General features: G+C 37.0%; 1 protein-coding gene across 1 annotated transcript; it reads right to left on the reverse strand.

Moving 5' to 3' along the window:
* Positions 1 to 31,161: 31,161 nt before the first annotated feature.
* Positions 31,162 to 45,117, reverse strand: LUM (lumican). The gene is made up of 3 exons (XM_072655555.1): positions 44,662 to 45,117; positions 39,385 to 40,276; positions 31,162 to 32,011 (listed from the first exon to the last, which is right to left on the reverse strand). Exons 2-3 carry the CDS (start codon positions 40,253 to 40,255, stop codon positions 31,857 to 31,859), a joined length of 1,026 nt encoding a protein of 341 aa, XP_072511656.1. The 5' UTR covers positions 40,256 to 40,276; positions 44,662 to 45,117; the 3' UTR covers positions 31,162 to 31,856.
* Positions 45,118 to 64,925: the final 19,808 nt, after the last annotated feature.

Consider the following 64,925-nt stretch of genomic DNA (forward strand, 5'->3'; position numbering starts at 1 on the left):
CTTATCTATAATTTATTGTGTTAGAAGATTTACCAGGGTACTGATACTTCCAATTACTAATCTATAATTACAAAGTTAGTATTTTCTAAAGTAGGAACTGACACCAGGTCTTCCTAATTTGCTTACAGATCCAGTGGGAAATGAGGCTATAGACATCACATTAAAAAATGTGATCTGAGAATGATAGAAATTGGTCAATGGTCTTTCCAAAGGGTTGCATAATACAGTGGACAAGGTATTGAATTTGGAACCAACAGCAATCAAAGAATGCAAGGTTTTATCTCAATACCTATGGGATTAAGTGTATCACTTAAATTCTTTGGACCTCAGATCCTCATCTGTGAAATGAAGGGTACAACTAGATGGATATTAAAATTCCTTTCAGCTTTAAATTTATTATAAAAATTAAATGTGTGAAAAGAAATGATCCTAATATTATTTAATATTCTCTATATTTAGTAGACTTTAAGACCAGTATGAAGAATTATATTTCATTATTTCAAAATCTTTCCAGATCCAAACTGGATACAGGAGCCTAGTTAAATTGTGAGATTATCTTCACATCCTGACTTCTTCTGCCTCCAAATCCAACATTCTTTGCACTCTGCTGCAATGTAAGGAAAGTATAACTTGGTGGAGAGAAGACGTCTGGTCAGATCATGACTGTTCCTTTAACTACCTCTGTGAGCATACAAAACTCCCTTTCCTTAGCAAGATCCCCATTTTCTTCTCTGTGATTTGGTGGAATTGGGCCCCATGACTTCTAAGGTGCTTTTAAATACTAAATTCATACTCCTTTAATGATAATAAAGGTATTTTTACCCATATAGTAGACAGTAGAATGAGATATTTCATGTGATGAATGAAAACCCCTGAGAGACAAAGTTTCCTGGCAATTAATAATCAATTATCTCCTCTCCTCTCCCCTTCTCTACTCTCCTCTCCCCTCCCCTTCTTTCCTCTCCCTCTTTTTGTGCTCTACCCAGGGGAAGGTACACTCTATGGCCAAAAGCTGCCTTTCTTCCTCTGGGTTTATTGGCTACATTTCTTACTCAAAGATCAAGCCTTAAACACAATTCATTCTGGATCTCATAGACTGGACACCAAGTTCCCACTCACCTAGCACAGAGTGAATATAATAACTAAAGCCTAATTGTTTCTGTTTTACCCAGGAACTCTGAGTGCTTTTTTTTTTTTTTTTTTTTTAATGAAAAGGGCCATATCTACTTAAAGAAGCCTTTACACTGAATGGGTGTATCTCACTCAAAGTGAGAATGTGATAAGACCTTACCCCGAAAGAGCCAGAGTCTCACATGGCATCCTGGGTCATCTCCTTTAGTCCTGATGAGCATCAGGCCACTGGATCCAGATGGCTCAGGAGAAGAAAGTGAGGCTGGTGACCTTGCACAGGCCTCCTTCACTCAAATCAAAGTCAACTGCAAGTCATGTCATCATCTTGATGCCACGGTCCTCTTTGAGAGTGAAGGACTGTCAGGCCTAGAGGCCTAAGGGCTACCCGAGTCTTACCTTACCTATCGCAGGTCTTCGGCTGGCCAAACCAGATAAACATATGAAAGAAGAGACTTTCCAGAGTCGAACAAGGGTTAGGCTTTATTCAGGGTCTTGGTTACATGTGCAGGGGGAATTCTTCCTGAGGAGAGAGGAATCTCCCAAGGAGGCAAAGATCTTACAGTAAGAGAATGGAAGTGGAAGAGGGGAGAGGGGAGAGGGAAGAGGGGGAAGAGGGGCCTTCTGTCCTCTAAGGGCCCCTCAGGGCTAAGAGCGCCTTCAGGCTTTCCTGACCCTACTTAAGCTCTCCCGCATAGTTTGCACGTGAATACCGGGCATGCTCTCAGCCTTTTGTTAGTCAACAACAGGTGTGCTCAGACACCGGGCCAATCTCGAGGGCGGGATGCTCTCCCCAGCACGTATCCCACGGAGAAGAGGCGGAGATGCACGAGATAGCCTGTGTCTCACTCCTCAATTCCCAGCTGTTCCCTGGGGGGCCTCATGAGAACTCTGAGGTTTAGAAGTCCTCACTTTTACCTGCCCGAGACTATCCACATGGAATTGAGCTTACACCCCCAACAAAGGACAAACACAAAAACAACACCACAGCAACAGATGCATTGAATTATTGAAATGACCAAGTTCTAGCAAAATTTGTTCCTCAACTTTGTGCTTAGAAAATTCACTTTTCTGCTTGTGTTTATGCAGTGCCTTCTCCAGGAAGGGCACCAGCTGGAACTGCTGGCAAGACACTTGCCAGGTATTCAAAATATTTTTAATGAATAAGTTATTAAATGTCATCTATAAATAAGGGATCAAGCAGAATATGAGAAGAGATGCTCAACATTTTTAGTACCTTCTGAGGCAGCTTGGTGTAATGGAACCAACATTAGATTGTAATGGGAGTTAAAGATTTCCCCTATTCCCCACCCCAGAATTAATAGACCTCAAGTGAAACCCATTAAGGGAAGCTTGATTATAGGAAGATCCACACCTTTTGTTAATTAATAATGCACTGGGTCACAAGGATCATGAGGTCCTACAGCTCTGAAAAGTGTATAGATACTCTGAGGTGAGGTTTTGCTTTAGAGGCTTCTTTGGAAGAAGATTCATGTGCCAGACGAGACTCTGGGTAACTATGCCCTTTCCCCAACATGCATCCCTTTTGAAAATCCAGATGTTGGTACTTCTTTCTCTGGTACCTATGAATGTATGTAATGGTCAGACAGTTGCATCTGTCTGTTTATCTGTGATATACATATATATGAGTATGTATATACATATATATGATATACATATATATGAGTATGTATATACATATGTATGTATGTATGTATGTATTGCTTATGGTCAGACAATTAGAAGCCCTGCCTCTTGGTCTTTATTTCTCTGCTTATAATTTCTCTGCTGGTGTATGGGATCAAAGAAGATTGTTGACCCCTCAGAAGTTGCTTTTCCTTTTAGAAAAGCATATCTAAGAACCTGTGCTAGCAGGTTATCCTGGATGTGTCAGGGTACTTGCTACAACATAGATTCTCTCTGTCAGAGGATTTAAGTTCGATGTCTCTTTAATTTGTTTATAATTATTTAGTACAGTAATCCAGTGTGTCTTTCCCTACAGATTATGGAACTCATTTTTCCTATCTATAAAAAGCAAAGTTAGACTAGATGATTTCCAAGAAGACATCTCATCTCCTTCTCTTTTCTTTGTCCTGAATACGCATGAGATGAATCAATTTCTTTTCTAGTTGATGCATTTGTTCAGTCATTAACAGTCATGTTTGACTCTTTGTGACCATATTTGGGGTTTTATTGATAAAGATACTAGAGTGGTTTGCCATTTCCTTCTCTAACTAATTTTACATATGAGGAAACTGAGGCAAACAGGGTTAAGTGACTTGCCAAGGGTATCATAGCTAATAAGTGTCTGAGGCCAGATCTGAACTCAGGAAGATGAGACTGGTTCCAAGCACAGTGCTCTATCCACTGCACCACCCAGCTGCCCCTCCTGACCTTGTAACTAGAGGCAAAAATAAACTACCTATTTTGAAGAATTGTTTTGAGCATCAAATGGTGTCAATCATAAATATGAGTATTTAGTATATGCTTTCTTTGTGACAGGTACTGAACTGACTCTGGTGGATACAAAGACTCAAATAATGAAATAGTCCCTGTCCTCAAGGAGTTCACATGTTATCAGAATAAATAACATGTATGGAAATAAGCAGATTTTATGTATATCTGTCTATCTATCTATCTACCTATGTGTGTGTACATACACATGTATATATACATATTGTGTGTATTTATTTATGGGTATATATATACGTATATACATATATGTACATATACACACATACAAACACATGGGTGTATACACACATGTGTCTACACATACACATACATATATAAATGTATAAATAAAAGTATGCATGTATATACATATATATGTTTTTAAAAATAAAGAAATTTCTGGGAAGGAATATTAGTAATTGAGTGCAGGGGGTTGGTCAGGAAAGACCACATGCAGGAGGTAGCATTTGAGATTAGATGTGAAGAAGTCTGGGCATTGTAAGAGATGGGGGTCAGAAGGAATTCTCTTTCATGCATGAAGGACAGGAAATATAAAAGCACAGATGCAGTCAGTGAAATATATCATGCATTATAAATAACAGCTAAGTTTCAACTGGACTGCAAAATGAGATTAATGTGCATTATGTAAGAAAGGTAGAATAAAATCAGATAATAAAGGGATTAAAATGTCTAGTAGAAGAATTTGCATTTGAATTTACAAATGTTAGGGAGCTATATGAGATTTTTGAGCAGGGGAGTAATGTGGTGAGATCAGTCCTTTCAGAATACATCTTTAGGAACTTTTTGGAGGATGGACTGAAGAAGGAAAAGATTGGACATAGGAGTATCAGTCAGAGGACTATTGAGATAGCCCAGATAAGAGGAGATCAGTGTCTGAATGTGAACTGGTGGTATAAATGACAGGGAAATGCTCAGCAATTTTAGAAGTCCTTAAGACATATAAACTGCTGTTATTATCAGTAACTGAAATCATTGCCATATGCAGTAGCAAGAGCATCTGTCATTTCTATCGTCCTGAGGAAAGCTTCCTGAAGGAGGTGGGGGCTGGTGGTTGGCTTTGAGAGAAGAAGAAAGAAAATGAGACAAGGTACTCTTGTTTTCCTTGCTTACTTTCAGAAGTGTTAGTTTTCTCAAGGGAGCAAAAACAGGAGGTGGAGATGCTGGTAAATTGCATAATGGAGGGTCAGTTCCACTGGAAGGGGTGGAGGAGAGGTTGGCTACACTATTGGCTGGGCTCCTCATCCCTGCAGATGCTATAAATGAAACCCAATGACACTTCTGGAATCTCCATCACTATAGGCTGGCACCAAGTACATATGAGCTGAGCCACATATTTTGTTTAGATTTATTCATTTTTTTCCCACAGAACCAAAGGCAGATTTATATGTCTTCACTTAAGCATCTTTAGCTTTCATGGTGGAATGACAGACCCAAACACTGAGCTGTTATGGAGATGCAAAAATACTCAATTTTACTTGAAAATCATTTTTCCCCTGGATAACACTTGTGATATAGCAGTAAAGCACATGATTATTTTCTCCACTTTAACAGATGAAGAAATGAAATGTCGTCCAAGATTAGAGGAATCAGAATTATGAATCATGATTATAATAGAAAGAACACTAGAGTTGGAATGGAGAGGTGTGGAGTTTAATCCTGATTCCAACACTTATTGGCGTGTGACCTTGGACTAGTCATTGAATCATGTCATCATAAATCTGAAAGAAACCTTAGATTGTCTCTGTTTTGATCCCCTCATTTCACAAATGAGGGCATTTGAGAAGTTTAAGTGTCTTGCTCAGGGTCACTTAGTGTCAGATGCACTATATGAAGCCAGATCCTTTAGAGTCAGCATTCCTTCCACTGTCAGCCTTTCCAAGTCCCATGTTCTTCATCCACAAACTGTATATAATTATCCTTGAATTTTTTAACTCACAGAGCTCTTGTGACTAATTTAAGGGAGGAATTTTCAAGCTGCAACTTATAAATTGGAAGTGCCATTGTTATTGGAAATAGTAATGATGATGATGGATTTGAGATGCAGGGATAGCCTGGGCACATCACTTAACCTCTATATTTTTCATGTAAAATTGGGGGCATGATTCACTCTCCATCAAGGAACCCTCACTCTCTAAATCTGTGACTATGACTTTTAGGTGTGGTCATCTGGGAAAGCCTCAAGATAGTTTCATGTAACTTAGGTCTTGAAATATGGAAGCATTTCAGCAGATGAAAAGTTGGCAAGGAAGAGTACCCTAGGCAAAGGAGATAGAAAAGAACAAAACATATTTTGGGAGGGGCATATGGTTCATTTTGCTTGAAATGTATATAAACAGGTAATAGGAGATAATGCAAGGAGGTCTGGTTATCCACAAATTATCAAGATCCTGAGTGCCAGGTTGAATTTGGACTATCCAGTAAATAATAGAAAATCATTCAATGTTGGTTTTTTTTTTTTTTTTGGATTGGAAAAGTCACACAAAAGTCTCATGTGAGTGTTCAGGGTATTTTTATTTGTTATTTGTTGTCAAAAAGGAGCAATGACATCAGGAGCGTGATGTCTTAACATGCAAGTGAATTGGATTTAAACTAGGCAGGGCTGTGCAGAGTCATCAGCCTCACTCTCTCCTCTAGACATTTGGAGACAATTGGGGATGGCCCAGGATGCAGTGAGGACCTTGACCTTTGCAAGCCAAGTCTCAGTTTGTCTGAAGCATCACTCCATTCAGTGACTGAAAGATAGGTAAGAATTGAGGCAAAAGATGACCTAATTTGCCTCCTCAAAATAATCATTCTGGGAGGAGAACACCCTCAGAGTTTCTGGTCAGAATAAAAACGATTGCTCTTTACGCTCCCTCTGAGCCATTATAAAGTTAATGGCATATAAGATCTTCCCTGCCCATTAATAGGCCTCACTAGGAGCCATGGGGCAGAGCCAATTAGGCTCTAGGTCACAGAGATATCCAGACCTTTCCAATTAAGTATTGATTTCCAAGGTACTTGATCTCTGAGGTCCAGTGTTAGATTCTGACTGTATGATCTTTTTCACTCATACATTTAATGCGAAGTATCATTAATTATTGTATTATTATTAGAATAATAATTAACAATAATAAATAATAATGAATAATCATAATGTTTATATAGCACTTTAAAGTTTGAAAACCACTTTATGTATGTAATTTCACTCAATCCTGAAAACAATTCTGTGAGGTAGAAGCTATTATTATCCTCATTTTACAGACGAGGAAACTGAAGCTGAAAAAAAGTTAAATAACTCAGGGTCATATAGCTTTGAAGACATCTTATTTTTGGAAAGCCTTTAAAGCAGTGTTTTTCTTTACCAAATAAAATACTTTGCTAGAGAAAAAAAAACAAACGAAACAAAAAAAGAATTTTTGGATATTGGGTTTTCCATATTATTTAGCTATTGGCCTGATTGTAAAGATGTAGTCTATCATGGAATATCACTTAATAAGAAATACCTATTCCTTAGTTTTTTTATTAAAATATGTGTAGATTGGGCAACTAGGAGGCACAGGGGATAGAGTACCAAGTCTAGAGTCAGGAAGACTCAGCTTCCTGAGTTCAAATCTGGCCTCAGACACTTACTAACTGTGGCAAGTCACGTAACCTTTTTTGGCCTCAGTTTCCTCATATGTAAAATGATCTAAGGAATGAAATTGCAAATCTCTCCAGTAATTTTGCTAAAAAAACCCCAAATGGGCTCATGAGGAGTTGGATACAACTGAAAAACAATTGAACACATGGAAAAGTAGGATAATGGGTCAGTAATTACTGATGTTCTTTGGGTCACATATTTTTAAAATTGTGTTGTTTTTATAAACCATCAAACACAAGTTTTCTTCTTTTTCCTCCCCCTTCCCAAAAGAAAACCTTTATAATAAATATGCATATTCTAGTAAAACAAAGTACTTTGTTGGCTTTGTCCAATGATTGTGTCTCATTCTATGTAATAATCATTGCTTTTCTATCAAGAAGTGGGTCGTAATTTTTCATTATCCGTTCTCACGAATCAAGGTTGATCACTGTATTGATCAGAGTTTAAAACTCTCAAAATCATTAATTTTACAATGCTGTTGTTAAAATATAAATTGTTCTCCTGGTCCTGTTAGTTTTACTCTCCATCACTTCATTAAAAATCTCCAATTTCTCTGCAACTAACACTTCATTTCCTATGACCAAATAGTATTATATTATATTTATATACCATAATTTATACAATCATAAAATGAGATAGTATATATAAATCCCTAAGTACAGTGCCTAGAACATAATAAAATACATTTCTCTTCTCTCCCTATTCTTCAGATGGGCACATCCTTAGTTTCCCATTATTTGCCACTATAAAAACAGCTGCTATAAATGTTTATACATATAGGTCCTTTTCTTCCATATTTGATCTCTTGGAGTATCACTACATTGAAGAATTTCACAGTTTAATAACTTTGGGTGGATAATTCCAAATTGCTATCCAGAATAGCCAGACCAATTAACAGTTCCACTGATCATGCATGAATGTGTCTGTCTCCTTCCCCCTTCCCTGCACCTATCCCCAGTCACTTATTTTTGGTAATAATAAGGTCCAAGATGTTTTTTGATGCTTTTGGTATCTTTGCCTTCAAAATTGTGTTACTTCTGTAAATATTTGGTCTAATCCAACTGCTCCTCTTTGTTTTATTTCATGCTGTTTCTATTTCCTTCACATCTGGAACTGATGTTAAAATCCACATGTTGTGGCTCCACTGTCCTGTTGGCAAAAATAGTTCATTAGAAAAATCTTTGTGGAGCTTTTAGTTTATAAAATAAGTACTTTGCAATTATTTATGAGTACACCATACAAGATAATTAGAGGTCCCCTGAAATGTTGTTTGGATGTATGATGAAACCAACTCTACCAGCTCCTTTATTTGTTTTTCCTGGGAAAACCTAGCATCTATTCTTCCATTATTCTGTGACTTGCTTCTATTGTATGGTTTTCTTCAAATCTGGCCCACTTCAAAACCCCCTACATGGCCTCTCTACATCTATCTCAAGGATATTCCCGTACCACTAGTGTCTCCATCTTGGCTCCTTCTTCCTCTGATTGATGATTTCCTCCCCAGAAGCTCCATCTGAGGAAGTGCCCCTACTTCCAACCCCAGTCATGCTTGCTTCAAACCCGGCTCATGCCCAGGACTCTCAGACTACTCTCTGACATTTCCCCCAGGTAGATCTTCTCTATAACACCCTCTCCCTTTCAACTTTTTATATATTGTCATCACCCATTGGAATGCTAGCTCCTTGAGAGCAAGGACCATCTTCCTTTTATTTTTATTTATATTTTAAATGCTTATCTCTGTGGTTGGCAAAAAAATAAATTTTTACTCACTAATTTATCTATCAACTAATTTATTCCATTCTTTCTTCCTTCCTTCCTTTCTTTCCCTTTCTTTCTTTCTTCCTTTCTTTCTATCTATCTATCAAGCTAACTGTCATCTATTCCATCTCATTTTTCTATCTATTCTTTATCCATCTGTTCTGCCTGCCTATCTATCTTTTGTTCTATTGTCCTATCCAAGAGATTTCTTTACAAAGAACAGAAAAGATTCCTTAGGGAACATTTGCAATAATCAGAATATTAGTTAGTAAGGGCTTCAGCTATGGAAGTGGAAGTTGAAGTGAAAAAATATATATAACATAAAAAATAAGAGCAGAAGTAACAACTTCTTATTCCTTGCAACAACTAGAGGAATTCAGTAGTAGAAGTATTGCTAATCCACTTCCCAGATGAAGTAACTATATTTGAGAGACACTGGAAAGAACACAATTAATAGGAATTTGTGGCTGATTGAATGGGCAAGGTAAAGGCAAGAGTCAAAAATGAATCAATTTAGAACTCAGGATTAATGGGAAAATGATGGTATCTTTAGCTCAAATAAAGAAGTCAAGAAGAGGAAGGTTGGGCTCATATTCAGTCTAGCTCAGATTTTATCTGGCCTGCAATACAAGTGTCACAAATGGTGAGGCTTCTTAAGAGTCAACCCAATTTGGAGGATCTTTAATAAATTTTGTTTTACTCTGGCTGAAAAAAAAAAGAAGAGGTAGGTTGGTGCTTGGAGGTGGAAGAAAATGACAACTGCCAAGACTTGTAAGATCATAGAATTAAAAACTGGAAAAAAATCTTAAAGAACATTTCATATAATACTTCCATTATATATATATATATATATATATATATATATATATATATATATATATATATATATGTGTGTGTGTGTGTGTGTGTGTGTGTGTGTGTGTATGCATGTATATATGTATGTATATATATATGTATGTGTGAGTATGTATATCTATAATATATACACATGGATGTATATATTATGCTATATGCATACACATATATACATACATATATGTGTGCATATGTATTTACGTGTATATCTATATCTCTATCAATCTATCTATCTATCACAAGGATTAGAGGCAATTTTGAGCCAAGGTATTCTGATGTCAAATTCGATTATTTATTACATGTGGAATTTATGATGATTGATGCTTTTTAGGCAGAAATGCCAGCAATAGGCAGCCATGAATGCAAGATCTGAACAAAACTAAGAGAGACTAACAACAGCAGTAAAAATGATGACAAAATGAAGAAGGGGGGTATGGAGGCAAGATGACTAGCAGAGACTTGCTAGTAGTTTCCCCCCAGCTCAGATAAATACCTGTAAAAATGACTCTAAACAAATTCTGGAGCTTCAGAACCCAGAAAATGACAGAGTGAAGCAAATCTGCAGCCCAAGACAGCCTGGAATGTCCATGGGAAGAGTCTATCTTACTATGCAAGAGCTGAGGACAGTCCAGCATGGGCCATGCCGGCACACAGGGGACCTGAGCAGGCTGAAGGGGTACTGAATCTCTTGCACCTGTGGCAGCTTCTAGACTGAGGACAAATTGCAAGGTCAGTGGAAACAACCTGTCTGACCTGTGTGAGAGAGTAGACCCCAGCTCCAGGGTAGGGAAGGGGGAGGAGGAGCTCAGAGGAGTAACCCGCTGCAGTAGCAGCAGCAGGGGCAGCAGCTGTTTCTGGAGCTCTACACCCACAGACTGTGGGGGGATTGAGCAGGTGACAATACATCCCACTGACCCTCACTAGAAGCAGAGAACTACCTTGACAATGAGCTCAAAAGTCAAATAACTGACTGGGAAAATGAGTAAAAACAGGAAAAAAAAAAGAATCAGTCTATAGAATCTTACTTTGGTGACAAGGAAGACCAAAATATACAAACAGAAGAAGACAACAAAGTGAGAACTTCTACATCCAAAACCTTCAAGAAAAATATGAATTGGTCTCAGGCCATGGAGGAGTTCAAAAAGGATTTTGAAAATCAAGTAAGAGAAGTGGAGGAAAAATTAGGAAGAGAAATGGGAGTGAAGCAAGAAATTATGAAAAATGAGTCAACTGCTTGCTAAACAAGACCCCAAAAATGCTGAAGCAAATAACACTTTTAAAAATAGAGTAATCCAAATAGCAAAAGACATTCAAAAAGCCAGTAAGGAGAAGAATGCCTTAAAAAGCAGAATTGGCCAGATGGAAAAGAATTTCCAAAAGCTCAATGAAGAAAATAATTCTTTAAAGAATAGAATGGAGCAGATGGAAGCTGACTTTATGAAAAACGAAGAAATTATAAAACAAAACCAAAGGAACAAAAACATCTCAGACAATGTGAAATATCTCATTGGAAAAACAACTGACCTGAAAAATTAGATCCAGGAGAGACAATTTAAACCTACTCAGCAAAACCGAGTATAATACTTCAGGGGAAAAATTGTTATTCACTGAAATACTTTCAAACATTCTTGATGAAAAGACCAGAGCTGAGTAAAAAATTTCACTTTCAAACACAAGAATCAAGAGAAACATGAAAAGGTAAACAAGAAAGGAAAATCAGAAGGAACTTACTAAAGTTGAACTATTTACATTCCTACATGGAAAGATAATATCTGTTACTCTTGAGGCTTTTCTCCGTATTGGGGTAGTTGGAGGGATTATAGACATCTAGACAGAAGGCACAGGGTGAGTTCAATATGAAGGGATGATATCTAAAAAAATATTAAGGGATGTGAAAGGAATATATTGGGAGAAGAAAGGGAGAAATAGGATGGGGTAAATTATCTCACATTAAAAAAGCAAGGAAAAGCTTTTTCAATGAAGGAGAAGAAGGTTGAGGTGAGAGGGAAAGAGTGAACCTTACTCTCACTGTATTTGTTTTAAGGAGGGAATAACATGCACACTCAATTTGGTATGAAAATCTGCCTTATGGTACAGGAAAGTAGGGGAAAAGAGGACAAGTGAGGGGTGGGAGGAAGACAGAAGGCAGGGCAAATGGGAGGAGGGGGTAATTAGAAGTAAAACCTTTTGAGGAGGGACTGGGTCCAAAGGGAGAATAGAATAAATGGGGGGACAGGATAAGAGGGAGGGAAATATAGGTAGTCTTTCACATCACAATTTTTATGGAAGTGTTTCACATGTCTACACATGTATAAACTATATTGATTGCTCGTATTCTCAGTGGAGATGGGAGGGGAGGGAGGAAGGGAGCGATGTTAGAACTCAAAAGTTTTAAAAATGAATGTTAAAAATTGTTTTTAGGTATATGAATGTAATGGAATACTATTGTGCTATAAGAAATGATGAACAGGAAGACTTCAGAGAGGCCTGGAAAGACTTACATGATCTGATGCTGAGCGAAAGGAGCAGAACCAGAAGAACCTTGTGCACAGCAATGATCACACTGTGCGAGAGTTTTTTCTGGTAGACTTGGAACTTCGTTGTAATGCAAGGACTTAAAAAATTCCCAATGGTCTTCTAAGGCAAAATGCCTTCCACATCCAGAGAAAGAACTATGGAATTCAATTGGGGAATGCAGTAGATCATTGTCTGTGTGTGTGTGTGTGTGTGTGTGTGTGTGTGTGTGTGTGTGTGTGTACTGTGTTTTGGTTTGTTAGATGATTTCGCCCACTCATTTTAATTCTTCAACACAGTACGGCTATAGTGAAAATGTATTTAATAGGAATGTATGTGTAGAACCTATACAAAATTGTATGCCATCTTGGGGAGTGAGGGGGGAGGGAGGGAAAAATAATAGTCTAAGTTATATAGTAGAAATTGTAGAACACTGAAAATAAATAAAATGAATTAATTTTAAATATTGTTTTTACATGTACCTGGGAAATAAGACATACAAGTAATGGGGTATAGAAATCTATCTTGACCTACAGGAAAATAGAGGGAAAGGTTGAGAGAAGGGAGAAGTGTGATAGAAGGGAGGATAGATTAGGGGAAAGGGCAATTGAAATGCATAGTGTCTTGGAGTGGAGGAGGGGAGAGATAGGGAGAAAATTTGGAACTCAAAATCTTGTGGATGTTAATGTTGAAAACTAAAAATAAATAAATGAATTGAAACACACACACTCACAAGAATACAAGGAAGATAATCAGGAAAAAAAAGAATGATGACATAGAATTTCACCTATGTACTTTATATCCTTATTGGCGTGCTTTTATATCACATTCTTTGTGTGTACATCATGCCCTTACTACCATAATCATCATCATCATCAACAACAACCACAAGGGGAAGTATTTCTTAAGTGCCCACTTCTAGGTACTATACTAAGCATTCCTCCAGGATAAACTCCATGGGAGTTTACCTAATCTTTGTTATGTCCTGCATAATATTAGGTGCTTCATACAAGATTTATTGAAATTTATTGAAAATGAGATTGTCAAAGAAGGGTCCTCTGCTAAGGGATCTGCCACATCACTTGGATGACCTATCATCTATTAGGTCTGGAGGATTTATTTTCCTAACTCTTTGAATGGTTTTCATTGCCCTTACTCTTGCCATGATGAAACCTGTGCTCAGAATATTCGATCAGTAGGAGCCAACCAATTCTAGATTACAATTTCAATCAGGTTTGCACTTTCCAAGTCTGCCTGGGGAAACACAAGCTGTTGTGATGTATGAGGTCATGAAATAATGAGTGAGTGTCTAAAGTTCTTTTAAACAAGTGCATAATTTTGTACATAGCAGATTGCAATCATATTTAACACTTTCTCAAAGGGATGTATAAACAACTGGCCTTACAAATGATATTTTTTCCATTCCTCATGGCTCCAAAAAGTTGTCTTCGCATGCGACTTGAATTCCCCAATGCCCTAAAGTTTGCATGCTTGAAAGAAAGAAGGACTGAATGGCAAGGTTCATATTTGCTTTGCCTCTGAGTTTTCCACGGGAGAAAGGAGTCATTTGAAAGTCTGTTCTGGGCAGCAGCAAAGTCATTTGGAAGAAAGAACGAGTTGGAAAATGGAAAGGGTGTGCACAACCGATAGAAAAAAAAATCTCTCTAAGTAAGAGTTATTGGAATCCAGAGGTGATGTAGCCAAGGAAACCTGCCATAAGGCATTCCTTTCTCAATAAGGAGAGTTGCAGATTACATTCCGAGTCCTGGAAAAATAGCAGTAACTAACTATACCATCCAGTGTACATTTTACAACAAAGCTTGAAGGTTCAATGCCAAATAAGATTACCATATGGTGGACAATAAATATCCTACTTCTCTTTAACGTGATTGATGTTGACTCTAAGTTGAGTTTTTAAAAATATTCTTAACCTCCAGACTTCATGAGATAGTGTTGCATTCACTGACATAAACTTAGTTTAGGACAAGTGGCTGTATTTGACAATTAGCATGATTCAGTATGTGTCAATGAGTAAGTCAGGAGGTTTTAAATTGGTCCTTGACCTTAAAAAATAGATAGATAATTATATGTTACATAACTAGTTTCTTGTGTACTCCCATATATCATATTTTGTATTTTTAAAAACCTGAAAGAAGAGTATCATAGGTTTCAACAATCTGTCCAGAATTTGTGATACAATATAAATTCAGTCCCTGATAAGTCATTGAAAAGCCAACAGAAAGCTCCATTTGCTTTATAAATACCAATAAGTGTGTCCCAATTAGAGGTAGAAAAACCTTTCAGATGTCTTAGAAACTGAAAAAATATAACTATGTGATTCTGATGATGAAAAATAAAAGTCTGCCCCCAAAATAAGAAAAAAAAGTGTCTCACTTGTTTTAATGAGAACTTGGATAAAGACCCTAACTTGGGCTCTCAGATTCCAAAAGTTTCTCACTTCCTCATCTTATTGTGTAAAGGGCTGCCTAGTGGTACTTCATCAGAAGCATTTTGAAATGATATCTCACATCGTATCACCCACCTTCTCAATTTGCCTCACTGTGACTCAGTCAGTTGCTTGTGAAGTGAGGTACAGGGACCAAAAGAGGGTGTGATATTTGGACCTCAAACAATTTTCTTTGAACTCTTTTTCCTTGGGGAAAAAATGTCTGGCACTACCAGAGGCTCTTGAATGATCCTTGAATGTGTCTCAGTGCCAGATATCACAAGTAGAGAATTCAAAATCTTAGAGTTATAAAGAAACTCAGAAGACAAATCCCCCTTGACACTTACCAGTTGTATGGTTAAATCACTTAACCTATATTTGACTCAATTTACTCAGTTTTAAAGGGAGGATAATAATGGCACCTAGCTCCAAGTGTTGTTGTGAAGATCAAAGGAGATAGTATTTGTTTCTTTTTTAATTAAATATATTTTCAACCACATGTAAACACAACTTTAGCATTCATTTTTAAATTTAGGTTTCAAATTCTCTTTCTCTCTCTCACCCTTTCCCACTCATTGAGAGGCAAGTGATTTGATATAGATTATACATGTGCAGTCATGCAAAACATTTCTATGTTAGTCATATTGTGAAAGAAAAAAGACAAAATTAAACAATAAAAATGAAGAAAGCAAAGAAAAAACATACTTCGATCTGCATTCAGACTCCATCAATTATTTCTCTGGAGATGGATAGCATTTTTTCATAACAAGTCCTTCATAACTCTATTGCTGAGAATAGCTAAGCCATTGACAGTTAATCATCATACAACATTGCCTTTACTGTATACAATGTATATATTACCATATACAATATTCTCCTGGTTCTGCTCATTCCATTTTGCATCAGTTCATGTAAGTCTTTCCAGTTTTTCTGAGGGCTTTCTGCTTGTCATTTCTCATAGTACCATAATATTCTATCACAATAATATAACACAACTTGTTCAGCCATTCCCCAATTCATGGACATACCCTCAATTTCCAAATCTTTTCCAATATTAAAAGAGCTGCTATAAATATTTTGTTCATATAGGTCTTTTTTCTTTTTAAATTAATTCTTTTGGGATACAGACCTAGTAGAGGTATTGCTTGGTCAAAGGGTATGCATGATTTTATAGCCTTTAGTGCACAGTTCCTAATTGTTCTACAGAATGTTTGAATCAGTATACAACGTCACCAACAGTGTATTTTCTCAGCTTCCCAACTTCCTTACCAACATTTGTCATTTTCCTTTTCTGTCATAGTAACTAATCTGATAGATGTGAAGTAATAGCCAGAAGTTGTTTTAATTTGCATTTCTCTGATAGTGATTTAGAGCATTTTTAATTTAACTATAGATAGCTTTGATTACGTTGCCTAAAAACTGTCTGTTCACATCATTTGACCATTTATTGACTGCATAATGGCCCTTATTTCCACAAATTTGACTCAGTTCTCTATACATTTGAGAAATGAAGTCTTTATCAGAAAAACTTACTGTTAAGTTTTTTTCGCAGCTATGTATTTCCCTCCATCTAGTTTCCTCCTGTTTATCCTATTCTTTCTCTCCTCTTTCACCCTGTCCATTCTCAAAAGTGATTTTGCTTTTGACTTTTACCTCCTACAATCTATCAGCTCCCTGCCCCCTGCCCTTCTCTTATCTCCTTCTCCTCCTACTTTCCTGTAAGATAAGACAGATTTCTATACCTAACTGAATGTATATATTATCCCCTCTTTGAGTCAATTCTAAAAAAGAGATATTTGCAAACTCTTAGTACAGTGTCTGGAACAAAGTAGATACTTAATAAACTTTAGCCACTGTAATGATCATCATTAGCAGTAGCAGTAGCAGCATCATATCTAATCAAGAAATCTCTTTACAATAGACTCAACAAGTATCAGTCAACCATGCTTTGCTTAAAGACATGAAGTGAGGGAAGTCTCAAATCTCCTGAGACAGACTATTCTCCATATGATCAGCTCTGATTGTTAAAAAGATATTATTTTTTATTCCTTTGTTTAAGTCTAAACCTGCCTTCTTGAATCTGTGACCCAATGCTTGTCATTTTACCCACTGGAGCCAAAAAGAACAAGTCTCCCACCCTTTCCATGTGACAGTCCTACAAATATTCAAAAATAGCTGTCATAGAATTCAGCTTCTTCGTCTGAAAAAATGAAGAGGTTGGACTTAATTCATTAATTTCTCTAAAAATGCTCAGTTGATAGTCTTATGTCTCCCCTAAGTCTTTTTTAAAGTAAATATCCATATTTTTATTCTAGATAAAGTTAGGGTAACTTAGAATTATAAAGGAAGAAGGATGAGAGAGCTGGGATTTTTCCCTACCTTGCTATAAGTTTCATTTATTTATTTAGATAAATAAATAGATAAGATGAATGGATAGCTAGACAGATTAGATAGATAGATAGATAGATAGATAGATAGATAGATAGATAGATAGATAGATAGATAGATGATAGAATATTTTGGGTGTGTTATGTCAGGGATACAAACACGTAAGGTAGTCATTGCCCTTATTCTACTGAGGGATGAAAACACATAAAACAGATGGAACAGAAGGAAAGGGAATTACAGGTATGTACAAGATAAATACAAAATTGTTTCAGTGCATGAGGGTATACTTTCCTCATCAGCATAGACATCTTGAAGGAGATGGCACTTTGGCTAACTCTTGAAAGGAAGAAGGGATAATAGATTTAGAGCTAAAGGGAACATCAGACAGCATTGAATCCAGAACCCTAAGTTCAGAGATGAGGAAATAGAAGTATATAGAGGAAAAATCATTTGTCCAGGATCTCACAAGTCTAGATATCTGAGGTGAGATTTCAGCCTGGGTCTTCCTGACTCTCAGCCTAGTATCCTCTGTGCAAAATGCAAAAGTGAAGAGGGAGATCTTTTCAAGCATGGAATCCTTATGTATCCTCATAGTACTGATTTCTTTCATGTTGCCGGTTATCAGTTAGAAGAACGTATTCTTAAATTTAAAATCATATTTGATAGATTTGCATGTTTTTTTATGGTGCTAGAAAACTTTCTGTGGAAGTTGTATGATTTTTAGTCCCTATTAAATAACTGTCTCTTCTGCAGAGAGTAAAAGGTCACATCTATTTTTACTGATTCTCCATCCAGTGCAGCATTGAAGTGACTGGATATCAAAGACCCCACACTTGTCAGCTCATTAGGGTTAGAATGTTAAGCCCTGGTTAGTTTTCAGGGACAAGGCCACTAAGCACCCAGGACTGGTAGAACTGGTAAATAGAGTCCAAAGAGAGGACCTACGACATTAGTTGAGAGAAGTCCTAAGAGAATTATCCCCATTCCGATTTGACCCAGGAGGGCCAACTGCTGCAATTCAGGGAGAAAAAAGAGCTTTTCATGAACAATTTATTTCTATTGTTTATCTACATGAATTAGTTTATGAGAGGATGGGAAAGGACACTGAGTTTAGGGTTGAGATTGATTTGTTTTTTCTAATGTTGTTGCTACCTAGTCATGGGGACATTAAACAAAGCAGTGTGGGTCAGAAGAAAAAGCATATGAGTTAGAGTTCAGGAGGTAGTGTTGTATGGGGAAAGGACATTGTCTCTGGAGTCCAAAAACCTGTTTTCAGCTCCCTCTTCTGATTCAACTTATGTGGGTGGCCACAGATAAATCTCTTAACCAAATAGATCTTAACTTGCTTCACTTGTAAATTGAGGTTGGACTAAGTTGCACTTTGAGCTCTAGAGTTAGGATACTATGAAGACTGAGTACTATTTTCATCTAGATACTCAACTCTCTGAGGGACTGTTTATCCACTAAGGAGAACGAAGGTCAAACTACATTAATAAAACCTTCACACTTTACTGCTGATGGATATGCTTAAGAACAAAAATAGGGACTCAGATGAGTGGAGAACAATGGACTTGCCTTCTTTGTTCATCTTTTGTCTTGGTTTAAATTCTTTTGCAGCAAAGCCAGAGAGTATCTTCTGGGGATTAAAGAGATCACCAGTCCAGATATGGAATTAAAAAGGAAAAAATAGAATCTTGGCCTGGAGACACTCTTTTTGGGCTGTATCACCTGGTGAGTAGGACTAAACATCTGGCCAATACTCATCAGTGCAGGTCTTATTCACTGAATTCTAGCAGACTGAAGAGGGTAGAGATGCCATACCTTGAAAGGAGCTGAGTCAAGTAGAGTAGCATAATCCGTGAGGATCCTAAAGTTACTCCAGCTGTGCTGAGCAGGTCCATGGAGATAGGGCAGAGGGGAGTAGGCCTTGTAAAATGCCAAATCAAACAAGGAAGAGGTCCAGCACAGGCATCACACCCAGGGAAGAACACACCTTTCTGTTAAGAGTAATGCAATTATCCTGCAGTAATAGGTTATGAGTTGCCTCTCCTCTTATCTTCCCCACTTCGGAGTCCTTCTTGTGCCACTTCGATGTATGGATCACTCTACCAATTAATGGAGTGTAAATCTGTGGGACAATGTGCTCCATGCTTAAGAAGGGAATGTTTTGTCTCATACTGTTTCATTAAATACTATTGCTTTGAGCTACTCTGTGATTCTTACTATAATTTTTCATTAAATGTCATTACTTTGTTTTCTCTGACTGATGAAAGGAAAAGTGGACTATAGATGGGGGGGGGGTGGCTCATAAGCTATTGTTTTGATTAGATGAGAAGCCATAAAGTACTTTGAACCTTGTAAAGCTAATCTGGGGATAAAACGTGTAAGGGTGCCATAGACATGACACATAATAGGAGATAGGAATGCTCATACTACCTATCTCAATCTCCCCATTATGTTAGGATTTTTGCACTACACAGTGTTATGCAAATACAAGGTATTATAGATCAGAGAAATTTAGACTTTCAAGGGTCCTTAGAGAATTCTAAATCAAATGAAGAAGAATGAAGAAGAAAAAGAAGAGGAGGAAGAGAACGAGGAGGATATTAGTACAGATATTAGTACAATGAAATATAGCCTATGTTGTTATTGTTTGTTCATCCTTCATTTTCAAAGGGGATCAATGACATCATGAGTGATGATTTGGTTGTGGATTGGATTTAAATGACATAGAGTTTCACAAAGTCATCAGCTTCACTTTCTCTTCCAGTCATTGAAGTCCACTGGCAAGAGAAAAGTCAGAATTATTGGGATTGACTGAAATGTAGCAGATGATCTTAGAATTTTCCATGTCTCACCAACCTCTAAACACCCCACAATGTCTACTTCAGTTATCTTCATGGCCATTAGAATAAATTGTTCTCATCTGCTCATTCTGCAGAGGAAAGTCTTCATATGCTTGGGGTAGACATCCCTCAACTCATTGACAGGTGTGACCAGGGAACATACTACAGCTTCTTGGAGCCACAGGTGAGAATTGGGTGCCAGATGGATACCAAAGGTGGATAAGCAGCCCTGAAAAGGGCTAGGCAGCCTTCATGCCAGAGGAGGTAGTACTCCCTGAGCATCTTGTACATTCCATGTGGCAGAGGGTAGGGTCATAACTAGCACCCAGGTTTGAGTTCTTTTCACCACCCCACACTGCCTTGCTTAAGGATAAGTTACTTAAACTCTATCTAGTTTTCTTCCTTCCCAAAACTGAGTCAAGAGCTGTTATTTCATCATGAGTTGTGATTATCACTAATAGTAATCACATTAATGATCAATGTGAAAGAGTTTTGAAAGGTATTCCTAAGGAATTATAGAAAGGCCAGATATCATTCCTATATTTTAAATGTTGATAACTAGATAGTAGCATTTTTAAAATTTACATAATTTTAAATTGATGTGCTTTGTAATAATTGCTATAACTTCCCAGTGTAGACCTCCCAACAGAATTCATGACTAAAACAATTCGTTGAAGTTAAACAAAACAAATCACCACATTGCTTATATCTGAGAACATATACCCGATTCTATATACCTGTAGTATACCTCTCTTCAAGAAAGAGAGAGGAATTGTCTTGTCCCTGGTCTCATTGAAATAGAATGTACCAGTAGTTTTCCAAAAGAATCTCTTTCTTTTTCACCTGAATCCAACCATTTAATTTTCATCAAAACAGTTTGTATTTGTGGACAATATTCATGTGGTCTTGAAAAGAAAAAGATAATGGGCCCAAAGAGGTGGGGAAGATCACAGGAGAAGACTCCCAAATATCCATTCCATAGCCCTTTTGCACTATGACCCTTTACTCTGCCCCAGAAGCAGGGAAAGGAGAAAGTTTGTGTTATTGGGGGTTGCGGTTGGGGGGAGAAAGATCATTCCTCCTGGGCCAAGAACTCTGTCCACCCCAGGAGGGAGAGCCCGGCTCACCCTTTTGGAATGTGCCTATTAAATACTTTACGTCCTAAGGTGATGGATTAGTTTACTTAACCAACAAAGGGAGCATTTTATCCTCACTGTAAAAGCATGGTTTGTAACATGGTAAACTGCTGCCTGATACATCATCCTTGGGGAAAGAATGAGATACAGTTTGGAAGAAAGAAGAAAAAAGAAAGATTTGTCCAGGTACTCAGGACCCTGTTATCGAACCCTTGGGATCAGCAGAAATTCACAAATAACAGCGAAAGCTATCTTGAGCCAAAGTCAGGTGGACGAGATGAAACACAACCCTTCTTGTTTCTCATGTATGGAGTAGAATTTAGAACCTAGGAGCAAAGACCAAATCTGTATGGGTCCTAATGGAAACTGTGAACAATTAAAAAAAAATATCTATTTCATGGATCTGAGTTTAAATTAATTTAGATTCCCTTTTCCCCCTGGCATTCATTAGCTTTTGGAACTCTCTTAAAAAACTATTTCTTTTCCCATTTGCCAAGCAAAGAAATAGATCAGTTTAAAGGAACATGCATAGTAATACAGATATCATATTTTAAAAGGAAAGTCTAAACTTTTCCAATTACTAGAAATTCTTGAATTTGGAGAAACAGACAATTTTGAGGATCCTGAGCTCCCAATTCTTGCACCCAGGCCTAGTTTTATCTAGAAAAACTGAATTTATATATGGATAGTACTACATTAACTACCTAGAGCATATGAGGCTGAGTTGTGTCAATATTATGCATGGTAACTAAACCTTCGATCGTTGTTCACTGTGAAGGGTTCATTCACTGAATGTTGCCACAGATTGTGATGCTAGCAATCCATGGCTATGAGGCTTTAGTGAAAATAAATAAACATATAAAATGAACTGACTTGAGTATAGTGCATTTACACATTTTTTCATCTGTGAAATGAGGGGATTAAGCTAAATGGTCTGTAAGGTTTTTCCAACTCTAAATCTTTGATCATATGATCCAGCCCTCACAAGAACTCTAAGAAGTAGATACTGCATGATTTAGGTTTCTAATTTAACAAGTGAAGAAACAGGCTCAGAATGGTAGAATGATTGAGAATTTATACCCCTGGTCATATAGCTAATAAATGCCACAGGCTGTAGGATTCCAACCCACAGGATTATAGGATCCTAGATTTAAAGCTGTTAGGAACTGTTCTAACTCACTGTCCAAAGTTCTCATTATACAGATGAGGAACTGAGACTGAAAGAATTCAAATGGCTTGCCTAATGGCATGCAAGTAGTTATCAGTAGACACAGTATTTAAACACGGATTTAAACAGTTAAACATACTATCTCCCCAGATGTCTCAATTACCAAGACATTCTTCTTTCCACTACACCATTCAATTTATTGTACATTTTCATTTGAAAACTTTTTCCTCCTCCTTTACACTATAAATCTGAACATTTCTTGACATTTATAGGGATATGGTCAATTACTTATATTATGATGATGAAGATGAAATGAGGGACATTTTCCATCTCAGGCTTGAATAGGTCTGTATTCTTTAAACCAATAAAAATCCAAATATTAAAACTGAGATTGAAGAAACTCAACCAAGTTCTGTGTTTCTAACACAGAGGCTCCATTCCCAGATATTTTAAGAGGATGTGCCAACATTTAGAACCTGGGAACCCAAGGAAAGTTCCTTTGCCAGCAAGGTGACAAAAAAGAAAAAAAAAACACTACATATCATGGATAAGTGTTTCTGTGACTGACTGTAATGTTAATTGGATTTAAGATCTTCTCTCCACCCCACTCTCCTTTTGAATAGGCTTCACTTGGATCCCATTAAGGGAAGGCTTTTTCACATTTTGTTAATTAGGCACTGAAGCAGGTGGGTTGTGATGCCTTCTGGCTCTATATATATATTATGAGGTTAGCATTTTGCTCTGAGGCTCACTCATTGGAAGGTTTGTGTGATTTGGTCAGATGAGACTCTGAGTAGCTATTAAGGAGCCCACAGCCTAAAAAATCCCAGATGTTGGTGCATCTATCTCTGGTAACTCTTTAATGGTCAAGACAGCTGGATCTTGCTGTTGATCTGTGATGTATGTATTGCTTACGGTCAGACAATTAGAAGCCCTGGTCTTTATGCTATTCTCTGTAATTTCTGCTTGTGATTTCTGTTTGTATTTTCTCTGAAGCTCAGGTTACTGACTTTTCCCCTTGAACTAAGTGAATAATATATGTACTTGATTGAAGTAAGATAGTTGACCCCTTAAAAGTTGCTTTCCTTTAGAAAAAGTAGATCCAAGAACCTGTACTACTAGCAGGTCATCCTGGGTATACTAGGGAGTTTGCTGTTACACTAACCAAAGAGGAGAGAGGCCAGTTGCTTTTCAAGACAAAGCACAGACACAATAATAATAAGTCAAACTCTTAACTTCTCCATCTTTTTAAGGAATATTGCTTTTTAAAAAACATAGGGACTGACTAGTTGTAATTAACACGTACTGTGCAGTGTAACTGATTTTTCTCACTTTTGATTATGTATGCCAAATTTTAAGACCAGAATGAAGTTGACTGATGATAACTCAGTGTTGCCTGAGGAAGATACCAGAATAAATCAAGAAGTCATCTCTATAGAGGCATGTCTGTTGAAATGCTCCATCTTTTGGATAATTTTGATTACATTAAACTGAAACGTTTTTGCACAACCAAAACAAATGCAACCAAAATTCAGAGAGATGTAGTAAATTGGGAAAGAATTTTTGCAGTTAATCTCAGGGATAAAGGCATCATTTCTAGAATATATAGAGAACTGATGTACAACTATACAAGTCATTCTCCAATTGGTAAATGGTCAAAGGATATGAACAGGCAATTTTCAGAGAAAGAAATTAAAGATATCTATAATCATATGAAAAAATGCTCTAAATCACTTTTGATTAGAGAGATGCAAATCAAAACAACTCTGAGGTATCATATCACACCTATAAGATTGGCAAACATGACAGAATAGGAAAATGATAAATGTTGGGGAGGGTGTGGGAGAGTTGGAACACTAATTCATTGTTGGTGGAGCTGTGAGCTCATTAAACCATTCTGGAGAGCAGTTTTGGAACTATGCCCAAAGGGCTACAAAAATGTGTATACCCTTTGACCCAGCAATATTGCTTCTAGAACTGTATCCCCAAGAGATCAAAAAAATGGGAAAGAGTCCCACATGTACAAAAATATTTATAGCAGCACTCTTTGTAGTTGCCAAAAACTGGAAATCAAGGGGATGCCCATCAATTGGGGAACGGCTGAATAAGTTGTGGTATATAAATGTAATGGAGTACTATTGTGCCATAAGAAATGATGAACAAGAAGACTTCAGGGAGGCCTGGAAGGACTTATATGATCTGATGCTGAGTGAAAGGAGCAGAACAAGAGAACTTTGTGCGCAGTAACACCACAGTGTGCGAGAGTTTTTTCTGGTAGACTTGGAACTTCGTAATAACGCAAGAACTTAAAAAAAAAATTCCCAGTGGTTTTCTAAGGCAAAATGCCTTCCACACTCAGAGAAAGAACTATGGAATTCATTCACAGAATGTAGCAGATCATATGTGTGTGTGTGTATTATGTTTTGATTTGTTATATCTTCCATTTATTTTAGTTCATCTACATAGCATGACTATAGTGAAAATGTATTCAACAGGAATGTATGTGTAGATCCTATATAGAACTGTATGCCACCTTGGGGAGGGATGGGGGTGATGGGGGGTAGGTGGGAGGGGGTAAAAATCTAAGTTCTGTGGTAATGATTGTAGAACATTAAAATAAATAAAAAAATTAAAAAAAGAAATGCTCCATCTTTAATTTTAACAGTGTAACTGAACTTCCATGATGATAATCTTAAATTTAGAATCACATATGCCCCACAAACAATCAAACTGTGCATACTCTTTGACCAACACTATCACTATTAGGTCTGTATCTCAAAGAAATCAAAGAAAGGGGAAAAATGACTTAATATGTACAAAAATATAGCAGCCTTTTTAGTGGTGGCAAAGAAGTGGAGATTGAGGGGATACCGATCCACTGAGGAATGACTGACCTGGTTGTGGTATATGATTTTAGTGTAATATTAATGTGCTATGAGAAAAAATGATCAGGATGTTTTCTGAACAAACCTGGTCTTTTATGAACTGATACAAAATGAAGTGAGCAGAACCAGAATATTTCGCAAAGTCACTGAGATATTGTAATGAGATCAACTATGAAAAACTTAGCTATTCTGAAAAAGACAATAACTCAAAACAATTCCAAAGAATCATGCTTTTTTAAAATTTTTATAGGCAGTGTGAATTTTTTAAATTAGTTTATTTATTTTTAGTTTTCAACGTTCACTTCCATAAGTTTTAAATTTTCTTCTTCTCCCTCCCCTTCCCTCCCCAAGAAGGCATGCAATTTGATATAGGTTCTACATATACATTCTTACTAAACAATTTTTCACATTAGTCATGTTACATAGAAGAAGAAACCATGAGAAAAAAAAAAACAAAACAAAAGAAGAAAGAAAATAGTCTGCTTTACTCTGTATTCCTACTCCATACTACTTTCTCTGGATGTTAATGTCATTTTCCATCATGAGTCCTTTGGAATTGTTTTAGGTCCTTGCAATGCTGAGGAGGGTTAAGTCTATCAAAATCAATCATCACACACACACATCCCACAAAGGATAGCTAGGTGGCACAGTAGATGGAATGTTGGGACTGTAGTTAGGAGGACTTATTTTTGTAAGTTCAAAATCAACCTCTGATGTTTGCTAGCTGTGTGACTCTGGGCAAGTCACTAAACCTCTGCCTTAATCCACCAGAGAAGGAAATGAGAGCAAAGCATTCCACTGCATTGCCAAGAAAATCCCACTGGTGTGCTATGGTCCATGGGGTCACAGAGTCAGACACAACTGAACAATAAAAAACAACGTTTATGGAAGGCAGTATGAAGCAATGGAGAGTGAGATGGATTTGGAATTATAGGACTTGGCTTTAAAACCCAACTCTCCAGCTCACTGTCACATTAGATTGTAAGCAATTGTGTTTTTTTTTCCTTTTTTACTCTTTTATATCCCCAGTGCTGTTAGACATGTATTATATTTCTTTTCCTTATCCTGCCAAATCTTCTGGATGTTACATCACAGCTTCAAATCATCTCTTAGAGGCATAAGGAGCCTCAGTTACTGAAGGAAACTCATACAATCCAACCAACCAGAACAGAAATCTCTTGTACAACATTCCTAACAAGAGGTCATCCAAGCTTTGCTTGAAGACCTTCAGTGAGAGGGTACCCACTATTTCCTAGGATAACAGGCAATGGACTTGGAGTCAGGAAGACCTGAGTTCAAATCTCACCTAAAACATTTCTATGCTTACATTTCCTCACCTGTAAAAGAGAGATTTGGACTTAGTAGTCTTCAATGTCCCTTCTATTTCTAGGTATCTACATAAACACAGCTCGAATTTGTTAGGGAGACTTTCCTTAAGATTGCAACCCAAATCTGCCTGTCTACAACTTCCACTCATTACATCTAATTCTGTCCTCTGGAGCCAAGCAAAACAAAACTAATCCCTCTTCTTTATGACAACTTTTTAAAGACTTATCTCAGGGTCCTGCAATGAGTCAGATTTTTAAACATACAAACAATTCTTGATGAATGCTTCACTGAAAGCTAAAATAATCGAAATTCTAGAATGCTTGTTTAACATTCACTTCCAATTTGAGGTTCGATACATTTGGTTCCATCTTTTCCAAACCAGTGTGGTTCTCAGACCATCATGGTTGGAACAAAGTTGCTGAAGTGAGCAGCTTTTTGGTTTTCTTTCCCCATTTGTGAGGTTTGAGTAAGTATTTAGAGCATTTACAAGTCCAGTCATAGACTTAACAACAACCTTGGTAATGACTAAATGGCATATCATCCCCAACCACAGTTATGGCCACTTGGAAAATGTTTGACTAATAAAGAAACCAAAATTCCTGTTGTGAATCTAGCAAAGTCCTATTAAAATGGGTACCAGGATGTAGTATTTCCCATTTTTGCATAGTGTCTGTTATATATACACATGCATATATATGTGTGTGTTTGTATGTATTGTGTGAGCATTTCCACCAAGGGCAAGTCAGTTAATCTCTGCCTGATCCAGTTTCCTCAACCCTAAAATGTGGATAATAATAGCATCCACCTTTCAGGATTGTTGTGAGGATCAAAGGAGAGAAGATCTGTAAAGCACTTAGCATAGTACCAAGGACATAGTAGGTACTCAATAAGTATTAATTCCCTTCTCCTTTCCCCTTCAGACGTTGATTGACTGACTAATTCACAGTAGATTTTATGTCAAAAATATCTCTCACATCTATCCCCTTTTCACTCTCACTACTGATAACTCAGTGCAGGTCTCTTTCTGTTCTTTACTCTGTTTACCTCCTTCTCCCATCTTCATGCCTCTAGTCTGTCCCTTCTCCAATTCATTCTAGATCCAGCTGTCTAGGTAATCGTCCTGGTACATTATTCTAACCAAGACACAATTCTATTTAAAAAATCTTTAGTAACTCCTTGTTGATTTAGTAAAGTTTAAAGTCTTAGGGGCAGCAAGATGGAGCTGTGGATAGTGGATAGTGTGCTGTACCTGGAGTCAGGAAGACTTGTCTCGCTGAGTTCAAATCTGGTCTCAGACTTACTAGCTGTGTGACCCTGGACAAGTCACTTAGCCTTCAGACTCAGTTTCCTCATATGTAAAATGAGTTGGAGAAGGAAATGGAAAACCTTTCTTGTATCTTTGCCAAGAAAACCCCAAATAGGGACACAGAGAGTTGGACATGGCCGATAAACTATTTAATAACAACAAAGTCTTAGTCCTGCCAATCAAAACTCTCCATGGACTGACTTAGACTTACCTTTCAGTTCTAGAATACATCATTCATTTTTCATGTATTCCATATTCAATCTAAGCACAACTATCATCTATCCTAGCTATTTGTTTTAATACAAACTTTTCCTTCCAGCTTCCACTCCTTCCCCACCCCGTTCTCTCTCATATCTGGAATGAACTCCTTGGCCCTTTTTCTTCTCATTCTGTTAAAATACTTCCCTCTACCTTTACCTCCTCCTAGAAGCCTTCCCTAGTCCCACCTCCAAGTGAAAGGACCCCTTCCAATTCATCAGAGCCCTTTGGTTGAAAACACTCATCCATTGTGTCATAATAATTTGGAGGCAAGTCTTTTACCCTATTTGGTGATAGGCCCCTTGGGGACATCGTCAACTTCATTTTTATTCTAATACCCCAGTGCCTGGTATAAAGCCTTGAAAGCAATAGGAACTGAAAATACGTGTTGAATTATTTCAGTCTTGGATTTCTAAACCTAGCACACAGTACCTGACACACAATAGGTACTTAATAAATATTCTTTCCTTCATCAATTCATTTAATTCATTAAATTAGATCACTACCTCTTTTCTAGTAAAGACTGTATTCATTATTGATTTCCACATGAAGAAATGGGTAGCAGAATGTAGTATTTCCCATTTTTGCATAGTGTCTATTATAAAGTGGCAGGGACACATTTGATACTACCGTGCTTACCTCTGATTTCCCAAAGAAGAAATGGAGAGAAAATGTAGTTATCACAGTTTTGTATAGTATCTATTACAGAGAAACACAGACATTTGATCCCTCTGAATGAATCCCATTCTTGTAGAAGAAACTGGTCACATCTCTGTTTCTTTTTTTTGATACCATCTGTAAAATGTGCATAATAATGCTTTCCCTATGCCTGTCTCAGGGTTGTTGTAAAAATCAAACAAGCTATATAGAAATATATTGATATTATATCAAGCCCACTTAACACATATCGTTCCTTATGGTGTGTAGATTTCCCATTATTCCCTTTACACCCCACTGCCTTCTAGCCAAAGTCCCTCTTTATCACGTTCAATCTCCCACCTCCATGCCTTTGTACAGTCTGTCCCCCCATCTTATTTTTAGAATCTTACACTTTTCTTTCAAGACTCCCTTCAAGTGGTAGATCAGGGTTTTCCTCATACACCAGTTTATTAGTTCCTCTCTCCTAAAACTATTAAGTATTTGCTTTGTATGCATTTTGTGCTGACTTATCTTTGTGGGGTCTAGACCAAAGTACAAATTCTAGTTTACAGGTGGTTAACAACAGTTCTAAAGATGATATAGGAAGAGCCAAATGAATCATGGTCATTTTGTAAAAGGTCAGGAAACCAAGGATAGAAGAGGAAGAGTCTAGTCTACACCTGACGACCACTGTATTCCATATTGCTCAACATCAATTGGTTTAGTGCCAAATTGTGTGTGATCAAAAACTGTCTATGAAGATGCAGCTATTTCTTTTGTATACCCTAGGGCCTAGCATATTGATTAGCACAAAGCAGGTACTCAGTAAATACTTCTTGAATTAAAGAGAATGCAGATCCATGGCAACATTATAATGAATCCATATTCAGTGTTTATAATGAACTAATAATAACACTAATAACTAAACTTACAATTGTGAAATTCATAGAAGCAGAAGATACCTAGAAGGAATTTTATTAAGCATACAGTGAAACTCTCATTTTACAAATGAGCATACTGAGTTTCAAAAGAGGAAATAATTTACCAAGAGTCAATAGGTAAGGAGTGGCAGAGCCATATTTCAAACTTTCATCATTGCATTTTAAATCCAGTCTCATTTTAAGAGGTCTCACTTAAATCCAATTCATGAGTAAGTCAAGACATCACACTCTTGATATCATTGGTCCTGTTTGAGAATGAAGGATGAACAGCAAGGAAAGAGGCTTTGAGGAAATGGTTAAGTGTTTTGATGGTGTTTGAACCTTAAAAATAGCTCATGACCCCTCTTTTCATAGTCCCCATCCTAACATGTTGTTGTTCAGTCGTGTCCAACTTCTTTGTGATTCCCTTTGATGATTTCTTGGCAAAGGGAATGGAGTGGTTTGCCATTTCCTTCTGCAGCCCATTTTACAGATAAGGAAACTGAGGAGAATAAGGTTAAGTGACTTGCTCAAGGTCAGACAGCTATTAAGTGTCTAAGGACAGAATAGAGCCCAGGTCTTCTTGACTCCAGGTCCAGCACTTCATCTGCTGTACCATCCAGCTGCCCTCATCTATACATACCTTTTGAAATGATCTAGATGTCCTCAGGCCTTCAATAATTAACATATGTGTGTGTGTGTGTGTGTGTGTGTGTGTGTGTGTGGGTGTGTGTGTGTGTGGGTGTGGGTGGGTGTGGGTGTGTGGGTGTGGGTATGGGTGTGGGTGTGGGTGTATATTACAGACCTAATGTACCTAACAGAAAGACAGCAGCTCCATCTTTTTTGTGATTCTCCAAAATCCTCCACAGAAGTAAGGAGTAACTCTTTAATTTTTCAGTGAGTAAACCAAAGCCCAAGAAACTTAAGTAATTTGCCTAAGGCAAAATAGGAGACAGCTATGTGATGTAGTAGATAAAGTCCAAATCTGGAGTCAGGAGGACCTGAGTTCACATCCGGCCTCAGATACTTCCTAACTGTGTCACTCTGGGCAAGTCATTTAACTCTGTTTGCCTCACTTTCCTTAGCTGAAGGAAATGGCCAACCACACCTGCATCTTTGCCAAGAAAATCCTAAATGGGGTCACAAAGAGTAGAATAAGATTGAAAAGTGACTGAATACAAACAAACAGCAAAACGTCACCCAGGTAATTTCCTCTGTCACTCCTAAAAGTAATTAAATGGGTAGTTGTTACTCAAAACTGGGAGAAATGATTACTACCTTAATGGCTTTGTATATTATACTCGCATATTATAAGTTGAATTTAAAGATACATTGAAACTACACGATAAGGAACAATTTATTTAGTTGGTAATCTTATATTAAAATTGTTGAACCGCAAAAGCCTTCAACTGTCTTTGAACCTAAAACCCATCATTTTCAATTGTTTATAAGAGTGAAATATATTTCAAAAGGCTATTGACAACACAATAATATTTTGCTATGTTTTATTTTTCCATTAGCGGGCTAAGCATAGCATGCAAATAATTGAACAGAAACATGTATAAATGACTTACAGTGAAATAATCATTCTAAATGAGAAAAATCTCACTACGTAAGTGCACATGTAAATTTTTTTTTAAATGAAAATACTTCCATCCATTCATGTGGTCCATGGCTTTAGTTAAATAGTTTTCAGAATGAGCATTTGCTAGTGAAAACTTTAATTCAGCTTAAAAATATCATTTTTGTGCTTTAACATACAGAAAAAAAATGTTAAGTTTAGTGAGAGGGATTTACTTTGACTCAATGGTTTAAGCTTTGGGCCTTTTAAGGTAATATTTGGGTATCCAAAAATGCATCTGCTTTCCTTGTCACTTGAGAATGGTGACATTACATGACATTTAGGAGATTTCTGACTAGCCAAGTTAAAATTCACAAAAAGCACTCAGTGCTGTGTGTATATGTGTGTTTGTGATGAAGCAGGCCTGCCTTTCATCTTATTTCTTTAAAAAAATTCAGTTACAATGTTTACAAAACATTTTCCCCCAGATCATAAAATTCTTAGTAGTAAACATCAGTGAATTTGATAGTAAGAAAATGGAGACTTTGTTTGGAAATTCTAACTGTAAAGTGTTATTCCTAGACAAATCTCTAAGTATGAACACTTATAAAGAATTCTCATCTCATTCCAGCGTGATGTCATTGGCTACCCGGAGACAATCATACATTTCTGATGGCAACTTAGCTCGATTGAGGAGGTTTCCATCCAGGCGTAGGTGTTTGACCTTGGAATAGGATAAAGGACCCAGGACCCTGCAGAAACTCTTTACTTCAAATTCTGGAAGACAAGAAGTAGGGAAACTTAGAAACCTGCTTTGTTCAGACTTAGAAAACACTAAGTGGAACAAGCTATGATTATAATATATTGAATATACTACTAATCTTCATCAAAAACAGCAAAATAAACTTCCTCCTATGTGAGAGAAATTAATAAGTAACAAACTGCAGTTAACAAACTGCAGTGGGAAGAAATCACTAAGCCCTTTCTCCTCATTTCACAAATAGGAAACTGAGGCCTAGGGTGGTTAATTAAGGTCCTCTAAATAGAGTTCTTGTTTTTCTTCACCATAATACATTCCATAACTTTTTTATGGTACAATGCTTGACACAGAGTAGGCAAATAAGAAATATTTATTGATTGATAGAGATTTAGCTCCAGAATAAGGATGACCTGATCTAAGACCCACTTCTGATACTAGCCATGGACCCCACTGAAGCAAATCTCTATCATTATATAAGCTAAAAATTCCGTATCTTTTTTCTTAGAGGGAGTCTCTTTATCGTAAGTATCTATTAAGTGCCTTCTATGTCCCAGGCTAATCAAGCAGAAAATAGTACTTAAGCTAACCCCATGAGACAGAGAGAGAGAGAGAGAGAGAGAGAGAGAGAGAGAGAGAGAGAGAGAGAGAGAGAGAGAGAGAGAGAGAGAGAGAGAGAGAGAGAGAGAGAAAGGGAAAGAAAAAAGCAATAAAGAAAGAAAAAAGAAATGGAGATAGAAAGAAAAGGAAGAGGGAAGGAAGGACGGAAAACATTCAATTCAATATCTACTTATCTGTTGAGTGCAAAGTATGATTCTAAGGACTAGAAAGTCATTGATTAGGAGTGAGAGCTAGAGTTTATGCAGAACAGAACAACGGCTATAGAGAATAAGCTTTTGACACTTTCTCCTAATATTTTGTTGCTAATATTTTAAGATTCTCTTTCCTATTATTTGATCTACTGAATATCTATTATTTTTGCACCTACTGAGTACAGTTCATTAGTGGCTGGAAAGCATTAGGCCAGAGAGAAGTGTATGGGAAAAAAGAAAAAGTTTGGAAAAGACAAATCATGCCCTTGTGGTGAAGTATTTTGGTGTGGTACACCTATTGGAAAATATAGTCCAAATCTTCTCTTCTCTGGTCAAAACCACTTTCATCAAGTTCCCTCCACCATTGCTTATATAATCTGGTTTGTGAGACCACAATGGCTCAAACTCAAATATTAGATGGCATCTGCATGTGAATAAACTGTAATTAATGAAATGTTGCAATCATAAACTTTAAAAAGAGCTTGGAATTTGGAGTTGGGGTTTCTTGAGTGCATAGAGACAATATAAAAAGTATGCATTTGTATGTGCATGTGTGCATGTACATGTGTGTATATATGTGTGTCTGTGTGTGTATGCATATGTAGGGCTGGAGAGTCAAAATGGCATAGTGGAAAGCACAATTCCTGAAGAGAGAGAACCTACGTTCCAATTTGACCTGACACTTTTTGTCTGTGTGACTTTGGATGTCACTTAACTTCCCAAGACATTAATTTCCTCCTCATCTTATAAAGGAGGGAGTTGGCATAATCTTTGAACTTCTTTCTGTCACTCATTCTATTTTCCATACTTTTCAGTTTATGAAGCACATTCTTCATATGCACCATCTTATTTGATCTGTGAAGAAGGGCAGATAAGAATTATTACCCCTGACAGACAAATGAAGAAATCGATCTCTAGCAAGGAAAATGAGGGAATATAGAGTAAAATACAAAACAAACAAAAACCCAGAATGTATACTATCTACCATACAAGGTTGTTTCAAGGAAAAAATAATTGTAAGCATTTAAGTGTTATGTAGCTAATCATTACTAGTTGGAAAAAAACAGAACTTGGACTTATGTATTTTGAGTCCTAAGTTAGGGCATTTTCCAATCTAGCATCCAAATATGGTAGCTATCCATGTATTTGATTGGTTTCCACACCATCCTGGCTAAAGATATGAGAAGTGATACTCATGAGAAACTCTGGAATACGATACAGAACTTAGCAGCATAGCAAGAGACTGGTCTAACCCTAAGTAGGTTGTGGTGTACTTGTGGAGGACATGGTGATTGCCAACTGTGATATTCAGCACGTTCTTGACTTGACAGTGGTCCAGATGGAATGCAGAATTAGTGCTGTCTGATTGCCAAATAATAATAAGTCAAGTAATGACAACCCAATACTGCCAGTTGTTTCCAACTGAAAATTCCACAGTATAGTGAAATGTTGCTAACTTTAACTCTTTAAGGTTGGAGTATAGACTGACAAGGGAAAATCCTGAATTATTCAAACTTAAAGAAAGAAATTTGCTGTTTTCAAGTATATTTAATGTGCTGAAATATACAAATATTTCTAAGTTCAACTGCTACTACTACAACCACTGCCACCACCACCACTACTACTCCTACTGCTATTAGTATTACTACTACTACAACTACCACTACCACCACTGCCACTACTACTAATAACAACAAAACAGCATGACTTTATGGATAAAGACCTAGGTTCAAGCTCTGCTTATGATTCGTACTGGCTATGTGACCCTGGATAAGTAACTTAATCTCTTACTGTCCCAAGAAGCTTTCTGAAACTCTGAGTTTCAGAACAGTTATAAAATTGCTTCAGTAGAGGGAGTTTGCTCAACAGAAATTTTATGTGCCAATGCAATCACAAATGTTGCTTTCAATGATAATTCGCATCTTCCTAGGCTTGCGAAGTAGATAGTCTCTGTCTGTCTGTCTATCTATCTATCTGTCTATCTATCTATCATCTATCTGTCTGTTTGTCTGTCTGTCTATCTATCTATCTGATAGATACATTGTTTTTCCCACTTCACAGAGAAGTTCTTGAAAAGCTTTATAGAAAACAGAGACATCACAGTGGAGTGTACATAGTGTTGACCTTGGAGTGAGAAAAACTTATGTGTAAGCCCCACTTCTGACATGAATGGTCTATTTGACCTTGAATAAGTCACAAAACCTCTCAGTGCTCTAGGTAATTTTCAAAGACTATAAGTTAGAAAAATAGCTGTCATTCTTTACCAGCTTTTCCCACCAGATGACTTCACACATTGGGGAAAAAAGAGGGAAATGAAGGTTTATAGAAGATAAGTGATTTGTTCATGGTCATATGGCTCCCAAGTATCTAAGTTCATAGAAAAAGCCAAATCTCTTATCCAAATTAAACACTTATTATAATACAAAGTCTGAAAAATAATATATTTTAAAATCAATATCACATCTTAGAAGAAGTCTGTTATCAAAAACTGAGTCCTAAACTTAAAAGCAAGAAAACCTGAGTTTGAATCCTGTCTTAAGTACTTAATTATCTGTATAACTCTAGACAAGCATTCAGTTTCTCTGGAATCCAGTCCCCTCATTTGTAATGTAAGGGAACTCAAAAATATGGAATCAATTAGCTCTAACACCTCCTCCAGATCTAAAATTGTGGTCCCCTGACTCTCTCAATATTAAATTATATGTTTTTAATGTATTAATTATGTGCATATAATTAATATAATATCACATTAATATTATATTAATATATTCTTTCTCTTACCTACACTAAACACTTCCCTACAATCATAGAATGCTTTTACTTGGACAGACCCTTAACATACTCCAGTGTTACTTTTCCATTTTGCACGTGTGGAAAGGCACAAAGACTTTAGTTACCTTGCTCAAGCTTATACCAGTAACTCATGGAAGAACTTGAAATAGGGCCCAACTTTGGGTGCTCTTTTCACCATATCACTTTGGTAGTGAAAACAAGAGTCTGGATTACCAGACCTCAGTTCAGTCCAGGACTATAACCACCTTGTGTATTTCATAACTATTAAAATTCTGCCATAACACTTATAGGACTCTAAGAACGGTAAAACCAACCACAACAAAGATAAATAGATAGATAGATAGATAGATAGATAGATAGATAGATAGATAGATAGATAGATAGATAGATGATAGATAGATAGACAGACAGATACATAGACTGATAGATGGATAAATGCATACATATACAGATACATAGATACATAGTTGCATGGATACATAGATAGAATTTAGGCCTTTAAGGTTTGCTCAGAGCTTTACAAATATCTCATTTTTCCTTCTGGAAATGACCATGGGAGAAAGCACACTATTATTTTTCTCCTTTTCCATATGAAGAAATGGAGGTTAAGAAACATTAAGTGACTAGCCCAAGAATACACATATTATGCCATTTTGCCCTTGCAGCAACTCTGGGAGGTATATAGTATGATTATCCTAATTTTGCCAAAGAGGAAATTGAGTCAGACGGAGATTAAGTGACTTCACACAGGATCACACAGCTAACAAGTGTTTTAGTTAAGATGTGAACTTGTTTCCTAATTCTAGGCCCATTGTTCTATGCATTAATATCCACTCCTTAATTAATTTTAATACTATCACTAGCTAAAATATGGTCTTGGGGGAATCCTGTGACCACTCATAATGACATCTGTTGCCACAATAATTTAGGAAGTAGGGGATGGTTATACCAGCCCTTAAGGCAAAGTCTACAACATTTTGTGACTAAAGATAGTAGGTCTTTGTTCTCAGTCACATACCTAGTAATTATCAAATGTAGGGCTTAAATTCATGTCTCCACACTTTAAGTTCAACACACTTTCCACAGTGCCATGTTGTTTCTCATTGCTAATGTGGGAATCAGGAACATTTGAGTTGAGAACCCATCTGCAACATTTACTAGCTTTGTGACCATGTGCAAGTCACTCATTTTCATTTAAACCTCAGCGTTCTATGCTGTAAAATAGGAATGACAATGTCTGTAGTTCCTACAGGCTGTTGTAAGACTAAAATGAGATAGCAGCAAAATATTTTGCGAACCTTAAAACACTATATAAGTGATTATTATTATTTTTAAAAAAGCAGAATCATAATGTTCTTGAGTAGTGACCAACCAAATTAAAATGCAATTGGGAAAATATTTAACAAAATAAATGAAAATACAATAAAATATAGATAATGGTAATATGTGATTTTCTAAGTCAATACATTTTATTGGCTCCAATTTTTATTGGAATTTGACACCACTGATGAAGTCAATAAAGGTAATCAGGAAGTTGAGTCCAAATTCTGTCTGACACATGCCAGCTTTCTCTATGGTCAAGTAACCTGATCAGTGCCCCAGCCTGATTATAAAAGTTAAATTATTAAATTTATTGAAGTATAAAACATTTATAGAGATTTAAGTTGCATGTGAATTAGTGATCTGTATTGATGGAGGAGTGGAGGAGCTAGGTAGTGGAGGCAGCTAGGTAGTTTGGTGGATAGAGTAGTGGACCTGGAGTCAGGAAGACCTGAGTTCAAATTTGTTCTCAGAAACATTGGCTGCATGACCCTGGGTAAGTCACTTCATCTTGTTCACCTGGGTTTCCTCATCTGTTAAGTGAACTGAAGAAGGAATAGTTAAGCACTCCAGTATCTTTGCCAAATAGGGTTTCAAAGAACTGGACATGACTAAACAACAACAACAAAACTGATGAAAGAAATTCTTACATCAAGAGTTTTCTATATCAATGAAATCATAAATTCAGGACCCCTTTAAATAGGGTTATTATACGGAGCCAAAATGTTTCTCCTTTTAACTTCCACTCTTTGCTGCTACTATTGTCTTTAGGAACCACAGAACTCCAAATCAAATCTATGTTCTCTCCAGACAACTGTCTCTCTTGTCCCAATTATTCAATTTCAAATGACAATCCTGACTGTACTCAATAGCTTCATATTATTTGCAGGCTAAATCTGTCTGAAAGACAGTCCCCAATTCCTTTGGAGCTGGAGATCTTAATTATTTTTCTATGACATGACCCCTTTGGAAATGTGATAAAGTCTATGAACTTTCCAAAATGATTTTTTTTGTTATTCATAATGAAAAACATAATAAATTTCAGCTAGAGGTCAGAGAAAATAAAGATATCATCTTTTATCCAAATTTACAGTTCACCTGATATCTATCCATGGGCCATTCGGATCTCAGATTACAAACTTTTGCTTTGGACAGCAAAGGGATAGTGGGAATGGAAGTTGAAATTATAGTGGTTTCCTAATTTTCATTTTTAATTATCATCATTTGAATCAGATGCTTGTAGTTCTGGGTAAACTGTGCTCTGTGAAGGAAGTGAGCTAACTCCCAAGGCAAGGAAGCGTAATCTAGTCTAATTTCTCAATTACCTCTATAGGCCAATTATTGAGCAAAGATTCTTAGAACAGGACAACAGAAATAACAATGGATCATGTCAGAGTTCTAACCAGGGAGTGATGGAAAAACCAACCATAGGGAGAAAATAGGTGAAGAAATTTGAGGGAAAAAAAGGAAAAATGAAAGTGATAAAAGGAAACATGTAATATGCTTGCCAAATATATCCCCTACTCCAATCAGAGTTTAACTCTGCTTTAGAGCAACTTCCTGTAAAACCTGGGGAAAGTAAAGAACAATGCCTGACAGAGACAACAGTCATCCAGTATCATAAGGGGTAAAGGAGGTTACCCTATTATTTTTGTTATCCTATCTATTTTTTTTTAGAAATAGATGAGAAAATGGCCCTTAAACTCCTGTATCTTAGAGAAGGTAGCTTGTGTTCCATTGCAGGCAATCTAGTAATAGATCATAGATTTAGAACCCAATCTTCTTTTCCAGATGAGGGAACTGAAACATGGGGCCGGAGGTGTGTGAAGTGACTCATCCAAAGCTTCATGGACAGTAAGCAGCAGAGAATTTTCAAATTTGAACCCTGCATTTCCAGACCAAACATTCCTGAATGTCCTGGGTACTATCATTCTCTTTCAGTGAAAGCACTCATACTTCTTTTGGTACATTGGCCAGAAATATACATATCATCACTTAGTGAAGATTTTTAGGTGTTATCAATAATGGGAAGCTATTTTCAGACCTGGAGAAAGAAATGGCAAATTACATCAGTATCTTTGCCAAGAAAAGCCAAAATAAGGTAATAAAGAGTCAGGCAATACTGAAAAATCACTTAATACCAACAAAATTTTCGGACCATATGATTCAAGGTCATATACGATATATCTTTATCTTTAGGAATTCATAGCTTCATAGATTTATAGCTAGAAGATACCTCATAAGTCATCTAGTCTAGCTCTCTCATTTTATGGACTAGGAAATTAAAACCCAGAGAGGCTAAATGACTTAGTAAAATGAGTCAGGGATTTTGAGCCATGAGGCTAGGCAAACTTCCATCTCAACCTTCAGAAGTGGACACAGATATACATGTGCATTAAAAAGATGGCATATGTATTTGTCATCATAGTGAATGTATCCATGAAACACAAACAGGAATTTAAACTTACTATCAATCTCATTGACCTCGAGATAATAATTTTCAAGGTTTTCATTGACAGCAGGGATTTTCTTCAGCTTATTATAGGAGAGATCCAACTCAATCAGAGTAGAGACGTTGAAAGAGTTGCCTGGGATGCCACCATCAGCTAACTCATTGTGAGACAACCGTAGGTACTGGAGGGCACTAAGGCGCTTGAAATACTCATCGGGTATATTGCTGATTTTATTATTATCTAGGTAAAGCGTCAGCAGAGAAATGGGAAGTCCATTGGGCAGCTTGGACAACTGATTGAAGCTCAAGTCAAGATATTCAAGTTTCTTCAGGCCCTTAAAAGCTGCTGAGACTGCATCCTCTTTCAACTGGTTGTGCTGAAGGTTGACAAATGTCAGGTTGATGAGACCATCAAAGAAGGAGGGAGAGATCTTGGTGATTTTGTTATAGGCCAGCTGCAGGTCATCCAGAGATTTGGGAAGAGGGCCCACCACTTCAGTCAAGTTATTGTGGTTGATGTGTAGTTTTTTGAGTTGTTTCAGCTTGGAGAAGATTCTTCCCTTGATCTTGGAGTTTTCCAAGCGGTTGTTATCAAGGATGAGCCACTGGAGATCAGTGACGTTCTCAAATGCTTTCTCTTCGATGGACTCAATCAAGTTATTCCGGAGATAAAGATACTTGATCCCAGGAGGTATGATGGGCATGGTTTTCAGTTTCAGCTCATCACAATACATAGCCGTTGGGTAATTTATTGGACAGTTACACTCTGGGGCACAGTTCGGTGAAGACAGTTGAGACATGAAAAAGGGATAATCAAAATCATAGTAATCTTGGGAGCTGATGCCAGTTATCAGTGCCAACATGAGAAGGAATGCATTTAGATGCATCTTCCTGAGGTATTCTGGACCCTAAGTAAGGGAAAAATAAATATCATTATGTATAATATCATAGGATTAGAGATCTAGAAGTAGAAAGGCATCCCAGATACCATCTAATCTACATCCTTTTTTAAAGATTAGGAAACTGAGGCCCAGGGAGGATGAATGACTTAGGATCATAGATATAGATCTTCAAGGGATTTTAGAGGCCATCTCATCCACCACTCCCCTTTATTTTGTAGATGAAGAAACAAGTTTGAGGAGGATGCATGACTTAAGATCATAGGATCTTTTATATAGAGCTGAAAGGCACAGCAGAGAAACAGCTAGGTGGCACAACAGTGGCTAGAGCAAAAGATCCTGTAGTAAGGAAACTTAGGTTCAGATACTTACTAAGAAGAATGCCCTCTGCGAGTTACTAATCCTTCATCTGCTCCATTTTCCTCAAATGTAAGTTGGGAATTATAATAGTACTTGCCTCCCAGAGTTATTGTGAGGATAAAATGAGATAATATTTGTAAAGTATTCCATGAAACTTAAAGTACTATATATGTGTCAATATATTATAATGATATATTATATATAATTCTTTAGAAGTATATGTAATAATATGTAAATATATTACAATGCTAATATATTATTGTCTGATCTAACCTCCTTGTTTTGCAGCTAAAGAAACTTGAAAGCATTTGGGCAACATATTGGATAGAGGGCTGGACTTGGAGTTAAGAAGATCTGAGTTCAAATTCTGCCTTAGTCATTAATTCAATTTTAGGCAACTCATTTAACTTCTTGAAACCTCAGTTTTTTTATCTGTAAAAATGGGTACAAAATTTGCCTCTACCTCTGAAAGCACGTCCCAAGTTGTAACATGCCATATACATACTAGCCATTATTAATATTATTATTATCAAAATGAGGCCCAAAGAGATACAACCATGTGTTTAGAAAATTCAAGGGACCTTACAGACCATCTACTCCAACCCTCTTATTTTATAGAAAAGGAAATGAAGCACAGAGTGCTTGAGTGACTTGGCAAGCATCATATAGGAGACCTGGGATTTGAACCCAGGTCTTGGTCCAAAACTAATACACCTCCCACTATGTTACATTCCCTGTTTTTTACTCAAAATAACAAGGTATGATTATTTCCCTTTGAAATTCAGTCTAGAATGTTTATGAGGAAACTCAATCTCTCTTTATTTATCTTAAAGAATCCTAGCTATATCATTTAAAACTTAAAGGAAGAAAGTGGTATTTAAATGATCAACTCCAATTGTATCATTGCTAGAAAAAAACTAATGAGTTATATTGGATGCTCTTCTGCCCCCTTCTGGGCTGTGCATGAAACAGCTTTTCCAGTCAGGTTCTCTAAGAAAGAACTCCAGCAAAAGCTGCAGTGACCCTCTAGAAGTCTGAGCTCCAGAACATGGCTGGTCATTGCTTTGCAAAGAGTTAAGGGCAAAAGCAACGATTTCTTTAAAATTATTACTGCTCTGATATTTTAGTATTGCGTCAGGGAGAGCTATTCGAGTTGGGGAAGATTTCTTCTTGAGAGTAAAGGTCTAAGAATATCACCAGTGCCGTTGAGGGAGTGTAAACCCATCACCAATGGTATTGTGCTCCTTTGAGAAAAGATGCTTAATATTATTGCAAGATCAGAGGCTAAAGGCAAAAATGTTTGGCAAAGGTGTTGCAAGATGAGGTTGTATTTGGGGATGTGGTTAGGTGCATCCCAGTGGAATTCTTGGAGATGAACATTATTTCAACCCAAATCATGCCTTCCACTCACAGAAATAAATTCATAACCTGGAGAGAAATAGCCCTAATCCCTTTTTGTGATTCAAACTTCTATTTCTCAGGGATCTGAAGCTCCTCAACTGCCATCCTGCCAAGACCTTAAAGGGCAACAGTCACTACTTGGGATTGATTGCTCAGAACAGAAGTGGGAGGGAGGAGGGATTTCATCAAAACTTTTAATTTTATCATAGGAACAGAAGGGATGCAACTTGAATCAGTGGATAGGCTTGGAATCAGAAAGACCTGAGTTCAGATGCCATCTTAAACATTTCCTATGTGATCCTAGGCAAATCATTTAATGTCTCAGTGCCTCAATTTCCTCAACTGTAAAAAAAGGATGTTGAACTATACAGCCTCTGAAGTCCCATATATATATGTGTGTGTGTGTGTGTGTGTGTGTGTGTGTGTGTGTGTGTGTGTGTGTGTATGTAGCTTTATTGTCATATAATCTTTACAAACTATGTTACCTTGGGTCAGTCACCTAATTTTTTCCAACTGTAATACGAGGGAGATGGATTCTGAGGACCTCTCCAGTTGTAGGTCCATGACTGTAAATTGTGAGGTATAATAAAATCTTAGAGACAGTGTGGATAGATGAAAGGGGGCAAGGGGAATCGGAGACTGAAAAATCTTGAGAAAATGGTTGCATTCATCATATTCCATTATCTGTGGTAGAGTTTGGTAAGACTATGGAATCATAGAACTCCAGTGCTAGAAGAGATTGTGGAAGAAAATGAGGCTCAGAGAAGTGAAGGGACTATTACAAGGTCACACAGAAATTTAGGAAGAGCCGAGACTAGGTTTCCAGACTCTCAGTTCAGTTTTCTATTACATTATAGCTACTCTCATACACCTGGTGAAGTCAGCAGCTTACGCAGCATGAAATACGAATGGCGGCCTTAGGGAATGTGTTGGAACTGGGTCTTTGCAGATGGAAAGTCATGGATGAACAAAGCTTGCATCTGACTGAGTCAATTTTAAAATAAGATGGATCTTAATTCCTCTGTGTGAAAAATCAGAAGAGAATGTGATATTCATCACTATCCCTCTCCTAAGCATCTGTAATTAACTTAAGATGTGTAAAGAGCAAAGTAAATCTGTACTGTTTTCACTTGTAGCCATGAAATATTTCCACCAATCCAATATAGAAACTAAACAGCTTGTTATAAATATTCTGAATGTGGATGCTTAATAGTAGACTGTGTTTGCTGACCAGACTTGGGTAAATTAATAATTACATAGCATTGTAACAAAATTAACCAATGGTAATATCTCCCTTCCTCCAACCCTAAAATCATCACTTCAGATAGTTCTGTCTTTCTTTATCAATCTACATCAGAAAGATTTGGCTTTCTTGGTCAGTAAGATACTCATAGCATTTTACTATCTACTCAGTGCATTCTCTATACAGACATTGTCTCTATTATAGCCCAGGAGTGCAAAGAAAAATGCTTTCATATTTTTGATGGGGGATGAATATTGGTAGGAAGAAATAATGTGAAGTCAAACATAACTTGGCACTTTATAATGAATCTTCTATGGGGATGGATATTGGTCATACGTCTGGGTTTTTTTTTCTTAATTTTTTCCCCCCAAACGTTTGTTAACTACAAAAGAAGTGCTACTGTCGGGGTGGGAAAGGAGGGGTATATATCAAGCAACATTATATGAAATATTCTATGTAAAATCGCTTGCAAAAATTGAAGCTCCACATAATCTCATAATATCATAAATGTTAGATAGTATTACTTTCTTGCATGGTGTCTATAAATGTCCCTTTCAGAAATACTCCAGGAATCACATTCTCAAAGCATTGTGAAAATCAATGAAGACAGAGTAACTTAGTGAATAGGTCATCAAACGTGGATCCAAGAACATCTGCATTCAGATTTCATCTCAGATGTATGACCTCACATGAATCACATAATTTTTCTGAGTTTCAGTTTCCTCTTCTGCAAAATAAAAAGCTTAGGTTCAATGGCCTCTAACATCTCTTCCAAGCTTTCCATCTATGAATTTATGATTCTCTGGTTGTTTATCCAGTGGGGAATTTATAGAAGAACTCATATTTCTTTATCTTGCACCAATGTTCATTTTTCCCAATATAAATTTATAATAATGATAAATTAATTTAAAATTATTTGGGGTTTGTTTTCAATGTCCTCTACCTTAATTAATTCCAGTGAAAACAGTGAGGAGGTAAAAATCTTCTAAATTCCAGTAATGTTCTCTGGGTCCTGTTTAATATCACCTTCCCCTCCTTGTAGACATAAAGTCTTCTTAGAAGTACCCTCCCCCAATAAAACAGAAAATGCCATGAACAGTTCTTCTCTCATTCATAAAACGTGGAAGGTATTTGCCACAAAATGTGAAAGCAACTGGACAAAACCTTGATTTGCTGCTCTCACTCTTACTGGCAAAGTTGCTGGGACATTTTTTGTTTTCCTGGGACAAGCTTCTTACCAACTATCCAGCTCTCTCTCTCTCTCTCTCTCTCTCTCTCTCTCTCTCTCTCTCTCTCTCTCTCTCTCTCTCTCTCTCTCTCTCTCTCTCTCTCTCTCTCTCTCTCTCTCCCCTCTGTCTCTCTCATAGTTAAAGCATTCAACAGAGCTTACCTTACTGCCTTGAAACTGCTCTCTTCAATTCCCAGACCAGACGCAATAAGGATCAGGATCACCCAATACACGCCGTGAACTATGTCAGTAGGGAACTGACTGCCAGATTCTTGGTGATACAAGAGCTGTAGAACTCTGTGTGTGTGTGTGCGTGCGTGAGTGTGTGTGTGTATGTGTGTGTGTGTGTGTGTGTGTGTGTGTGTGTGTGGTGGGGAGTCAGGCAGTCCTCTGAATGGAGTTATGTCATCGTGGTTGAGCGTCTGGTGTGGAAGGAACAAGTCCTAATCTTTAATGAAGTGCAGGTGGGCGCCTTATTCAAGGACAGCCCAGCTGGTCTCCCTATGGAACGGAGAAGAGATATGCATTGATATGAACAGTTTGCAAACAGTCTCCACTTTTTGCAGAAGGTATGCAAGACAAGACGTGGACATTTCAATTACAGCCAGAGTTTTCCCTTTTTGGCTTCATTCTTTCTTTTTTTATCAGCTGCCTGACTCATTCTCACTGCCTGGTTTGAATTTCCACCACGTCAATGGCAGAGTAGTTGTGTATCTTCAACAAAGGCAAAATAGCTCAGATTAAAGGCACTCTATTCTAGGGTCTCTTTTAAGATACAGAAAGGCCAGGTCAATTTAATTTGATCCAATTCAAGTCAAGTGAATCTGACAAATATTCTTTATGTGCAAGGCAATGCGTACAGGAGATGAAAGGACAAAAATGAGCCACTAAGTTCCCTTAAAGAACTTCCATTCTGTCACAGGGGATCCATTATGAACAAAATTTGAGTACTTAATTATATATAATTATTGGTCCTCATTTTCAAAGAGAACCAAGGGCATCAAGTATCATTCAAAAATTTGCATATATTCAAATAGCCCATCAAATGGAATGGTCATCAGTTTTGTTATTCTCTTCAACTATGTGAATCATGGCATATTTATGTTGTAACAGTCTGTGGTAGGTGGTGTATAGTGGTATTGAGCTTGGAGTCAGTAAAATCTGAGTTCAAATTCTGTCACAGACACTAGCTGTGTGACTCTGGGCAAACCACTGAATCTCTGTAGGTTGCAGTTCCTCAACTGAAAATAAAACAAGCAAACAAACAATAAAAAAAAAAAGCTATGGTCCTATGCCTGCCCTTCTTACATGTAATTCTTGCCTAAAATGCCTTCCTATGAGTTTGTGAAAAGCCCACATATTAGAGGCATTCCTGATTCTTATTCTTGACATTATGATGTTAGTATGTATCCACCAGTCATTCTTCATCCTTGCAATGTAACCAAGCTCACCTTCTCTTCCTAACATGCTTCCCTGATGATTTTTTTTTCTTTTCCTTCATAGTTCCACATTGATTGCTGATAATCATTATGTAGGCTTCAGAACTTATTACATTCCATGTCCTGCTGCCAAACAGAAACAGCAGTAATGGCTTGATCTTAAAAAGATGAAATGAATGAATAGAATACAAGGAAAATTGATGGTCATAAAATCATAGATTTAGAATTAGAAGGATCTGTTGGTTTCTCTGGCTTCCTTCAGGACTCAGCTCAAATCCAGCTTTCTGCAATGGATTTTTCCTAGAGCCTCCTACTTCCATTTGCACACACATGCACACACATATGTGCTTATGTGTGAATATTTGTATGTACCTAGGAAACAGTATGAACTCCTTGAAGACAGAAACCATGTGTTTGCCTTTGCCTGTATTATATTACATTATGCTTTGCACAGTGTCTAGCAGATAGTTAACACTGAATAAATACCTGTTGACTGACAACTTCATCTTGTAAAAAAAGCACTGACTTTAGAATCAGTAGACCTAGGTTGCATCTCATCCCTGGTGTGTCTGTGTGTGTGTACACATACACACATACATACACACATATATACACATGTACACACATATACACATATACATATGCATATACATATATATGTATAGCCTGAGTGTCCTTTAAAAAAAGTTCTTTTCATCTCTCTGAGCCTCAGCTTTCTTATCTATACAATGAAGATCTTGTATTTGCCAAATGACTTCTAAGGACCCTACTAGCAAAGGTGTGCTGGAACCAGCTGAAACTGACTCATGAAAGGAAATTGCTATATTTTGAGTGCAAACATTTACATTTCAGAAATCAACAAATGCTATGAATCAGGGTTTGTTTCACTCTATTGTTGAAATCTAGTCTTTTTTTTTTCTTTTCTAAATATATATTTATTTTTCAGTTCTCACCATTCATTTCCACAAGAATGTAAATTCAAACTTTTCTCCTCATCTCTCCCTACCCCCAGCCTAGGACAGCATACACCCCACTCACCCCTTCTGCAATCTGTCTTCCCTTCTGTTACCCCCCCACTTCCATTCCTTTCCCCTCTATTTTCCTGTAAGGCAAAATAGATTTCTATACCCCACTGCCTGTATATCTTATTTTCCAGTTGCATTTTAAAACAATTTTTAACATTCTTTATTAAAGCTTTGAGTTCCATATTCTCTCCTTTCCTCCCTCCCCACCTACCCTCATTGAGAAAACAAGCAATTCAATATAGGTCATATATGTGTGATAGTACAAAACATTACCATAATAGCTAGGTTGTTAAGGACTAACCACATTTCCCTCTGTCCCATTCTGTTCCCCTTTTATTCCATTCTTTCCCTTGACCTGTCCTCCAGCAACAATATTTGCTTTTGATTATCCCTTTCCCCAATTTGCTGTCCCTTCTATTATCTTCCCTCTCCTATCTCATTCCACCTTGCCTTCCGGCAGAATAAAATAGATTTCTGTATCCAACTGAGTGTGTTATTCTCTACTTAAGACAAATCCCATGAGAGTAAGGCTCAATTATTTCCTTTCATCTTCTCCCTCTTCCCCTCTACTGTAGAAGCTCTTTCTAGCTACATTCTACCTCTTCCTTTCGCTTACTCCTAGTACATTCCACTCAATAGTAAATTTTATTTTTTAGTTATTCTCCCTTCATATTCAGCTCACCCTGTACCCTCTGCCTACACACATATATCCATGTACACATACAAATCTGCATATATATGTAATATATGCACACATACATACATATGTGTGCACATGTGTGTGTATATATATTTCCTCTAACTACCCTAATACTGAAAAAAGGTCCACGAGTTACAAATAACATCTATCCATGTAGGAATGTAAACAGTTCAACTTTAATAAGTTCCTTAAGGCTTCTCTTTCCTATTTATCTTTTCATGTGTCTCTTGATCCTTGTATTTGGGAATTAAATTTTCTATTCAGTTCTGGTCTTTTCAACAACAATGCTTGGAAATCCCCTATTTCTTTGAAATTCCATTTTTCCCCTGAAATATTATACTTAGTTTTGCTGGGTAGGTGATCCTTGGTTTTAATCCTATCTCCTTTAACCTCTGGAATATCATATTTCAAGTCCTTCGATCCCTTAGTGTAGAAGTTGCTAAATCCTGTGTTACCCTGAATGTCTTTCCACAGTAGTTGAATTGTTTCTTTCTGGGTGATTGCAACATTTTCTCCTTGACTTGAGAACTCTGGAATTTGACTACAATATTCCTAGGAGTTTTCCTTTTGGGATCTCTTTCAGGAGGTGATCAGTGAATTCATTCCATTTCTATTTTACCCTGTTTCTAGAACATCAGGGCAGTTTTCCTTGATAATTTCATGAAAGATGATGTCTAGGCTCTTTTTTGATCACAGTTTTCAGATAGACCAATATTTTTTAAATTATCTCTCCTGGATCTGTTTTTCCAGGTCAGTTGTTTTTCCAATGAGATATTTCACATTGTCTTCTATTTTTTTTCATTCTTGTGGTTTTGTTTTATAATTTCTTGATTTTTCATAAACTCATTAGCTTCCATCTGCTCCATTCTAATCTTTAAGGAATTATTTTCTTCAGTGAGTTTTTGGATCTCCTTTTCCATCTGGCCAGTTCTGCATTTTAGGGCATTCTTCTCCTCATTGGCTTTTTGGACCTCTTTTGCTATTTGGGTTAGTCTATTTTTAAAGGTGTTATTTTCTTCAGCATTTTTTGGGTCTCTTTTAGCAATCTGTTGACTCACTTCTCATGATTTTCTTGCATTGCTCTCATTTCTCTTCCTAATTTTTCCTCCACCTGTCTTACTTGATTTTCAAAACCCTTTTTTGAACTCTTCCATGGCCTGAAAGCATGGCATATTTTTTTTTGAGACTTTGGAGGCAGAAGCCTTTACCTTACTGTCTTCCTCTGATGGAATGTTTTGCTCTTCCTCATTCAAAAGGATGGGAGAAAATACCTTTTCAACAAGAAAGTAACATTCTGTTATCTCATTTTCCACCTTTTGGGGTATTTTCCCAGCCAGTTACTTGACTTTTGAGGCCTTTGTCAAGTGGAAGGTATGTACCCTAGGCTTCAGAGGTTTTGTGTAGTTGTTCCCTGATATATCTCTCTAGGGACTTGTAAGTTCTCAGTTCATCCAAGATGGCATAATCAAGGGAGAAGAGTTTAATTCTCTTCTGTTCTGTGCTTTGATCTGTGAGCAACCAAAAGCACTCCTTTCTGCCCTAGAACCGTAAGTAGGGTTCCCTCTCCACAATCACCTTTAACTGTACCATGCCAGTGCTCTTCCTTAACCCAGGACTGCTACTCAGGGCTGAGATCCAGATCAGCTGCTGGATCCCCCAGCATCTTTAGGCCAAGGGCTCCAAACATGTATGCTACTCCCACAGTTGCAGTGCCTGCCACTGCCCTGGGACCAGGGCTGGGGATGAACCTCACTCAGGTAAAAGAACTTTCTTACTTATCTTTGAAGCTGTCTTTGGTGTTTGTGGGTTGAGAAATCCAGAAATCGCAGCCACTAACCATGATTCTGTGCCTTGAAGCCTTCTCCAGTCATGTCCTTGTGGTGCCGAGTGGCCAAGGCTGGGATGCACTCCACTCTGAGCCTGATGTGATAAGCCTTTCTTGTTGGCTTTCTAGGCTGTCTTGGGATTGAAATCTGTTTCACTCTATCATTTTGTTGCTATCACTCTGCTGCTTTAGAATTTGCTTAGAGTAATTTTTTTTCAGGTATTTTATGGGCTCAGGGGTGGAGAGCTGTAGGAGATCTGTGTTTCTACTCCACTATCTTGGCTCCACCAAACCCTCCACCCCCCACATCCAGTCTTAAATAAAATGATGGAAAAAATGTTAATACTGAATAAACTTAAAAGTATATCATGTGTGCATTCTTTTATTTTCCCTCAGACAGCCAGTTGTTAAGCATTTTTCAGTACATCACTACTTCTAGTTCAGAATCTATGAGCCTTAGTCATCTAACCAGACATATCATTTTCCTGCTAAGGAAAGAGGAACTCAAAGAGTTTAAATGATTTATCTAAGGCCATTCAAGTAGTAAGGGGAAAAAGCAAGCATTGGAACCTTGGTCCTTGCATTCCAAAGATAGTAGTTTGGGAGATCAAGAATGACATCATAAATGAGATAGTACTCAAGTTGGAAGGACAATAAAGGTGAGGCAAAGATGAGGGAACAACATAGCCCAAGAATAGTTATTTATTTCTTTTTTCTTTTCCTTCATCCAGTTCTTCCTCCTTCCCCTCCTTTCATTTTTACTGACTTCCTTCCTGTTTCTTCCTTCCTTTCTTCCTTCCTTCTTTTCTTCCTGTTTCTTTTTTATTCCTTCTTTCTTTTCTTCCTTATTTCCTTTATTCTATCTCTATCTTTTTCATTTCTTCACTTCTCCCTTCCCTTCTCCTCTCCATTCTTTTTTTCACCATCTCTTCCTTCCTTTCTTCCTCCTTCCCTTCCTTCCTCTTTCTCTCCTTCATTTTTCTTCCCTCCATTTCTCCCTTCCTTTTTCCTTCCTTCCTTTTCCTCCCCCTACTTTTCTTCTGCCTTTCTTCCCTTTTCTCCTTTCTTTCCTTCCTTTCTTTTTTCATTTTCATATTCTTCGACACCTTGCCCATCAGGAAATGACCCTTTAATCTTCCTTTGATCCATTCACTTAGAATGTTAAATAGTTATGGTATAAAAATTACATCTTTGCCCTAGGAGACTTATGTTGACATTGACTGGAGGAAGAATTAGGGAAAGGAAAGGCAAGAAATAAGGAGATCATTTTGGAGGTTTTCTTAATACAGTTATCCCTTGTACATCATGACTTTCCCCATTATGGTTTTAATATATCACAGGTCAGCATAAGAAAGTAAATGGGAATTTTTATGAAGCTTTGTAGAAGCTGCAGGCAACACATGAAGATCTGCAGACAACACAGAATAACTTTAGAAACTCACAAATGCATAAACTGTATGTGTAGCATTGTATAATATCAACATATTTTTATCTTTTACTACCATAATAATTCAGACTTCTTCTCTGATATGAAGGGAATCCAAGAATTTTGCAGAGATTTTCCAGATATCCAGGATGCCATGCCCAAACCCTGCGATGTGGAAGGGATAACTATAGTTCAAGAAAGAAATGCTAAGGACCTGAACTAGTGTACTAACTATGTAGATGGAGAGGAGATGATTATAAGAGATACTATGGATGTCAAATCAAGAGATATTATTTGATTAACGATGATAGATCTTATCCTTACAGGATAACTCTGAGGATATAATTCAGAATTCCAGGGAGTATGGTGGCATGCTCAACAGAAAGAAGAAATTTTAAAGAAATGGCAGTTATAGTGATGCAGAAAATTAGTTCCCTTTTAGACATGTTGAATTGGAGATAGCTATTAAAAACAGAGAAGGAGATTTCTAGTAGGCAGTCAAATATGTGTTAGTGCAGGAATACGAATCAGCATATAGGTTATAGATTTGAAAATTATCTTCCCTCTGTACTTCCATCCTTTGTACCTCTGTAATACATTTATTATACAAATTGCGTCTTAATGGTTTTCTGTACTTACATCTTGCTCCTATCTGGAGCATACGTTCCATGAAGGGGATTGTGTTTAATCTAATCTTTGCATCTTTACTAATACTATAGATGCTAAAGAAATATTTCTTGTGTAAACAAGAATGATAAATATTAGAGAGTGCTGACTAATATTCACTGGTGCATTGTTACATTGAGTGTATTTTTCTCCTTGCCTTTGACTGCATCATGTAGTGACTTTTGAGAAAATCTAGAAGCCTGGAAGACAGGGATTTAGTGGAGGATGAAGCACCAGGCAGCTGGAGATCTCTCGTTCACTGAGGAAACAGTTTCAATCTACAATTACAATATAAAGAATAGAGCTCCATGGAATCTATTCCCTGATTTTTATTTATGTCTTTTTTATATCATCCACATAGTTAATATATAACTCTACACTCCCAAAGATACATCCTTATAATATGTATCCTGTATACATGTTAGCTGTTATTATGGGCATGATCTGGATGAGGATCCCACAAAGGAGAACTAAGATAAATTGGAGGAAAGCCATGAAAAAGTGAGATTCCAAAAACCTTTTGGGAATGGAGCATCAAGGAGAAAGGCATGATTGAGAGAGGCAAAGTCTGCAGAGATGTTATGATGAAGAAAAATCATATATTACTGCTTTTCATTACAATCATATTCCTTAACATTCAAGTTCCACATCTTGTTTCACCATTCACCAGTGGTCATATAGAATCTATTCTGAAGCCAAGAAAACATAGAAGAATAAAGGAGATATGTTAACAGTAGGGCAAAAGGGATTTGGAGCTTCCTTTGACTGAGAATGAATGAATGAATGAAGGAATGAAGGAATGAAGGAATGAAGGAATGATGTGAAAGAATAGTGTTGAGAATCCCTCTTTTATTTTTATCAGTTACAAGTTGGAGATAAATATCGACTTTCAGCATCCTTCTCTTTTTTTCACTGATGGACTTTTTACTAGCTTTCATGGTATACTAAATGATACTGGGTGATCATTCTGGGTGACTGACAGCATCTCCCAATTTTCTTCTCAGGTTTAAAGAATTATCTTGCCCTTTAGAGGTCTGGATTTAATCAATGGACAGTCTGTTTCATATTTCTTTAGGAATTCTTTCCACATTCTGTATGGAAATGTTGTACTTGAACGTCACTGTTAAAAATAAAAACTGATAAAGAAGGCACTTAATAAATTGATAAAATTAATGAGATTTCATTTATTTTTTCTTACTCCTAGGAATTCATGATTTTTAAGTGAAATTTACCATTTAAAATTGACATCTTCCATTTATAATGGAGGGTCTGATTCTCCAAATAGGACAAAAAACTTGAACTGCCTCCTATTTACTCAGGACTGATAGATCATTATCAGCACAATAGAATTATTTAAACCTAGAATGAAGATGAATCTGAAACTGCTTTTGAGTTTAGGCAGACCATTAGGTCTGTACTGCTTTCCCAGGGGAAACCGGATTCACTACTCATTATGTTTTGAAAACATCAAAGTATAACATAGATGACTGGTAAATTATCATTTGTAGATCTAATCCTTGTTCTAAACCTTTCAATGCTTTCTATTACCTCCTGCATTATAGATTAGTACCTCCAAATCTGACCACACTATATCTTGGAAACTAGATGCCATACTGAATAAAGGGTTAAAGTTGGAGTCAGGAGGAGCTGAGTTGGAATCTTCTCATAGATACTAGCTCTGTGACTCTGGATTAGTCAGTTGACTTCTCCCAGTCTCAGTTTGCTCATCTATAAAGTGGGGTTATTAATTGAATCAACTGTACAAATTGACAGGATCCAATGAGGCAATATGTGTGAAAGGCTTTTACCACTATATAGAGTTAATTATTACTATTATGTTCATGCCATGAAAGCAAAAGTTGAATGCTTTCTTTATATGTGAAGGGGATATATGTATGTATGTATATACATATACTTATGTGTGTATGTATGTATATGTAGATGTGTGTGTATACACATACATGTGTATATACATCTATACGTGGGTGTGTGCATGGAGAGAGTATTTTGTAGTAAGAAGTTAAATGTTTGAACTGAATAATAAGAGAATGGATTTGATTTTATCTGTGTATCTGAGAAATCCATTGCATTTTTAATAACCAACAACTGACCCTAAAACAAAGGCTTATATTTTGCTTTTATATCATGAATATTCAATAATGAGCTCTTTTGCCTCCTATATATTATGACCTTTGCGAGACATTTTTGTCACTAATATTTTTGCAATATATCATAACAGCTGAATCTTTGAATCAAAGGTAAGAACATGTTTGTCATTTTCTTGTCCTATTTCCAAATTTCTCTCCAGAATGTTTTGACCATTTCATAGTTCAATCAAAAAAAAAAAATAGGATTATCGTGTCTGTCTTTCTACACCTTGATTTTAAAAATGACTATTTCTCTCTCTTGTCATCTTTACTAATTTCCTGTTTGTGAAGTAAACCTCAGAGTTGTTTTGTTTTCCAGTTCTCTAGTTATTCATAATTTGAAACATTCTTTCATATAGTTGTTAATAATTTGCAAATTTTCTTTTGACACTTGTTTGTTCCTATCATTTGACCACTTATCTATTGGTTGACAGATCATCAAATTTACCCTATGAAATTATAGTCCTTATTTAATCATCTCCTGGTCTCCAGACCTTTTTTCATTTGTGTGTGCATGTACTTTATCTTTATTTCTTAAACCAACTACATCCAAATGAACTGAGAGATAATATAGCCTTATAACTCTAAACACTGATCAATTCTCAAGATAGTCCTTCATCACATTTTGTTTTCTTGAAATTATTTTTTCATATTCTCATTTATAAGTTTCTAATAAATAACATTTTAAGCCATCATACTATTAATAGAAACAAGGCATTACTCTACTCTAGCCCATTATCCATCCTCCACTTAGCTGTCAAAGTAATCTTTCTAAAGCATAAGTCTTATAATGTCACTCTCCTCTGTCAATTTGTTAAACTGCAGTGGCTTCCACTCACCTACAAAATCAAATATAAAATCCTTTGTTTTGCATCCATAGACCTTGACAATTAGGGTCAGTACTCTATGTGCCTTCAACTTTTCCAGTCTTCTTATATCTTACATCCCACCTTCACACAAACTTTGATTCAGTGATACTGATTTCCTTGCCTTTCCTCTTGGAAGGAATACTATCTCTCCAATTTCAGGGCATTTTCACTAGCTATCCCCCTTGCTTGGAATGCTTTGCTTTCTCAACCCTGCATCCTGGCTTCCCTATTTTTCTTTCAATCTCAGCTAACATCCCAGAAGCTTTTCATGATCTTTCAATTCTATTATCTTCCCTCTTTTGCTCATATCCAATGTATCATGTATAAATCTTTTTCTCCCTAATTGTTTGCATGTTATCTCCTTTGTTAGATTGTGAGCTCCATCAGGTAGGGACAGTCTTTTGCCTTTCTTGGTATCTGGTACTAAGCACAGTGTCTGGCATATAGTAAATATTTAATGAATGCTAACTGTCTCACTTTTTTGATGAATATTTTTATATGTATTTTATTTTTCCCCAAATGCATGTCAAATTGTCTCACCAGTCTATCTTTTATGTAAAGTTCATTCTCTGTCTCCAATCAGTCATATCTCACCTGAAAACTAAATTTCTTTACATATATATTTTGGTAGATTTTATTAAACCAAAGTGGTTTTTTTTTTTTTTTTTTGCTTTGTTTTTCTTTTCCCTGTTCTTTTCAGGCATCAAACTGCTTCATATTAAAAGAGAGAAACATTTAAGGGCTTCTATGTACATCTAGATGAGGAAGTTTATCTAGCCAAATTCATGTCATTATCTTCTATATTATATATAATTCCACTTCCTGGAGTCAGATAACAAGAGCCACTATAGCTGAAACCAAGGTAGACCATTTATTGACCTTGTCTTTCCACATAAAATCTGATAACTCCCTGTCTCCTACAATTTACTCCCTGGGCAAAAAATGGCTCTCTAGTTTTCCTGTTCCTTGCCAAGAGGTTTAGAGGTAGACATTTATATGCAAAGCAATGCAAATCACAGGGATGTATTTTTAAGTAGTAGAAATGGAGTTGGGTTTCAAGCACAAAGATGTTGTGCAATGACCTCCAATTAGGACTCTGAAAGTTCTCTTTAAGCATGGCCCATATCTGTCTCCCATCCCAGCAACTTTCTGGGGTTTAAAAACATCACCTAGTGAGATGGAAATAAATGGGAACTTCTCCTTGCATATGTAGAGGTATATTCCCTAATCTATCCCCAATCCTGCTGGAGATCCTTAGAGCCAAATCCCTAAAGAGCTAAAAATAAAAACTAAGCAAAACAAAAAGACCTGCTCAGTTGCCAAGGTACTCTCAGAAGTCTGCTGTCAAAACCCTCCAATTCTCTCCCAGTTCTACTATATCCAGTGGAGAAGAGTACACCAAGTTTCTAACACTGCCCCATGTTCATGCTAACATTTCCACCTTGAATTGTCCTAGTGATCTGATGACTTTCCAGGAGTCCTTTATCTTTAAGAGATATCCCCTAGTCCTTTTCATTCCATATCAGCTGTTGTTTACCAGACATTCTCTGCTGTCTCTCCATGTATGGTTACTTGATCCCTCCAAGCATCATCATCTTCAAACAATTGTCTACCTTTATTAGCTTCTGCTTGGGGCAAGCAACTATTTGGGTGGCAGAGGGAAAAGAGTAGGGCATATTACTTTTTATTTTCAGCTCATCCCAATCTCTATTTTCCAACTCCAACTTCTGTACTAACCCTGGGTGAGGGTGGGAAAGGAAATGGGATTATGGGGAATTTCCACTAATTTAGGACATGTTTTGGGCAAAGTCTCAACCGCAAAGGTGTCTGGCTATAAATTCTTGTTGAGTCATTTTTAGTTGTGTCTCACTCTTTGTGACTTCATTTGGGGTTTTCTTGGCAGACACTGAACTGGTTTGACATTTCCTTCTCCAGTTCATTTTACTGATGAGGAAAGTGAGGCGAAGAGGTTTAAGTAACTTGCCAAGTGTCATACAGCTAGGAAGTGTCTGAGGCCATATTTGAACTCAGAAAGATGAGTCTTCTTGATTCCAAGCCCAGTGCTCTATCCACTGTGCCATGTTGCTGGCCTTAAGTGAATATTCACAATCACCCTATTTTTAAGTTTGTAAGAAGTTACCTTTTTAAAATGTATAATCATACAAGTCATTCCCCAATTGATAAATGGTCAAAGGATATGAACAGGCAATTTTCAGAGGAAGAAAGTAAAGCTATCTATAATCATATGAAAAAATGCTCTAAATCACTATTGATTAGAGAGATGCAAATCAAAACAACTCTGAGGTATCACATCACACCTATAAGATTGGCAAACATGACAGAACAAGAAAATGATAAATGCTGGAGAGGATGTGGGAAAGTTGGAACACTAATTCATTGTTGGTGGAGCTGCGAGCGCATCCAACCATTCTGGAGAGCAATTTGGAACTATGCCCAAAGGGCTACAAAAATGTGCACACCCTTTGACCCAGCAATATCGCTACTAGGACTATATCCCCAAGAGATCATAAAAATGGGAAAGGGTCCCACATGTACAAAAATATTTATAGCAGCACTCTATGTAGTTGCCAAAAACTGGAAGTCAAGGGGATGTCCATCAATTGGGGAATGGCTGAATAAATTATGGTATATGAATGTAATGGAGTACTATTGTGCCATAAGAAATGATGAACAAGAAGACTTCAGAGAGGCCTGGAAGGACTTATATGACCTGATGCTGAGTGAAAGGAGCAGAACCAGGAGAACTTTATGCACAGCAACAACCACAGTGTGTGAGAGTTTTTTCTGGTAGACTTAGATTTGTGTAATAACACAAGAACTTCTTACCAAAAAAAAAAAAAAAATCCCAATGGAGGATCTCAAGGCAAAATGCCTGCCACACTCAGAGAGAGAAATATGGAAGTCACTCACATATTGTAGCAGATCATGTTTGTGTATGTGTTTGTGTATCATGTTCTGATTTGTTATACGATTTCTTTCATTTATCTTAGTCTGACTACATAGCATGACTATAGTGAAAATATACTCAATAGGAAAGTATATGTAGAATCTATACAGAATTGTATGCAGTCGTGGGGAGGGAAGGGGGGAGTGGGGGGTAGGTGGGGGGGATAAAATCACAATTGTATGGCAGTGATTGTTAAACATTACAAAATAAAAAAAAAAAAGTTACCTTTTTATCCCCTACCCTCTTATTGCTACAAACAAAAATATGACCTCCCCCTAGGGGGCTCCACTATTCTGCCTTTCCCAGTTCAAATGTAGTCCTTAATGGATCTGATTTCCAATTATTAGGACACCGGATCAGTAAGAATGAAGGTGGGGGTAACAAAAAAAAAAACATTGAAGAAAATAAGCTTATGTTTCCAACAGTGGGGGTAAGTCCTAATAAAGACTTTGTAAAACTGCTATGACAAGGGTTCTTTTTAAGGCACTTACTTTTTATATATATATATAATATTTTATTTTTCTCCAATTACATGTAAAAATAATTTTTAACATTAATTTTTAAATTTTTAATTCCAAATCTTCTCTCTCCCGTCCCCCCATTGAGAAGACAGGCAGTTTGATACAGGTTATACATGTGTAGTATGGAAATTATTTCCATATTAGTCATGTTGTAAAAGAAAACAGGCCAAAAAGAAAAGAATATATATATGCACACACACACACACACGCACACACACACCCGTTAAGAATCCCTGTGCTAAGGGAAGTTTCCAACATCACTTGCTCAAGATCCTTCAATGAACCTAATTAAAGTAGTTCCTTTTAGACAGACTGCTCTAAGAATGCAAGCTAAAGAGCCACAACATGACTACAGATTGTTACAGATAAGGAGGTTTACCTGGCAAAATTCTCACCACTACCAGGCTGAACAGGTATCGCTGCTTGGGGTGAGATAATGGAGACTGCCAAAGCAGGAATTAAAGGAGAACCCTTTTTTCCACTCTTTCTTTCCATATAAAATCTTCTACAAATTCTCTGCCTCCTAACAGAATCCTTAAAGAATCACAGAGGATAAGAAGAAATGAATGGATTGTCATCTACTCTATTGGTGAAAATATCCACATCAATGAATTCATAGATGCATCAAAGTATCCAAGTGTCAAATTAAGTGTACATTGTAAAATAAAACTATGTTGGCTAAAAACTTCAGCTCTAGCTTAATTTGTTTTCTTTTGTGAAGTTATGTAGTATGATTTTCAAATGACATAATGTTGACTCATAGCAAGATGGGTGCCACTAAAAACAAAATGGTTTCCAATGGTAAATGGTGTAAACACCCATTTTGCTCTTGGAATTGAATCTATGTGTGTCATTCCAAGTAGCCTTCACCTTCTTCTTTTTTCAAGGTAATGGATTCAAAGATTGAGCAAACTGCTTTCAGATGATTGACATTTTCTGTCTGAGACTATATATATACATATAATTCACTCTTTCAGAAAAGAATTTCAAAAACTAACCCCAAGGCTTCAAAGCCCAAACTGTAGTTGTTGGTTCAGTGATGTTACACTGCATTGGGACTTGGCATTTTCTTCTCCAGTTCATTTTACATATGAGGAAACAGAGGCAAGCAGGGTTAAGTGACTTGCCCAGGATCACACAGTGTCTGAGACAAGTTTTGAACTCAGGAAGACTCATCTTCCCGAAGCCAGGGCCGGCACTCTATCCAGTGTACCACCTATCTGCTTGTCAAGAGGTAGTGAACATTTCATATACCACAAAATTATATTTTTGATGACCCCTTTGATATTGAGGATGCCATGATGTTACGAATCTCTCTTGCCTTTGTGAGTAAATTATTATTATTATTAATCAATATCATTGTTATTCTCAGTTTCATCATTATCACCATTAACTGAATCCTAGAACTAGAACTAGCCCAGCAGCTCTCTAGTACGGGGCTATCCAGCACAACACCCTCAGTTTACCAATGTGAAAACTGAGAATCAATTAGGCCAAGTAATTTGCTCAAGGTTATAGGCTCTGAAGCAAGGTTTGAATCTAGGTTCTCTGGGCTCAGATCCAGTGCATTTTCCACCAGACCAAACTCTTTTGCCCTGAACTCAGTTAAATATAATTCATGGCTTAATATCTGGCTTTAGCTGAAATTTAAATATTCTGAAATCCCCAAGTTCTCAAGAGAAATCACAGGAGGAGATCCATTGTTTTACTTACAATAGAGTAATCATTTCTTTTCCTCTTTAACAGTAAACCATCTACACCACTATTTTATATGTTGTGTGGTCATCCTTCCTTGCCAAAGAAGACCATGGCATCAGAGAAATAATGACAAGGCTTGCACTTGAGTTTGTTTTTTGAGTGAGGGAGGGCTGTGCAGGTCACCAGCCTCACTTCTGCTCCAGAGCCATCTGAATCCAGTGACCAGATATTCATCAGGATGACTGGAGATGGATGAGGCAATTGGAATTCAAGATCGAACAGCTAGTGAGTGTCAAGTGTCTGAGGTGAGATTTGAACTCAGGTCCTCCTGACTCCTGCACTGGTGCTCTATCCACTGCACCACCTGGCTGCACCTTATATGTTACTGTCAGATGGGAGGAACCAAAATGGCTTAGTGAATGCAGGGACTTACCTGAACTCTTCCACAAATTCCTTCAGATATTTCTACAAAGTGAATCTGAACAAATTTTCAAAGGTAGAGACAAATTTTGTACCCATTTTTATAGAGAAAAAAACTGAGGTTTCAAGAAGTTCAATGAGTTGCCTAAAATTAAATTAGTGACTAGGGCAGGATTTGAACTCAGGTCTTCTTGACCTGATTTTTAGAGCGGCAGAATCCTCTAGGAGACAGAGTGTGACTGATTTCCAGTCCAGGACAGCCCAAAAGATCAATGGAAGGATCTACTGTACTGGGCTGGTAGAGCTCAGAGTGGGCTACACCAGTGCCATAGTGGAGCAGGAACTGCCCTGGGCAGTCTGCATCACCAGCCGCAGTGCCTGAGATTGGATTTGAACACAAAGTCCTTCTGATTCTAGGGCTGATGCTAGCCGCTGCATCACCTCACCATGATAGAGTGATATTCATCCTTTATTACCTACATGATCATTATCTATTTGGGATTCAATTTACCTACCTGTAAAATGTGAAGGTTGGATAAGATGATCTCTAAGGTATTTTCTAGTTTAAATCACCCTCTTTTATCATCACAAATCAGACTAGATAGCTTGATGAATCACCTTATTCATCAGATTTGACTACATCAAGTTTTTGTTGTTGTTGCTGCTATTGAATGTTATTCCTACATTAAAATCACTGATGATGTTAAAAAGATTACTTTGAACTTTGGAAAAGCTCCTTAAAATCAATCACAATGCTTTATTATAATAATACTATCAATAATATTGACATTTATGGTCATTAGCATTTATACAGTGCTTCAAGGTTTACAAACTTCTTTACAAATATTATTTTATCTGAACTGCATAAAAATCCTGAGAGATAGGTGCTATTATTATCCCCATTTTACAGATGAAGAGAGTCACAGATACCTGTGTGTCTTTAGAGTCATAGAAGATAGGTCTTGTTTTGCATCCTGATGTTAGAAATCTCAGGTATTCCAATATATCATTTATTAACTCTATCTCTTCTATCAAGTAGATGAATCTATCAATGATCTTTTGTAAGATATATTCATCTAGCTCCACATACTGTATGTAGTTAATATTTTGTTTGGGGTTAGTACAAAAAGATTCAATAGACTTATTCTGAGGTTTGACCAATTTCCTTTTTGGGAATAGACTTTGCCATAGCAAGGAAAGTACACTGGAACATTTGGGCTATTGGTAAACGACTTCTTTCCCAGAAACTATGTGGTGGTAGACTCCACCAGAAAAGTACAAAATAGGAAGGAGTCCTCTGGCCCATCACTGTTACTCAGTATGGAATCTTGTAAGGCACTCATATCCTTCCCCAAAGTGAGTCACCATTCAATCATGCCACTGATGGTAAAAGCCACGTCTGCATAAGCCATTGTCTTTGGCAAAAGACTTACCAAACCATAAAGCCCAAATGCCTTTCTGGCTTACATCTTCACTGTTCATATCAACTACTTCTGCTCCGTTTCTTCTAGATTATCATTGTTTGTCCTTTGTTCTTGAAGAGGATCATGATATCAGGAAGATGATGCCATGATATGCAAGTGGATTGGGTTTAAGTGAGGGAGGACTGGTCAAAGTCACCAAGCTCATTTTCTCCTCCAGAGCCATCTGGGTCCAGTGGCAAAATAGAGATCAGGATGACTGGAGATGGCCCCCTCTTACCTAGGAGAACAGGAGCAGAGGATCCTAAAGGTGTATTGTATGGTCTTAGAAGACCTTTACCTAAGATTAAAACAAATACCAAAAGGGTCCAAGATCAGTCATAGAAAGCCAGTCTGTTTACAAGAAGAGATCAGAGCAAAGAGCAAGAGGAACCGAATACAAATCTCAGCTCAGTTTGCTGTCCTCTCTATGACTCTGGCCAGCTTACCTTTGGGTCACCAGAAGGATCCCCTCATCTGTGATATGATAAAGTTGTAGCAGAAAACCTCTCAGTTGATTCTTAGCACATTAAATCTGTAATCCAGATGTAGTTTTCCTTGGGCTACCACATTTCTCTTGTAGGTAACATTCTCCGAGGGAAAGCTATCTTAAGAACAACATGAGATTTGTGGGGTCAGTTCTCCTAGAATAATAAATACTTCATGTGTTTCCCTTTCACTCGACAGACAGAGTAAACAATTAGACTAAATCTAAAGAATTCAATAAGCTAACATACTAGAAACATTCAGAGTAAAACAACTTTCCTCTTTCAAAAAAATGCTTGAGGATAATCCCCTATAAACATACACACCATCAACGGGAAAAGAGGGCAAGTAATAAGGGCTAAAATTTGTGTACTATTGTGAGGTTTGCAAAGCTCAAGAACATGTGTTATAGCTTTTAGTCTTCACAAAAGCAATGAGGTTGGCACTACTTTATGCCCATTTTATAACTGAGGAAACTGAGGCTTAGCGAGGGTGATTTGCCTAGGACCCTTAACCTAGAATCCCTTAAATGTTAATAAGCATGTGAGTTAGGATTTGAAGGCAGGTCTTCTTGATTCCAAATCCAGAGCTCTATCCACTCTGCCACCTAACTACGTATGAAATGGTCACATGTGGTGAATACATGTAGGTGGACGACTGATACTTCTGATACTGTAGGAATTCTGATATTGGATCTTGATGTCCCCCAGTCTAAATGAATTTCCATTTGGGGCACATTGAACCTATTCCCTTCTACATACTACCACTTCTCTGTAGTCTCTCTCTGTCTCTGTCTGTATCTCTCTGTCTCTCCTGTCTTTTCTCTTTACATGTATTAAAAATATATATATATATCCCTCACTTAAACCCATATACATATATATATATACATACATATATGTGTGTGTATGTATATATATATGGGGGTGTGTGTTTAAAAGTGTGTGTGTGTGTGTGTGTATGAGAGAGAGAGAGAGAGAGAGAGAGAGAGAGAGAGAGAGAGAGAGAGAGAGAGAGAGAGAGAGAGAGAGAGAGAGAGAGAGAGAGAGACTTTGGCAAACAATAGAAATGTAGAACTAATGTTTTAACATGACCCTGATTTCCAGCTTGCCTCCATTGATATTTAAGGATTTCTCTCTCTCTCTCTCTCTCTCTCTCTCTCTCTCTCTCTCTCTCTCTCTCTCTCTCTCTCTCTCTCTTTCTCCTCTTTCTTTCTCTCCAAGGGCCTCTCCCATAAAAGACCTGTGGTAACCACATGTGCTTTCTCTCACAACTGGAAGCAAAATCTCTCTTCTTCCATGCTCCCACACCAACTCAGTCCCCCATGCAGGCAGGAAAGCATCAGAAAATTTTTTTATCTTCCACTGAAGGTATTCTTTTGCAAAAAATATACCAGACTTGAACTTCAGGGAATATTCCATTACTTTTTCCAATTAATAAATAGTTTTTCTTTCCCTCCATCTCTTCACCCAAATGAGAAGAAAAGAAAAACAGAACCTTCAAAATAAACATGAACAAAACAAATTCTTACATCAGTTTTGTCCAAAAGTATGTCTCGTTCTGTTCTGTGAAACAGACTAGCCACTCTGGAAAGAAATTTGGGAGTATGCTTCCAAGAATTACTAAACTGTGTATAACTTTTGACCCTGAGATTCCATGGCTAAGTCTAGATATCCTGTGCAGCCCCACCACCACATTCTTTTAAAAACATTTACAAATGCTTCTTTTCACCAATGTCAAAGAACGGGTAGAGAAAAAGCATTCAAGTAATATTCTCAGAGGAACAAGTATTTGGCTTCTGCCACACATCTTGACTCCTTCATATGAAGACTAGGCTATTGATATCTGGTACCCTTACTTAGTGCAATAAACCTCTGACGAATCACAAAGGTGTAATTGTTCAAAAGGTTTTGCCTCAGGTCTTTAGGTCAGTTATCTAGTATAAATTATAAATATCCTCTGACAGTAATATTAAAAGAGAAGGCTGCAAAACATTTTGAGTAATAATAATGTTGGCGTTTATATTGTAGCTGAAATTTTGCAAAGTTCTCTAACTAGGGGATCTCATTTCATTTCTAACAGCCTTGTGAAATAATTAGCCACATTTGACAGATGAGGAAAATTTTCAGAAGAGCTTAAGTGATCTGCCCAGAGTCATATGCTTTGTAAGTGTAAGTGATAGAATTCTGAATGCAGATTCCTTCACCTCAAATCCAGAATTCTATTCTCTATATCATCTAGGTATTGCCATTTCCTCCTCTAGCTCATTTTTACAAATGAAGAAACTGAGGCAAACAGGATTGGATCAAAGGATCAAGCAATCAATAAGCATTTTTAGAGTCAGACACTGTGCTAAGTATCGTGTATACAAAAACCAACAAACAAAAACATATATGTATATATGTTCAAAAAATCGAGGATTGATATTTACATATAGAAATTTATGAATAAAATTTAAATCCATTGTAGTTAAATAAAGATAGCAAGAAGATACTAGTAATTAGAGGCTATCTGTAAAAGGTAGCATTTTAATCTTGGAGGAAGTGAGGAGTTCTGTCAGGTGAGAGTAAGGAAATGAACAAAGATGAGAGGTGAAAGGCATTTTGTGAGAGACAGAGGTATCACTGTGGCTGAACTTTAGGGTGTGGTGAGAGGAGTGATACATTACAAGGAGAGAAAATCACATTAAGGAAAACTTGTGAAGGACCTTAAAATCAAAATAAATGAATGTATATTTTTTCCTAGAAACAATAGGGAGCTACTGGAATTTATTCAG

This window comes from Notamacropus eugenii, chromosome 3 (genome assembly GCF_028372415.1).
Source record: "Notamacropus eugenii isolate mMacEug1 chromosome 3, mMacEug1.pri_v2, whole genome shotgun sequence".
In the NCBI taxonomy this organism is placed as follows: Eukaryota; Metazoa; Chordata; class Mammalia; order Diprotodontia; family Macropodidae; genus Notamacropus; species Notamacropus eugenii.

Bases quoted from the DNA above. Each gene is read 5' to 3' on its own strand.
- LUM (XM_072655555.1), bottom strand. From the start codon at position 40,255: ATGCATCTAAATGCATTCCTTCTCATGTTGGCACTGATAACTGGCATC. The intron at 32,012-39,384 runs GTAAGTTTAAAT...CTTGTCTTCCAG, and splicing joins CGAGGTCAATGAGATTGATA to AATTTGAAGTAAAGAGTTTC.